Source organism: Panthera uncia, unplaced genomic scaffold (assembly GCF_023721935.1).
Source record: "Panthera uncia isolate 11264 unplaced genomic scaffold, Puncia_PCG_1.0 HiC_scaffold_324, whole genome shotgun sequence".
NCBI lineage: Eukaryota > Metazoa > Chordata > Mammalia > Carnivora > Felidae > Panthera > Panthera uncia.
Window position 1 is genome coordinate 1 of NW_026059456.1, and position 61506 is coordinate 61506.

At 41.6% G+C, this 61506-nt stretch overlaps 1 protein-coding gene and 1 pseudogene across 1 annotated transcript; both read left to right on the forward strand.

Annotated features, from left to right (window-relative positions):
- The first annotated feature begins 843 nt into the window (after positions 1 to 843).
- LOC125917942 (protein Shroom3-like) lies at positions 844 to 10627 on the forward strand. Its single transcript, XM_049624013.1, has 2 exons — positions 844 to 4368; positions 9633 to 10627. Exons 1-2 carry the CDS (start codon positions 4162 to 4164, stop codon positions 9999 to 10001), a joined length of 576 nt encoding a protein of 191 aa, XP_049479970.1. The 5' UTR covers positions 844 to 4161; the 3' UTR covers positions 10002 to 10627.
- A 4530-nt stretch (positions 10628 to 15157) lies between these two features.
- On the forward strand, positions 15158 to 23095 carry LOC125917944 (farnesyl pyrophosphate synthase-like; annotated as a pseudogene).
- Positions 23096 to 61506: the final 38411 nt, after the last annotated feature.

The window sequence follows — 61506 nt, forward strand, 5'->3', positions numbered from 1 at the left end:
CATGGTCAGCACAGATCCCTGAGCAGAAGGCAAAGTGCCATGGTCACGTGGGGGAGACGTTGAGTATTCCTCTAGAGGTGCGCCCTAAAATGAGTGTTCCCCGACTATTGCTGAATCTTAATGATAGCACAAGTAGCAATAACTTGAATGTGTATAATACTTTTATATTTCCCAGAATGCTCGCACAAGCTTTATTATGGTTGAGCCTCAGAACATTCCAATGAGCTATTTTAACGTAGTGACTAAAACCCTGATCCCTGAAGCCAGACGACCTGAATCTCGCAAGTTAAATAACTTCTAGCCACCTCACTTTGTGCAGCAGTAAAACCGGGATAATAATATACTACCTGTCTCATCAGGTTATTGGGAGTAGTAATTGAATAGTAAAATATTTAAGTGGTTCCCGGCACAGAGAAAGAGCTTAATATTCAAACATTATTAGTTTTAGGCAGATATTATTATCCCCTGGCTATGAGTGAGAAAATGGAGGCACCAAAGGTCAAGTGGTTTGATGGGGGGTGAGTTTTCTGTCAGAGCCTAGGTTCCTGACTCCTGGAGGCAGTGAGGAGGCCAGAAGGGGCCCAGCAGGGTTGCTGCAAGCAAATGGTGAGGTGGGAGGGGGAGGGTCTGTTAAACTATATTTAGAGGGAAAAAACCCTATAAATTGCATCGCACACAGGGTGACGTAACAGTTCGCACCAGATGAGAAGTGAAAAAATGTGAATGACTTTGCAAATTAAGCAGCTCCTGAGAGACTAGAATGTTATTGAAACAAAACCCCTCAAAAGACCTGTTGTCCCTCCCACAGTGAATTCTGCAGCTAGAAGTTGGTAGGGTTTGGTTTTTTGGTTTTTTTTGAAGAGGTCTGCCTGGCAGAGAAATGGTTGTTTGGTATAGCCAACTTTCCCTTGTTGCCTTCAGTTACTCACATCCCTTTTAACTGCAGTTTTAAATCCAAATTTCCATCACTTAAACGTAGAAGCATTTTAAAAAACCAAATACCATCCAAATATGTACCATTTGGGCCAGGAGTGACGGATGAGACTGCTCAGTAACTTCTATATCACAGCATGGCCATACGTGCTAACACATCACCTTATGGCCCGGCAAATAGCTTTCAGAAACCAGAGTGCCACGAGATGTGCCCTGGTTCTTCCCACCGAATCCTCCCTGCATCACTCCCGGACATTTCCGTCTCCTTCTAGTCTTCCTTCTACCCTGAAGCCCACAGTACACATCAGCTCCTGCACAGAGAGGCTGTGGTTCTGCCCGGCATCTGGGTCTTTGAAAACCCAAACAAGCTGTGCAGAGGACAGACTGAGAGAATTAGGCTGCCAAGCCTGATCTCCCATTGCTGTTCCGCTGTGTCACTTCTTTGCCCGCTGCCCGCCCACTGCCCTGCCTGAGGGCTGCCCTTTCGGCACTATTGACCCGCGTAGGAGCCCCGAGCTGAGTCCAGAAGAAACTCCGCCCAACATGTGAGGACGGACATATCCTTCCTGGTCTCCGCTCATTCACACATTCAGAATCTCCTGTCCCTTCAAATACCAGCTTCTGAGGCCATGATGAGGGTTTGTTTTTTAATGATATCAAATAAACTGTCAGCAAAAGTGCTTTGAGTTCCAGAAGTGATGACACAATATTAGTTTCAAAAGAAGTCCTAGTGAGAGGAATGAAAAACGCAAGGCCGTTACCTTCTTTTCCATCTCCTAGTTCTGTTTCAAGACTTTTCTAGAAACTATACTTCTCAAGACAAGAGGCTGAAATGGATCCCACATTTGAATAATCAGAGACCTTTCCCTGAGGCTGGAGTATAGAAATGTTGCGTAGTCATCTGCCCCTTTGGATTTGGTGTAACTGTGAGAAGGTATCGTCCGGTGACGGAGCGGTGAGCCTAGGGAATGCAGGCAGCAAGATGAAAACCTCCTGGCCTGACTTCATGGAGATGTCAGAGTTTCTCACTGTCTACCTGAAAAGCAGCTGTAATGACATTTGACTTCTCTGAACCTTGTCTGGTGGGAATGCTGGAAGCTGTAACAGCAGGCAGGGTTTATTTTTCCTATTGCTTTCCATCCGTCTCCTTGCTGTTCTCTTCGTAAGAACGGATAACACCACGCAGGATCGTCACACCCTGCTGGGCGTGTTTCTGGAGCTGCCTAGCAGGCTGGGTAGCAGGCAAATACCAGAAATGCCAGCCACAATTGGTGGGGGTTTTCTGGAAAATCTATTTTCCAGGAGAACATAAGGAATATTAAACAATATTCTCTGCCACCTGCATTTTTTCTGGGTTTAGACTCCTCAGTTGGGGAGTGATATAGACTGTACGGGTTTTTCCTCTACTGAAAGTATCCTTGCATTGACTTTGTCTTAACTACACAGCTTGAGGAAAGCCAAAGATTATAACCTATGACGAGGTAGTGCAGCAGATGAGAATTGTGTTAGTCACTGTTTAGCCTTTGGGCTTAGGTGAGTCGAGAAGACAAGTTGTCACCGTGAAGGCCAAAACGTAGACATTTCAAGGACGCTCTGAACCTTAGATTGGAAGACAGAGTACCTCTGATGGTCCAGCTCCAAGATGAGCACAACATGGAGAAATATTTCCCCATATCATTGTAATTGTTGTATTTTCTGGTGATGAAGAAATAGTACCAAAAATCCTCAGGACCCTTCAGTTCTGTTAGTCAAAATTATTTCTATTTTTCCCCTTTTCCTTCCTTTAAAAATGAAGATTTTACTCTAACATCAAAATTGTGATCCTTTCTTACCAAGTTTCCAATTGAAGCCACATGGCTTGATTTTATATATATGCATAAAAAAAATTTTTTTTTGAGCTGGAACTGTTTTAGTGGTAAAGAAATAGGTTTTAACCAAAAAAAGATTATGTCCTTTTTCCATCTGGCTACCTTAGGCTAAGAGAAAAACAAAAGACTAATTTAAAAATCATGAAGTTTAATTTCCCTTGTAGCAAACTAGTAGACCTTTAGCATAAGTGTAATCAAACTGGAAACCACTAAGACCTTTACTTCATTCCTTCAGTTAAATATATTGGATACTTGTGTAACTGTTTCATATGCATAGACATTTGCAATAAAAATGGCAAATTATATAACTCAGGCAAGTGGAGATAGTGGAGCACGATGGAAAGATCACACGGCTGACTTCTGATAAAGGTCTCGGTGAATATTTATGATGACTGTACAAGGCTAGTTCCTGAATCAAGCTGACTTGAGTTCAAGGCAGCCCCGCTTAATGGTATGTGTGTCTTGGGCCATCACCTCACCGGAGTCTGTTTCTTCACCTGCTGTATATGTATGATTGTTGGGAAGACTAAATGAGATAATCCATGTAGAGTTTATTGCACGGTGTCTGGCACATAGTAACTGCTCTGTTGAATGGTAACTATCTTCAATAGTCCACTCAGCTCTCTGACCTTGGGTAAGCCCCTTTGTTCCTTTAACTCTTGGCTTCTCTATTTGTAAAACAAGAAATCTATACCCTACCTGCCTGTGGTATCGTTATGAGGACCAAAAGAGAGCATGTCTTGAAAAGCCTTATAAAAGTGAATAAATGGGGCATCTGGGTGGCTCAGTCGGTTGAGGTCCAACTTGGGCTCCGGTCATGATCTCACAGTTTGTGGATTTGAGCCTCGCATCGCACTTTGAGCTGACAGGGGGGGGATCCTGCTTTGGAGTCTGTCTCCCTCTCTCGCTGCCCCTCACCTGCTCATGTGCACTCTCTCTCTCTCTCAAAAAATTGAACTTAAAAAAAAAAATAGTAGTAAAATAAAAGTGAGTTGACAAGCCAGTTGGGAAAACTGAGCTGTACAGAGCATGACTCAATTGGGAAACATTACAAGGCGATGATGTGTAGTCAAGTGTTGGCCTGTGAAGACTGAATAGGCTCAGAGAAAGGCAGTTGTAGACATTCAGGGAAAGGAAAGAATATTGTGGCGTCATGTTGAGAGGCAGTCCAGACAGAGTAGGGGACCTTCAGCTTAGCCTTGAAAAGACAGGATGTGCCTGGGAGAAATGAATCCTCTTTCCATTGACAATTCCACTGGCTAATGTTTGCTGTGTGTCTCCTCTGGGGTTACAGGCCGAGCTCATTGGAAGCCTCACCCACAAGCTTGAGACCCTGCAGGAAGCGAAAGGGAGTCTGCTGATGGACATCAAGCTCAATAATGCCTTGGGGGAAGAGGTGGAGGCTTTGATCAGTGAGCTCTGCAAGCCGAATGAGTTTGACAAGTACAAGATGTTCATCGGGGACTTGGACAAGGTGGTAAACCTGCTGCTCTCCCTCTCAGGGCGCCTGGCCCGTGTGGAAAACGTCCTTAGCGGCCTCGGTGAAGATGCCAGTAATGAAGAAAGGGTAGGTGGACTAGCGATTTAGTTCAACGGCTTTTCCCTCTGAACCCACGCACATAGGTGCAATTGAACATGACCCCTTCTCTGGAGAAGATTATGATCTCTGGGGCAGGGAGGGCGGTCCAATGTATCCATTACCGGGAAACACCAAAGAAGTCATCTTGCATGCCAAGAGGTAATGCTGGCACTTCAGGCTCAGGGAATACTTAGGAAAGTAAAAACATAGGTACCAGAGTTTTCTTTCCTAACCTTCTTTTCCAGGAAAAGGAAGAGACAGAAGCATAGTGGGAGGGTGACATTAGAAAGGGAGAGAGGGACAAAAAGAAAAAAAAAAAACTGCTGGGGCTGAGGAGAGTTCCCACGTGGGAATGTGGACTCAAGCTCCAGGGAATCTGTGAGCGAGGGTCTGCAGGCACTTGGGGACGATGTACCCAGGTGGCTCCACTGCGCCCTCTACTGGAAGAAAGAGGACAGGTAGTAACAGTGGTAGCAACACTGGATAACATTCAAGTCCTTTCCTCTTTGCCCAGCACTGGGCTCGCTGGATCCTCACAACAAGCCAGCAAGTGATAGAACCAGGATATGAGGGGTCCTGCTGCAGACCCCAAGTTTTATTCTCTATGATGAACATAATTCCAGAGCTGCATAGGATTCTTCACCTACTCATCAGTACAGCAACTATTTGCTGGGATGCACGAGGCTCGTGAATAAACAGACAGATCCCTGTCTTCAGGGACCCTATCAAGACAAATCAGACAATAAACATACCTGTAACTATTGTACATACATATTTATGCTAGAAGGTGATGAGCACTCTAGCCACTAAGAGACTCCTTTGCTTTCTGGCTCCTCCTATCTATAGCTCTTTCTTTCGGGGCTATCAGGGATTTCCCAGTTATTTCTCCTAATGTATTAACTTAAAAGGGAAGATGTCATTTTTTGAAGTAGAAAAAGTCTAGTTGGTATTCTGAATGTGCTTGGGCATCCAAAAACTTTCTGCATCTCCTCTCTCCTTCCGGTGAGTGCCCTCCTCATGCAAATGTGCTGAGTCTTTGCTTCCGCATCTAGAAATCGTCTAGAAGTGCCTGCCTCAAAAGTGTCATCCTTTCCTCCTTCCCTCCGCTCAGCAAACAAGCACCTACCAAATGTCTGGTGCTGCGCATTCTGGGGATGAACACCAGCCAAAACACAGGCCCCGCCCTCAAGGAACTCACCGTGTAGTGAGGAAAACCAGTATGGAAGCAGCAAGTGCATCCACAATGCTGCAGCACAGCAACGGACGCAGCCACGAAATGCTTCTCAGGTGGTGGGGGGAGGCCAGGAAAGACTTGGCACAGGTGACACTTGACCAGGGTATAGAAGAATTTCTTAATTCTACGTGGAGGGCTTCACCGTTTAGAAGCAATGTCATGGACAAAGTCAAGAACGACCATGGCATGTTCAAGAACCATACATGGTTGCTTGGTTTTTAAAAATCGTGAATTGCAGGAAATATTAAAAAAAGTGTACAGTCAGGAAATTGACAGGAAATAGAGGGCTCATTCAAAAGGGATAAACAATGTTCAGTGAAGGTGTGGGAAGGGGTGAGGAAGAAGGGATAATGAAGCTTCCCTGTCCCCCCAAGGTTAGCATCACTTGGAGGAGGAAGAGAGCCCTTATCAGAATTCTAACTGTGTCTGTCCTACAGCCCTGAGGCCATGGTGAGCAAATGTAGTCCCCACTACCTGGCAAGGAAGGAGCCAGGGATAGATGCCCCAGGCTCTTCCTCCTGCTCCCTCCCTCCTGCTCCCTCCCTCCAGTCTCCTGCCCATGACACCCATGGATCAAGCCCAGAGGGAGAGGACACCAGTTGATGCAGCCTTCACCATTCAGCTTCCTTAGGCCCAGGGCATGGCTGAGAAAAGTGGATCTAGAGGCACAAGCAGTATCCAGCACAGAAAATAGTCACAGAGACCTTGTGGGTCACACTTGACAGACTTAGGACTTTAGCCTGGAGGCCAGGAAGAGCCATAAACTAATTTCATCACCTAATTAGCCTGAAGAGTGGTGGGGCTTAGGCTAAGAGTCTACCAAGAAGGAGTTAGGCCATTCACTTAGGCAACTACCACAGGGGTACAGACTAGGGAGTGAGAGAATGAGTTTGAAATAGTAAGGCAAGCTGGATGAGAGGTAGGGCAGAGCGGAAGCTAACTTTAAGTTTCCTGTTTGGTTGCTGGGATGGATGCCACAGGTCTGTGAGAGAAGAAACAGTGAAGCAGTTTTCGTTAGGAGAAGAGGAGTTGTTCCAGAATGGAACTCCACTCAACGTTTAAATGTACACACACACCCTCGAATACAGATGTGTGCTTGCTCACATGCATAATACATCCATACTCGTTTTTATCACGATCAGTCTTCATTAAGAAACCCAGTATAATAGAAATTTGAAGGAAGAAGAAGTGGTTCAACAAATGCAAAATGTAGAATGGTCACCAGTGGGGCGAAGGGGAATATATGTAAGGCTTCAACTGAATTCTCTAGTTTTTGCTTTTAATCTGAAGCAAATATGATAAATGCCCCTGTTAAGAATTGGCATGGCTAATGATGGGCACACAGGTATTATTCTCTATTTCTCATGTTTAAAATACTTGCTAATTTTTTAAAGGTGAGAAAGAGGTTTTCACTTTTTCTTTACAGCATTTTGAAAGGTGTCTTCATTCAAATTCAGTCCCTAAAGGTATTTAAGGTGTTTTGTTTTTTTTTTTTTAATTCCAGTTAACATGCAGTTTAATGTTAGTTCCAGGTGTACAATATAGTGATTCAACACCTCCAAACATCATCCTGTGCTCGTCACAGGAAGTGCACTCCTGTATCCCCATCCTCTATTTAACCCGCCCACCACCCACCTCCCCAGTTTGCTCTCTATATTTAAGAGTCTCTTTTTTGGTTTGCCTCTTTCTCTTTTTTCCCTGTGCTCGTTTGCTTTGTTTCTTAAATTCCACATATGAACAAAATCATATGGTATTTGTCTTTCTCTGACATATTTCACTTAGCATCATACTCTCTAGCTTTGTCCATGTCATTGCAAATGGCAAGATTTCAGTCCTTTTGATGGCTAATACTCCATAGTATATATAGCACATCTTCCTTATCCATTCGTCTATTGATGGACACTTGTGCTGCTTCCATAATTTCGCTATCATAGATAACGCTGCTATAAACATTGGGGTGCATGTGTCCCTAAGGGCTTTTTTTTTTTCCAAATTTTTATTTAAATTCTAGTTAGTTAACATGCAGTATAATACTGGTTTCAGGAGAAGAATTTAGTGATTCATCACTTACATACAACACCCAGTGCTCCTCACAAGTTCCCTCCTTAATGCCCATCATCACCCATCTAGCCCATCCCCCACCCACCTCTCTCCATCAACGCTCAGTTTGTTCTCTATCATTAAGAATCTCTTATGGTTTGTTTCCCTCTGTTTTTCCCCCCTTCCCATATGTTCATCTGTATTGTCTCCTAAAACTCCACATGAGTGAAAACATATGGTATGTGTCTTTCTCTGATTGACCTATTCGCTTAGCATCATACACTCTAGCTGCATCCATGTCGTTGCAAATGGCAAGATTTCATTAAAGATTTTTAAGCAATCTCTACACCCAATATGGAGCTCTAACTCGTAACCCCGAGATCAAGAGTTACATACTCCACTGAGTGAGCCAGCCAGGCCCCTTACCTAAGGGTTTTTTGTTGTTGTTGTTGTTGTTGTTGTTGTTGTTTTAGATGTGTTTTTCTTATTAGGGGAAGGAAGCCATGAAAATGGAGATATTTGTAAGATAAACCTAAAACTTTGTACTTTCCCCCCTGGGCATTATTTTGTAAGATCTGACATGCTAGTTCAAGGGAAAATAAGGCACATGGCCTGTGAGCCTTTCATAAGCCTACATAGCCAATTTATACTGAAATAAAATTACAGATCTACCTTGTAATTAGATTTTCATTTTAATATTTCTCAATGACTTTGGCCTGAAAAATTTAAATGATTAAACATAAAAAAAATGATTCATTATATGTCAACATGATGAGTAAAAAGCCATGTTAAAGATTTCTATAAAGAAAATTAGCATGTGTAGGCTAACCCAATCTTACCATTGGGTTTGTGTAAGAAACGCTCAGAATATGAAACTACCATCATCGTTAAACAGAACTTCTCTCATAGTAGATTCAAAGGCGTAAAAATTGGTAACAGATTTCTTTCGATATGGAAAATCTGATGTTCCCATGGTTTGTGGATCAGAGCAGAGGTTCTCAAACTTCAGCTGTGGAACAATTGCCTGGAAGGCTTATTAAACCACAGATTTCTGGGCCCCAGCTCCCAAGCTGTGGATTCAGTAGATCAAACAGCCCCTGAAAATTGGCATTTCTAACAAGTTCCCAGGAGATGTGCCACTGCTGGTCCACACTTTGAGAACCGCTATCAATGTAAATACTTGCACTGTGAAGATTGGCCTTTCTTTCCCCCCTTTCAGTTAATTTTTTTTTAATGTTTATTTTTGAGAGAGAGAGAGAGAGAACAAGGGGGTGGGAAGGGGCAGACAGGGAGACACAGAATCGGAAGCAGGCTCCAGGCTCTGAGCTGTCAGCACAGAGCCAGATGTGGGGCTTGAACCCACAAACCGTGAGATCATGACCTGAGCCAAAGTTGGATGCTTAACTGAGCCACCCAGGTACACCATGCCCCCTTTAGTTTTTTATCATGATAAACTACATATAACCTAAAACTTGCCGCCTCAACCATTTTATTCAGTAGTGATGAGTATGTTCACATTGTTGTGCAACAGATCTCTAGAACTTTTTCTTCTTGTAAAATTGAAACTTCATATCCATTAAACGACTCCATACACCCCTTTCCCCCCAGCTCCTGGCAACCACCATTCTACTTTGTATCTCTATGTTTTTGATTACTCATATAGATATATGCAACCTCTAAATACTTCATGTGAGTGGAATCATTGATTGTCGTTTTAAATCTAGAAGCCTAGAGCTGAGCTTTTACCCCAGCCAGTTTAATGTAATCTCTCTTAAAGCTGCCACATAATTTGACAAGTTAGAGAAGTATATACATGCAACAGAAGGGTAATAAACTGATTTTCCAAAAAGTAAGCCTCCTTACTCTAGAGCAACAGTTGAAATACACTCTTGGAGATTTCACAGTCCTGTAAAAGGTGTTTTTGCAGTTTCCTTCCTTGCCCTTGCCCTCTGGTGATCTCTTGGTTTTGCCCTGGCAGAGCTCCCTCAACGAGAAGAGGAAGGTCCTGGCTGGGCAGCACGAGGATGCCCGGGAGCTCAAGGAGAACCTGGATCGGAGGGAGCGTGTAGTGTTGGACATCCTGGCCAACTACCTGTCAGAGGAGCAGCTCCAGGATTACCAGCATTTCGTGAAAATGAAGTCAACACTCCTCATTGAGCAGCGAAAGCTGGACGACAAGATCAAGCTAGGCCAGGAACAAGTCAAGTGTCTGCTGGAGAGCCTCCCGTCTGATTTCATTCCCAAGGCAGGGGCCTTGGTTCTGCCCCCAAACCTTGAGAGTGAAACGGCTCCTGTTGGGGGGTGTACTTTAAGTGGTATTTTTCCAACATTAACCTCCCCACTTTAACCTCTTCTAAAACACCCAACCAAAAGATCACCCTTTCTCTCAACACTATTTAATCTGAAAAATGTTTCAGTACAAACCACCATTTAAACTCTATGGGTTATTGGGGTTTTTCTGGATGAAAGGAAAACAAACAAACAAACTATCCAGGAAAAAGCCTGTTTCTTCCTTCTCACCCTACATGATTGATCTGAGAGCTTGAATGCTGCTGGGAACTTACTCCTTTCTATGATCACTTTCTAGTAGAAGGAAAATTAATGAAACTGTGAGAACTGATGGGAGGGCGTTCGATTTAGTTTTTAACAGGCTGAGGCAACTTAGATGAGTGTCACCCTCAGGAATGTATTCACAGTGGCCTTCCTTGCTTGTGGGTGGTATATCTTGACAACAGGTATAAGAACTCATTAATGAAGGGTCTGCAACATAAAGCCTTAAAGAGAAACACCCACAGAAGAAAACTGTAAAACCTTGAACATTGTCGTTATTTATATTTTTTAAAATGAGAAAGATCATTATGTTTGTGTGCTAACCACTTATTTGATTCTGTTTTGTGGTGGACATAGGCAGTTATGTTTGAGCTTTGTACTTTGTGAAAACCTTAATGAAATGAAGAATTCCAAAGATAATCACATTGAGCGTGGAGACTTTTTTCTTAAGCCCTTGGCTTGTCTGCCTGATTTGTACCTTTTTCGTTTGTGTGAGAATGGGTACGGGGGAATCCCAGTTTCTGCTGACAGTCATCGCTGCTTTACTTCCACAACCAACAGGAACACCACCTTCCCCGGGAAGGAGGTTTTGTGCCACATGGCTGTCACATCATTTCTTAGTGCTTCACGGCATGATTGCTGGGGCGGGGAGACAGAGCTAAATTTTACCAACAAGGACGACAGCTAATCTGTGTAAGAGGAAAGTCAGCAACCAAATCAATTCCACTGAAGTCATGCAGTGCTTCTGCAGGGGATTTGGGCTAAATGTAGCCTACATTAAGAGCTCTATTCTTAGGCTGTTTTAATGATGCTTTTGAAAAAGTTTTCCTAAATTCTTAAGCCTATCAACCACCATCAAAAACTGCCTCCTTAATATCCAAAGAGTGATTTTGCACTATCCATTTGGAATTTGGACGGGGCATCTGAAGACTGTGATTTTGCTTCAAAATTATGACTTTTTGGAGGGTACTCTAGAGCCCAAGTTATAAGTCTATTCAAATAGACCGGGAGGTGGCAGGAGGTGAGGACCAGCGGCCAGGCTGTGCTAATGGCTGCCGGAGATGGCCTAGTACGTTGAGCAGGTGGTGCAACCTAGGCTTTGATTTAGTTTTTTTTTTGTTGTTTTCACATGTGCTTGACCCATGGCTGGTGGCCAGTTCTGCTCATTTGAGCTTCAAGTACTAGAGAGAATTGGGAGAATAAAATTTGTTCAAGAGACCAAATGCCCTCTTCCATCCTAGACATTTTAATTACTTAATGAAATGTATCTCCTGGTTTTAAGAACTTCAAAACTATAGTTTTGGTCCCCAATATAGATGTCTTTTGAAGAGCTTGGACGAACAGGCCACCCAGAAGTTTCTTGTGAGCCATCAACACCAAAGCCAAAGCTTTCCTTTTTTGGAGGCTATACGCTGACTCCATCAGTACAGTAAGAGAGCACCTCTGTTTCCCAGGAATGTCGTCAAAGCTTCTCTCTTACATCCAGAGTTCCCATTTCCCAGGGACTCCGTGGAACCTGTGACAGTGTTCAGCAGCCACACCTCCTGGTTCTTTTGAGGTAGAGAAATAGAGTGCGTCTGACATTTCCTCAGAGTTAGGCCAACACAGGAGCCCCAAATCAACTCGTTGGCAATTAGCTGTGTCTTGCTGATACTGAGTGGCTCCCTGTATTAGACCAGGTGGAAGCCAGCCAGTAAATGTCTTCAGCTGCTCTTAGTCAAATTCCTCAAGGGGATTCTAGGGGCTCCCAGTTCCTAACACTCTCCAAAATTATTCCTCTGAAGGATTTGACTGGATACACTTTGCACATTCAGTCTTTTTTCAGTCACTTTTCTGATCTATACATGTCAAAATAAGTGGCCTTCAGAGTAACAGATGCTTGTCATGACATAAACACCTGAAAGCATAGGACCTGCCAGGATATCACTCCCTCCTCTGCTACACTGAACTGCTGTCTGTTGTTACATGAAATGAGGGAGGTTTTACATGCAACTCTGAAAATGAATTCTCAGGTGGGTGTGATCCCTACTGTAGCAAAACTTGACCCTTGCTTGGTGAGAAGAGACCGCTAACTTCACCATTATTAACTTTCAAATACCTTTAGGCCCAACAGTAAGCCTGTTCTCTATCCCTTTCCTATTTTCCATTCTCTTCCACTATTAAAAACAATCCTCTACAGTGGAGGCCATCCTTTTTCCTCCCAGCAATATCCTCAGCCAAGATCATAAGCAAATCAGTTATAAGCATGTTGTTGGTCAAGACTTAAGGATGTTTGTTCAGTCGGTACTGTGGACGTGGTCATTTCTGAAATGCCATGTCCCGTCAGAAGTGGTGGATGTGAGGTGGCCTCACAATAATCCAAATGCTGATACTCGAGAAACCTGTGAAGTTCTAAGAAAGGACGAGGTCTTGTGACAACTGGGAGGTCTCCCAACTTCCTGGGCCACTTGAGAAGTTCTGAGCATGTTGCTACATGCTGGTTGACTCAGGGCTTTCTCCTGCTGTTTTGTTTCTTGTGGTGGCTGCTTAACCCCAAAGAATGCAGGGAGGTTCCATAGTGAAAGTGTCTGAGTTTTTCCAAGAGACACTGTAAAACCAAAACTTTTTCCTCCTCTCCAGGAGAACATTTTAGGTTCTGTTTTGCACAACTGATTTCCAAACTTGAAGATTAGCAAGCATGGGTCAACCCCTACAGAAGCTATCTGTTGAAGTGAGGGCCTTTGAGGCATACAAGAGAGAACCCAGCCTGCGACATCCCAGTTTTCCTATTATTCCACTGTTAATATCTGATCTAAAATCACTTCTGAGTGTAAAAGATCACAGTTGTTCCTAATATGAGCACTACCTTAAGTTTATATTTTATTCAAGCATCTTTTACCAAGATATTGGGTGTTTTGGGTTTTTTTCTGGATACTGGGAAAACATTGGCTTTTTATTCTTTTATTGTTCCAGATACCTTTAATTTTCCATGTTACTGGCTTTATTCTGTTGGGTTGAAATTATTTTTTGTTTCTTTAGAAGAGCACAAGTCTTATGCACCTTATTACTGGCAAGAAAAAGGGAGAACTTTCAGCCTTAAGTAACTTCTCCATCTCTGGCAAAGTATAAAATGATCAGACAAATGTGAAGGTGCTGTTCTACACAGAAATAGTATACTGGGGACAAGATATTCATTGTTGCCTTAACTCTGGGATGAAGAATGGGATAAAATGATAAAGACTGTTTTAAAATCAGAAAGGAACACATGAACGGTTTGGGTTTTTTTTTTAATTCTTATTTCTAAATAAAAACCTCACCTTTCTTCTGGAAGCTCAGTCAGACACCAGCTAATGCATGGTTTCTCAAAAATACCATGCATGAGAATCATGGGAGTGCTTGTTAAAAATGCCCATCGTTGGGGTGCCTGGGTGGCTCGGCTGGTTAAGCATCCAGCTTTGGCTCTGTTCATGATCTCACAGTTTGTGGGTTTGAGCCCCAAATCAGGCTCCGGGCTGACAGTGTGGAGCCTGCTTGGGATTCTCTTTCCTTCTGTCTCTGTCCCTCCCCTACTTGTGCTTTCTCTCTCAAAAATAAATAAACTTAAAAAAAAAATGCCCATTGTTGAGACACCACCAAGGGGGCTAGGAGTCTGCATCTCTAAGTTCCCTGGGTTATCCTGATATACTTCACTGTTTGAGGGCCACTGATACCAATCATTGTACAGTCTTTATTAATATCACAGAAAGACTAACATGAATTTATGTAATAACAACTCATTATGAGTTAATATTGTCCCATTTTTGTGCAATCCCCAGGTTATGATATGGGTGTTTTTCCCTGCTCACTTTCTCCCAGATCTGCTTTAAATTTGAACAAGCTAAGCACATCTTGAGGCTCAACTGCACTATTTTTCCTCAAAAGGAATCAACCTGTCACACAATGTCAGTAATCTGAAGTTCTGCCTTGAGATCTGCCCTAACCTGAAATCATGACTGACCTTTTCAGCGGGGACCTTACTTAGATTTCTGTTGCCCCATCCCAAGTCTCAGGTACACAGGAGTTAGAATTTCTCTCAGCATGGATTGGACAAGTCTAGCTTATGACACAAAAATGTCAAATTTCCAAACCCTAAAATCAGAATTAGGTAAGAAAAAAGCTGCAAATGAAGAAACTGGCTCATTTATTCCTACTTCATTCTATAAATTCCTCTCTAATATTCTATCAGTGGAAAAACAACTCTGTTTCTTGCTAAAACATCAGTAAAACCCCTTGACACAGCGGGTTGAACAGGGTAAGTTTAATATAAAGAATTACTTAATTCTGATGAGTGCCTATAGGATATAAGGAAATTTGATACCCTGAGCTAAGGGAGAGTACCTAAGGAAAGACAATCTGGGAAAGGGTCCCCTTCCCCAAGGCCTGGGTTCAGACCTCACTGGAGAACTTAGTGCACTCTCAGCAGAAGAATGTGTTGGTTTACCCAGGCCAGAGCTGGGGTGCAATCCCTGGGCAAGCAGGAAGCAACCCTCCAGAGCACAAGCTGGGTACAGTCTGTCAGCAGCCAATGGCAAGGATGTTCACAAGCAGTGGGGACCTGCGGGGGGGGGGGGGGGGGCAGCCTCTCAGTGGAAACCATCTGAGTCGCAGGTGATCTGCATGGTGGAGCAGGTGTTGGCAGAATCACCGAAGCAAAGCATGAATCCTTCAGGGAACAGGCTTCTCGTCCACAGGGCCGGGAGATGGCTATCGCCTGTTAAGGCTGCAAGGTCATCAAGACAATCCATGGTTGGGGCAGAACTCCATCAGATGTCCCATACACACACTACTCATTCACCAGCCAAATCAGCAGGACAGTCCTTTTCTTCCCTCCTGCTCCTCCAGTGCCCTCGGCTGAGAAAGCCTAACATCACAGTCACCGTAACGGAGATGGAAGCGATCTGTCCACTACTGCAGAACATACATTCAAGAGTAGACATGGAGCGAAGACGCAGTAAGGTGATAACTGACACAGATTTCTCCTTCTGGATTATCATCCTAGCGTCATCTTCTGGCACCATAAAGAATTCTGTAGTTGTTAATTCTTTAAGAACTACTTCCATGACAACAAAGAAAAACTAGTGACTTCAGACCTCTTGAAGGAGAAGGTATCAGAAGGAAAGCAAGTTCTCAAACGAGATTCCTACACCCATGTTCCTCAAAGTGCCTAGAGCAACAGATTTAGACTTAGGCCTATTTAGGAACAGACATAACTTCTGTATCTGTTCATCTCTGCCTTGTCTGCTTCCATGTCCCTCTACGTCTCCTGGTGTGTCCAGGGGGGTAAGCCTCTGTCTCTGCGTGTGCTTTGCTCCACCTCACCCTCTACACGTGTCATCGTCCTGCCCGTCCACTCCCAAAGGGAGTCCAATTATATCCTTTCTTTCTTTTTCTTTCTGGTGACTTACAAAGGATCAAGTGGGAATGAGTAAAGAACTAAAGCAAAGACCTGTGAGTAAAGTTAAAAACATGCATTTTTTTCATTTTCAAGAAAAAAAAAAATCCAAGCTAAAAAACAGATACCTAAAGGAACAGTTTGCAATATGTCTAAATGTGTATAAGAATGAAAGAGAGTAATGTCCCTTCTCTAATTAGAACAGAATACAGGATTTGACTATATTATGTGATAACAGGAGCTGAGTTGGTAAGAAGGAACAACCCAGCAAAGAGGGTTCAGAGCACTAGAATGGGAATTTAAAATACCAATCTTCCTTTCTGACACTTAAAAGAAAAAAAAAAAAAAAAACACACAGATCCATGTGGTATCACATGGATTTATTAAAGGGCAAGAAGACAGTCTGATGTCCATCCAGGACTAGGATTCTGTGCCAACAGACAGGTAGAAAAGGAACTTCAGCTTAGGATAGAAACACATTTTCAAAGTTTACTCCAGAAGTTTCATAATGAAGTTAATAATAAACTCAGTTTAATAATGTATCACTGAACGTGTTTTGATGTTATTATGTAAAACTCCAAAGAAACTTCACCCTAATCAAGGAATAATTTTTTTAAGTTTATTTATTTTGAGAGAGACACGGACAGTGTGAGTGTGGGAGGGTGAGAGAGAGGAGACAGGGAATCCCAAGCAGGCTCCGCACTGCCAACACAGAGCCCAATGTAGGGCTTGAACCCATGAAATCGTGAGATCATGACCTGAGCCGAAACCAAGAGTCAGCTGCTCAACTGACTGAGCCACCCAGGTGTCCCCAAGGATAATCATATTAATCTGAGTTTAAAACCCTGAGCAGTCATATATTGTCGCGTTGAGAATGCAACTCCTCTTATTCCTCCATTTTTCCTTCTTTTAAAAATGGATTCCTTGACCTTTTCTACAAATCTTACTGAAGACTTGTTTTTGAATACATTTTGAAAATGATATAACAGGGTTTAAGAACAAATTGTAGGGTGCCTGGGTGACTCAGTCGGTTGAAAGTCTGGCTCTTGATTTCAGCTCAGGCCATGATCCCAGGGTGGCGGAATCAAGCCCCACGTTGGGCTCTGTGCTGAGCGTGGAGCCTGCTTGGGATTCTCTCACTTTCCCTCCGGCCCTCTCCCCTGCTCGTGTGCTCTTTCTCTCTCAAAAAAAAAAAAAAAAAAGTAAATAAAATAAAATAATAAGATAAAAAATAAAAATGTGCCTCCACAGGTAGATAAGAGAGTAGCATCTTTGAAGGGCACAGTGGGAAACGTGCATGCTCATTATCACTCTGGATACTTAAGTTTGCACACTGGCCCAGCTAATTTTGAAGATATAGGAGTTGCCTGCTAAGAAAAGTAGAACCACAGCTCTTCAGATCAAATTGATCAGAAGTCAGTGGGAGGTAGCTTACAAAAAGTCTTCTGTCCATAATGCATAAATGCAAATATGCATGACACATGAATACAAATCAGCAATAAAAACAATCCAAGTTTTTAAAGCTTGGCAAAAGAAGTAGACATTTCACAAAGGAAGATATACTGTTGGTCAAGAAGCACATGAAAAGGTGAGGAACATATTTAAATCATCAGAGAAATATAAATTCAAACCACAAAAGATTCCATTACCCACTCGCTAGAGTGACTGAAATCAAGTGTTGGTGGGTCTGTGGAGCAAATGAGGTTCTTATGCTTTGCCAGTGAGTGTGTAACACACTAGAAAACTGGTAGGTTTTTACAAAATTATACATATATTTACTCTACAGTGTAGCAACTCCCCTTTTTTTCTTTTTGAGAGAAAGGGTACAAGTGAGTGAGGGACAGAGAGAGAGAGAATCCTAGGAGAGGGGGAGAGGAAGAGGAGGAGAGGGAGAAAGGAAGAGGGGGAGGGGGGGAGAGGGGGAGAGGGAGAAGCAGGGCTCACACAAAGCAGGGCTCCAGCTCACTCGATGTGGGACCAGAACTCACTAATCATGAAATCATGACCTGAGCTGAAGTCAGATGTTTAATGACTGAGCCACCCAGGCGCCCCAGCAATTCCACTTTTAGATAATAACTCTAGAGAAATGAATATATCTCCATAAAAAGACTTGTAGAAGAATGTTAATAGAAGCTTGAATCAAATAGTCAAAAAACTCAAAACAGCTCAAATCTCTGTCAACAGGTTAACAAATTACCATTAGCAGTACATTAATACAGTGAAATAGTATTCATCAGTAAAAAACAACTATTGGGACGTCTGGGCAGCTCAGTCAGTTGAGCATCTGACACTTGATTTCTGCTGAGGCCATGATCTCACCGTTTATGGGATTGAGCCCTGCATTGGGTTCTGCGCTGACAGTGTGGAGCCCGCTTGGGATTCTCTCTCTTCTCTCTCTCTCTCTCTGCCCCTCCCATGCTTGAATGTGCATGCGTTCTCTCTCCCTCTCCCTCTCTTTCAAAATAAATAAACTTAAGGGGCACCTGGGTGGCTCAGTCGGTTAAGCATCCGACTTTGGCTCAGGTCATGATCTCGCAGTTCGTGGGTTGAAGCCCTGCATCAGGCTCTGTGCTGACAGCTCAGAGCCTGGAGCCTGCTTCAGATTCTGTCTCCCTCTCTCTCTCTGCCCCTTCCCCACTCGTGCCCTGTTTCTCTGTCTCTCAAAAATAAATATTAAAAAAATTTGTTTTAATAAAAATAAATAAATACAAAGTAAAAAACAACTATTGATATACATGTAACAACGTCAATGAAAACCATTACGTTAATTAATCAAAAGAAGTTACAAAAAGTTCGTACTGTATGATTCCACATATCAATTTCTAGAACTGGCAAAACTAATCTATAATGATAGAAACGAGAAAGTGGTTGCCTGGGAATGGGGGGAAGCTAATTGACTGAAATGGAATGCAAGAGAACCTTCTAGAATGATGGAAATAATCTGTTGTATCTTCCTTTCAGTGGTAGTTACATGAGTATATAAAAATTGTCAAAATTCATCAAAATGAACATTTAAGACCTATGTATTATATTGACTGTGGGTTATACCTCAACTTAAAAAAACAGTGGAGAAACAAGTGAGAAACTAAGGCAAATTAGTTATCTGTTATTGACTAAATGGGTAACTGGGTTTTATCCTTCATGCAGTTATTAGAGATCCTGAAGACAGACACTCCCAGGTATTTTTATCATAGCTAGGTGTAGTTTAAGCTGCTGTAACAAAGAGATTTTTAAAAAGAAATACAGAGTGTGGTTCAAGATGATGACATAGAGGCTTCAGGCTCACTTCCTCCCATGGACACACTGAACCATACCTACATATGGAACAATTCCCTTGGGGGGGGGGGGGCAGAAATCCAGAAACTAGCTGAACTACTCCTATACATCAGGTGAATGAGAAATGGTGGGGGTGGGGGACCCGTATCAGAACAGGTAGGAGAGGATAAGACACAATCTCACAAAACTCCACCCCAGGCATAACAACACACAAGCAGGAGGGAACCCACAACTCCCAGCTTTTCCTTGAGGAGTGAAAAGATTTGAACACATATCTGTCACCCCAACTTTTAAGATTTCCAACTGGGAGACAGCCCCCAAAACATCCAGCTCTGAAAGACAATGGGGCTTTCATACACAAGCCCCACAAGGGTATAGCAAACTAAGAAACTGTTCTTAATGGATTCACACAGACTCACTGCACCTATTTCCCCAGGACCCAGTGCAGGGGCAGCAGACCGAAAAACAGGTCTTTCTGTGAAAGAGGCCTATTTGCACATCTTAAAAGCTGTGGCCTGAAGTCCAGGTTGTAGGTTCGAGCCCCATATTGGGTGCAGAAATTACTTAAAAATAAAATCTTAAAAAAAAAAAGTCAACAGATACATGAAAAGGTGCTCAACATCACGAATCATCAGGGAAACGCAAATCAAAATGACAATAAAGTACTACCTCACACCTGTTAGAATGTCTATTTATCAAAAAGACAAGAAAATAACAAGTGTTGGTGAGGATGTGGAAGAAAGAGAACCCTTGTGCACTGTTGGTGGGAATGTAAATTAGTACAATCACTATGGAAAATAATATGGAGGTTTCTCAAAAAGTTAAAAATAGAACTACCACATTATTCAGCAATTCTACTTCTGGGTATTTATGTGAAGTAAACAAAATCACTATCTCAAAAAGATATCAGCATTCCCATGTTCATGCAACATTACTTACAATAGCCAAGAGATGGAAACCACCCAAGTGTCCATCAATAGATGAGTGGGTGAATGAGGTGGGTGAAATGGGTGAACGTTTCCAGAAAATACAAACTTTCAGTTATAAGATAAATAGGTCCTAGGGATACAATGCAGAGGGTTGACTATAGTTAACAGGGCAACATTATGACTAGATTGCATTATGTATTCCAAAGTTGCTAGGAAAATAGATCTTAAGAGTTCTCATCACGAGACAAAAAATTACAACTCAACATGAAAAGAAAAAAAAAGCACACACACACACACACACACACACACACACACACACAATCCAGTTAAAAGAGGGCAGAAAACATGAATAGACATTTTTCCAAAGAAGACATACAGATGGCCAACAGACACATGAATAGACGCTAAACATCACTCATCATCAGGGAAATGCAAATCAAAATCACAATGAGATATCACCTCACACCTGTCAGAATGGCTAAAATCAAAAGCTCAAGAAACAACAAATGTTGGTAAGGATTTGGAGAAAAAGGAACACTCCTGCACTGTTGGTGGGAATGCAAACTGCTGCAGCCACTGTGGAAGATAGTATGGAGGTTCCTCAAAAAATTAAAAACAGAACCACCCTGCAATCCAGTAACTGCACTACTGGGTATTTACCCAAAGAATACAATAACACTAATTCAAAAGGATATATATAGCACTATGTTTATTGCAGCGTTATTTACAAGAGCCAAATTATGGAAGCAGCCCAGGTGTCCATCAATAGATGTACAGATAAAAAAGATGTAGTGTATATATACAATGGACTATTATTTGGCCGTAAAAAGAATGAAATCTTGTCATTTGCAACAATATGGATGGATCTAGACAGTATAATGCTAAATGAAACAAGACAGAGAAAGACAAATACCATATGATTTCACTCATATATGAAATTTAAAAAGCAAATGAACAAAGGGTAAAAAAAAGAGAGAAACCAAAAAAAGACTCTTAACTCTAGAGAACAAACAGATGGCTACCAGAGGTGGGAAGGGGGATGGGTGAAATAGGTGAAGGGGATTAAGAGCACATTTATCATGATGAACACTACTAATGTATGGAATTGGTAAATCACTACATTGTACACCCAAAATGAATATCACACTGTATGTTAACTACACTGGAATTAAAATAAAATAAAAATTAGGGACACCTGGGTGGCACAGTCTGTTAGGTGTCTCACTCTTGATTTCAGTTCAGGTCATGATCTCATGTTTCGTGGGTTCAAGCTCCACATTGGGGTCCTTGCTGACAGTGGGGAGCCTGCTTGGGATTCTCTCTCTCCCTCTCTCTCTGCCCTTCCCCTATTCTCTCTCTCAAATAAACTCAAAAAAAAAAGAAAAGAAAAGAAAAATTAAAAGAAAAAACCAGTGTTTTTAAAATAATATTTTTAACTGTATTTGAGTCAGCAAAATAATTAGAAATCTATATATAAAAGAGATAGAAAATTCTGCATAATTCTAAATTGTTAATGCCAGAAGTCTCCAGTAGAGAGAAAGAACTGTAATACTTACTGTGGTCTATACAGCTTTAAAATGTACTCAAAATATTCCTACTTTTAGGGGTGTCTGGGTGGCTCAGTCGGTTAAGCGTCCTACTTCAGCTCAGGTCATGATCTCGTGGTTCGTGAGTTTGAGCCCTGCGTCAGGCTCTGTGCTGACAGCTCCGAGCCTGGAGCCTGCTTCAGATTCTGTGTCTCCCTCTCTCTCTGCCCCTCCCCGACTCGTACTCTGTCTCTATCTCAAAAATAAATAAAATGTTTTTAAAAATATTCCCACTTTTAATTTTTTCATCTATTATTCTATTTGGATGCCTACATAGGGAAAGTGTGTAGAGCACAAATACCATGTAACTTAAGAATTATCTGTATTTTTATGTGATATAATAGCATTTTCAAACATTAGGTTCTACTCCTTCTTATTACTGAATGAATTAAGAACACAGTATGTGCTTGTGGCAGACATTCAGGGACTATCTTAGTCACTGCCTCCTTACAGTTTTCTGCCAGTTTGAGTGTCAATTTCCCATCACAGGACAGGGAATAAACACAGATCAGTTTCTGTCATTAATGATAATCCTTTTCTCATTGCTAGCAATTGGTTTAGACTGATCATAGGATCCAATTCTAGACAGATAAACAAAAGATGTATCTGACAAATTATTTCTGGAAAAGATTTCCTCAAAGATTTAAGAAACCATGCAGGGTGAAATGGAATCTTAATCTTTTTTTGGATACCTCCTTGTCTGGATGTAATGTCTCGTTATGTCTTTCAAAAATGAATTACAACTTAAGTTCAGGTAAGAAGGCTACTCCTGCCACTAGGGCTTCAGCAGGTGGTAGATACATGCTTCCAGAAGCAAAGCGTCATTGATGGCATCCAAACCTATGCCTGGCTTCTGATAACCATCATGACACCAGGAAGAAAGCTTAGAGCAGTTCCACACACCAGCCCACCAGAGACTATCAGCATCCTGCTTCCTTGGCTCCACCAGCTCCTGAAATGTTCTCAGTGCTGTCAAACTCTGCTGACACTGGTCTCATTCGCACCGTACTCCAAGACCTCCTTGAGCCAGGAAATTGCCTCTCCTGTCTCTGGATGGTCCATTCCATCCTCAGCACCGTGACAATCTGGCAGAAGTGCTAGATGAAATTCTGCTATCCTTTAGCTTTTCCTACAGAGTTCCTATCAGACTGAGATCAGCCAGACCCTGACCTCATCACAGCCCCCCAGGGCAATGGGGATCTTGGCAGATTCACTGCAAAGAGGTACAAATCTATTGTCAAGCACAAGACAGCTTTCTACTCCCTCTATCTTCCTGTACTGCTGCCATGTATGTGGCGTGCACGGACGAAGAGAAAGAACATGCCAATGCCAATAAGATCCTGAGATGGGGGAGTTCTTTCAGATTCAGGATGATTATCTTGATCTCTTTGGGGACCCAGTGTGACAGGCAAGATTGGCACTGACATCCAGGACAACAAATGCAGCTGGCTGATAGTTTAGTGTCCACAGCGGGCCTCTCCAGAACAGCACCGGGTCCTTCAGGAGAATTATGGCCGAGGATGTACCCCGGGTGAAGGCACTATATGAGGAGCTGAACCTGTCAGTTGTGTTCACACAGTGTGAAGACAGCTAAAGCCACCCTATGAGCCTCATCGGGCAGTAGGCCATGCCCCCACCTCTAGCCATCTTCCTGAGGCTAGCACACAAGATCTACAAGAGGAAAAAGTGACCTAGAGATTGTGAGGGTGGGAGAGGGAGGCTCTCAGTAAACTATCTAAACTTCAAAAAAAAAAAAAAAGAACCTGGTACCTGAATGTTGTTACTGAGCCACTGAACCAACCAGTCTTGTAGCCATTCTGCCTCTGGACTATTGTTTTTTTTTTGTAAAGGACACCTCTGGACTATTTCTTTTGTGAAGGACTAAATTTATCTTTAAGACAGTTGATTTAGGGTGCTCTGTTAGTAATAATGGAAGGTACAAATTTCAATTTTTGTAGGAGTTATGTAATTCAGGTGTAGACTTTAAGTAGATCATTTATTTTGATGTATTGATATAGAGATCTGTTTTCTGTACATTTTGACATACATAGTTTGAACATTATAAATCAGCAAGAAACACATGGGTACACTTTCTTAAATTGCTGTATCACTGACTTAAGAAATTAACTTTTGAACCTGATATAATGGCAGTATACCTCCCTTTTTATAATGCTTAACATAAATTCTGTTGAGTTAATTTAATTTACATTATTATTCATGAATCATTGCTACAATGCTAGTTGACAATATTTGGTATGATGTAAGGGTATACTTTTGTTTGCATTCAAATGATTGTCTGGTAGGCTCTATTATTGAATAATTTTCCCCCTTTCTACTGAGCTGAAATGTCAATTTTTTTCATGTATTAAAAACACCCAGGGGCGCCTGGGTGGCTTAGTCGGTTGAGCGTCCGACTTCGGCTCAGGTCATGATCTCACGGTCCGTGAGTTCGAGCCCCGCGTCGGGCTCCGTGCTGACAGCTCGGAGCCCGGAGCCTGTTTCAGATTCTGTGTCTCCCTCTCTCTCTGACCCTCCCCTGCTCATGCTCTGTCTCTTTCTGTCTCAAAAATAAATAAACCTTAAAAAAAAAACAAAAAAAAAACAACAAAAACCACCCATGGCTCCCATTAAAAATAAATGAACAAAAATAAAGATATAATAACCATAAATACCTTGGAATAAACCTAACCAAAGAGGTAAAAAATCTATACACTGAAAACTATAGAAACCTTATAAAAGAAATTGAAGAAGACACACACACACACAAAAATGGAAAATTATTCCATGCTCATGGAATGGAATAATGTTGTTAAAATGTTGATACTACCCAAAGCAATCTACATATTCAATGCAATCTCTATCAAAATGACACCTGCATTCTTCACAAAGCTAGAACAATCTTAACTAATCTTAAACTAATCTTAAACCTTGAATCTTAGTTAATCTTTTAACTAATCTTAAAATTAGAACGGAACCAGAAAAGACCCCAAAATAGCCAAAGCAACCTTGAAAAAGAAAACCAAAGCTGAAGGCATCACAATTCCAAATTTCAAGATGTATTACAACGCTGTAAACATCAAGACAGTATGGTACTGGCACAAAAACAGACACATAGATCAATGGAACAGAATAGAGAACCCAGAAATGGACCCACAAACATATGGACAACCAATCTTTGACAAAGCAGGAAAGAATATCCAATGGAATAAAGACAATCTCTTCAGCAAGTGGTGCTAGGAAAACTGGGCAGTGCAGTCCAGATGTGCAGAAGTGCAGTGCAGTGCAGACGTGCAGAAGAATGAACCTGGACCACTTTCTTACACCATACACAAAAATAAACTCAAAATGGATGAAAGACCTCAATGTAAGATAGGAAGCCATCAAAATCCTCGAGGAAAAAGCCAGCAAAAACCTCTTTGACCTTGGCTGCAGCAACTTCTTACTCAACATGTCTCCAGAGGCCAGGGAAACAAAAGCAAAAAGGAACTATTGGGACCTCATCAAGATAAAAAGCTTCTGAAAGCAAAGGAAACAATTAGCAAAACTAAAAGGCAACCGATGGAATAGAAGATATTTGCAAATGATATATCAGATAAAGGGTTAGTATCCAAAATCTATAGAGAACTTATCAAACTCAACACTCAAAAAACAAATAATCCAGTGAAGAAATGGGCAAAAGACATGAATAGACACTTTTTTTTTTTTTAATTTTTTTTTCAACATTTATTTATTTTTGAGACAGAGAGAGACAGAGCATGAATGGGGGAGGGTCAGAGAGAGGGACACACAGAATCTGAAACAGGCTCCAGGCTCTGAGCTGTCAGCATAGAGCCCGACGCGGGGCTCAAACTCACGGACCGCAAGATCATGACCTGAGCCGAAGTCGGCAGCTTAACCGACTGAGCCACCCAGGCGCCCCGAATAGACACTTTTCTAAAGAAGACATCCAGATTGCTAACAGACACATGAAAAAATGCTCAACATCACTCATCATCAGGGAAATACAAATTAAAACTACAATGAGATACCACTTCACACTAGTCAGACTGGCTAAAATTAACAACTCAGGCAATGACATATGTTGGCAAGGTTGTGGAGAAAGAGGAACCCTTTTGCACTGCCAGTGGGAATGCAAGCTGGTGCAGCCACCCTGGAAAACAGTATGGAGATTCCTCAAAAAACTAAAAATAGAACTATTCTATGACCCAGCAATTGCACTACTAGGTATTTATCCAAGGGATACAGGTGTGCAGTTTCGAAGGGACATATGTACCCCAATGTTTATAGCAGCACTATCAACAATAGCCAAAGTATGGAAAGAGCCCAAATCTCCACCGATGGATGAATGGATGAAGAAGATGTCATATATATAAATACAATGGAGTATTACTCGGCAATCAAAAAGAATGAAATCTTGCCATTTGCAACAATGTAGATAGAACTAGATTGTATTATGCAAAGTCAAATTAGTCAGAGAATGACATATCATATGACTTCACTCATATGTGTAATTTAAAATACAAAACAGATGAACATAGGGGAAGGGAGGCAAAAATAATATAAAAACAGGGAGGGGGACAAAACATAAGAGACTTAGATACAGAAAATAAGCTGAGGGTTGCTGGAGGGGGTGTGGGTGGGGGGAAGGGCTAAATGGGCAAGGGGCATTAAGGAAGACACTTGTTGGGATGAGCACTGGGTGTTATATGTAGGGGATGAATCACAGGATTCTGCTCCTGAAATCATTATTGCACTATATGCTAACTCGGATATAAATTTTAAAGGTTAATAAATTTAAAAAATAAATAAATAAAGATATAATAATTGAACTGAAATTTGAGTTGTCCCAAAGATAGAGCTTGAGATTTAATTCCAACTTCATGGTCTATCAAAACAAAAATATCAAAACTCTTTGGAGAAATATATAACGGAATACAGAGTTTCCAGGATATACTATTCACATCATCCAGGTTAGAATCCAAAATTACTTGACATAGGAAAAAGAAGCAATTTGTGACCCAATCTCAAGAGAAAAGACAATCAGCAAAGAGCAACCCTGAGATGACCCACAGGCTAGAATTAGCACAAAAAGATTTTAAACCACAAAAGATTTTAAACCATTTTAAACTACTATAAATATGCTCAGTGAGACAAAGGAAAATGTTTGTTAATGAAGGTGCATAGTGAATCAAAGAGATAGGAAATCTCAAGATAAATAAAAACTATACAAAGGAAACCAAGTAAAATTATCAGGTAAACATATAATACCTGAGATGAAAAATACACTGGATGGATTTAAAAGCAAAACAGAAGTGATAAAGGAAAGCATCAGTGAACTTCAGAATAGATCAATAGGCATTATCCAATTTGAAGAACAGAAAAAAATAAGGATTTTAAAAAACTACAAAGAATCAAGACCTGTAATCGTAATCCCTAAGCTATCAAGTTAAAAATGCAAAAACTTGGGGCACCTGGTGGCTCAGTCGGTTAAACACCTGAGTTGGTTTCAGCTCAGGTCATGATCTCACAGGTTCATGGGGGCAGGTCATGATCTTATGGTTGGTAGGATCAAGCCTCACGTCTGGCTCTGGGCTGGCAGCACTGAGCCTGCTTGGAATTCTCCCTCTGTGCCCTTCCCCGACTCATGCTCACATTCTCGCTCACTCTATCAAAATAAATAAATAAACTTTAAAAAAATTAAAAAATAAAAAATTTTAAAAATGCAAAAAACTCTAACATAGCCAATTTGTAAATTAAAATGGAATTTTAAAAAATGCTAAATCCAAAATAAGGCAGGAAAGGAAGAATAGAGAAACAGAAAACAGAAACAAAGAGAAAACAGTGTTGTCGCCCCATAACTAAACCTTATGAATAATTACATTATATTTTAATGGCCTAAACACTCCAATTTAAAAGTGGAAACTGTCTAAATTATAAAAATCAAGATCCAAGTGTATATTTTCTACAAGACACATTTATATATATAAAGAAACCGATAGATTGAAAGTAAATAGATGAGAAAAGATAAACGAAGCGAACACTAGTCATAAAACTGAAGTGGTTAAATTAATATCAGATTAAATAGACTTCAAGATGAAAAGTATTACCACAGATAAAGAGGGACGTTTAATAATGACAGAAGTGTCAATTCTTCAGAAAGATATAGCAGTCATAAATATCTATGTACTTATTAAAAGAACTTCAAAATTAACAAAGCAAAAATGGACAAAACTGAGGACAGAACACAAATCCATGATTTGTAACATCTCTCCCTCATCATCTGACAGAAAAACCAGACAAAAAAAAATCTCAGTAAGAACACAAATAATTTGACCACTATCCCAAACCACCTTGACCTAAATGATATTTATAGAACATTACAGCCAACAATAGAAGAATACAATCATTGTCATTACATATAATATGTACCAAGATAGGCTATATGCATGGCCATAAAATAAGTCTCAATAAAAAGGATTGAAGCATATTGATTATAAGCATACTGATTGAACATACAGATTATGTTCTTTGTGGAATTAAATTAGAAATACCAGCAAGAAACTTAGAAAAACCCCAAATATTTGGAAATTAAACCACTATTCTATAACATACCTGGATCAACATACAAATCATAAATAAAATCAGAAAATATTTTAAACTGATATGAAACATACCAACAATTGTGTGATATACTTACAAAAATGAATAGAAGGAAATTGATAGCTTTAGACACTTATATTAGGAAAGAACACTCTAAAATCAATACTTAAGTTTCAACTTCAAAAAGCTAAAGAAAGAGCAATGTATGCCAAAAGTAAGGAGAAATAAGGAAATAATAAGGGCAAAGGTGGAAATTAACAAAATAAAAAAGATAAGAAATTAACAAAGGCAAAAGGCAACAAAATTGATAAATCCCTAAGGTATCTAATCCAGAAAGAAAAGCAAGAACACAAATATCCTATATCAGGAAGGATCTACAAATTGTATCAATATTAAAAGGGTAATAAGAGTCTCCATGAAATACAGCCAGACCAACACTAAACCATCCTACACACCTAGAAAACTGATCTGAGGATTAACACAACAATCTGCACAAGCTGAACCACAGAATTCAGCAGGAATTCACCCCAAAAGAAAGAGCAGGAAGAAACGACAGCCAGGGACTTAACCAACACAGACACAAGCAAGATGTCTAAACCAGAATTAGAATCACGATAATAAGAATACTAGCTGGAGTCCAAAATAGATTAGAATCCCTTTTCGGGGTATAAAAGAAGTAAAAGCTAATCAGGATGAAATAAAAAATTCTATAACTAAGCTGCAATCTCGAATGGCTGCCGCAGCAGCAAGGATGGATGAGGCAGAACAGACAATCAGCGATAGAGAGGACAAATTTATGGAGAATAATGAAGCAGAAAAAAAGAGGGAGATTAAGGCAAAAGAGCACAATTTAAGAATTAGAGAAATCAGTGACTCATTAAAAAGGTACAACATCAGAATCATAGGGGTCCCAGAAGAGGAAGAGAGAGAAATAGGGGTAGAAGGGTTATGTGAGCAAATCATAGCGGAAAACTTTCCTAACCTGGGGAAAGACACAGACATCAAAATCCAGGAAGCAGAGGACTCCCATTAGATTCAACAAAAACTGACCACAAACAAGGCATGTCATAGTCAAATTCACAAAATACTCAGGCAAGGAGAGAATCATGAAAGCAGCAAGGGAAAGAAGTCCTTAACCTACAAGGGAAGACAGATCAGGTTTGCAGCAGACCTATCCACAGAAACTTGGCAGGCCAGAAAGAGTGGCAGGATATATTCAATATGCTGAATCAGAAAAATATGCAGCCAAGAATTCTTTATCCAGCAAGAGTGTCATTCAAAATAGAAGGAGAGAGAAAAAGTTTCCCAGACAAGCAAAAATTAAAGGAGTTTGTGACCACTAAACCAGCCCTGCAAGAAACTTTAAGGGGGACTCTCTGAGGGGACAAAAGATAGATAGATAGATAGATAGATAGATAAATACATACATACATACATACATACATACCAAAAGCAACAAAGATTAGAAAGGACCAGAGAACACCACCAGAAACTCCAACTCTACAAGCAACTTAATGGCAATAAATTCATATCTTTCAGTACTCACTCTAAATGTCAATGGACTAAATGCTCCAATCAAAAGACATAGGGTAACAGAATGGGTAAGAAAACAAAATCCATCTATATGCTGTTTATAAGAGACCCACTTTAGACCTAAAGACATGTTCAGATTGAAAAAAAGGGGATGGAGAACCATCTATTGTGCTAATTGTCAGCAAAAGAAAGCCAGAGTAGCCATACTTATATCAGACAATCTAGACTTTAAAATAAAGACTGTATCAAGAGATGCAGAAGGGCATTATATCATAATTAAGGGGTCTATCCACCAAGAAGACCTAACAATTGTAAACATTTATGCGCCAAATGTGGATGCACCCAAATATATATATATCAATTAATCACAAACATAAAGAAATTCATCAATAGTAATACCCTAAGAGTAGGAGACTTCAACACCCCACTCACAGCAATGGACAGATCATCTAATCAAAAAGTCAACAAGGAAACAATGGCTTTGAATGACACACTGGACCAGATGGACTTAACAGATATATCCAGAACATTTCATCCTAAAGCAGCAGAATATACATTCTTCTCCAGTGTACATAGAACGTTCTCCAGAATAGACCACATACTGGGACACAAATCAGCCCTGAGCAAGTACAAAAAGATCGAGATCATACCGTGCATATTTTCAGACCACAACACTGAAACTCAACATCAACCACAAGAAAAAATTTGGAAAGGTAACAAATACTTGGAGACTAAAGAACATACTACTAAAGAATGAAAGGGCTAACCAAGAAGTTAAAGAGGAAATTAAAAAGTATACAGAAGCCAATGAAAATGATAACACCACAACCCAAAACCTCTGGGATGCAGCAAAGGTGGTCATTAAGAGGAAAGTATATAGCAATCCAGGCCTTCTTAAAGAAGGAAGAAAGATCTCAGATACACAGCCTAAACTTATGCCTTAAAGAGCTGGAAAAAGACCAGCAAATAAAACCCAAAACCAGCAGAAGATTGCAAATAATAAAGATTAGAGCAGAAATTAATGCTATCAAAACCAAAAAAAAAAAAAAAAAACAGTAGAACAAACAGATCAATGAAACCAGAAGCTTGTTCTTTGAAGGAATTAACAAAATTGATAAACCACTACCCAGTTTGATCAGAAAGAAAAAGGAAAAGACCCAAATAAATACAATCAAGAATGAAAGAGAGATCACAACCAACACAGCAGAAATAAAAACAATAATAAGAGAATATTATGACCAATTATATGCCAATAAAATGGACAATCTGGAAGAAATGGACAAATTCCTAGAAACATATATACTACCAAAACTGAAACAGGAAGAAATAGAAAATTCGAACAGACCCATAACCAGTAAAGAAATTGAATTAGTAATCAAAAATCTCCCAAAAAAATAGGAGTCCAGGGCCAGATGGCTTTCCAGGGGAATTCTACCAAACATTTAAGGAAGAGTTAACACCTATTCTCTTGAAGCTGTTCCAAAAAAATAGAAATGGAAGGAAAACTCCCAAACTCTTTCTATGAGGCCAGCATTATCTTGATTCCAAAACCAGACAAAGACCCCACTAAAAAGGAGAACTATAGACCAATTTCCCTGATGAACATGGATGCAAAAATCCTCAACAAGATATTAGCCAGCTGGCTCCAACAATACATTAAAAAAATTATTCACCACGACCAAGTGGGATTTATACCTGGGATGCAGGGCTGGTTCAATATCTGCAAAACAATTAATGTGATTCATCACATCAATAAAAGAAAGGACAAGAACCATATGATCCTCTCAATAGATGCAGAGAAAGCATTTGACAAAATACAGCATCCTTTCTTGACAAAAACTCTCAAGAAAGTGGGGATAGAAGGATCATACCTCGAGATCATAAAAACCATATATGAATGACCCAACACTAATATCATCCTCAATGGGGAAAAACTGAGAGCTTTCCCCCTAAGGTCAGGAACAAGACAGGGATGTCCACTCTTGCTACTGTTATTCAACATAGTATTGGAAGTCTTAGCCTCTGCAATCAGACAACATAAAGAAATAAAAGGCATCCAAACTGGCCAGGAGGAGGTCAAACTTTCACTCTTTGCAGATGACATGATACTCTATATGTAAAACCCAAAAGATTCCACCAAAACACTGCTAGAACTGATTCATGAATTCAGCAAAGTTGCAGGATATGAAATCAATGTACAGAAATTGGTTGCATTCCTATTCACCAACAATGAAGCTATAGAAAGAGAAATCAAGGAATCTATCCCATTTATAATTGCACCAAAAACCATAAGATACCTAGGAATAAATCTAACCAAAGAGGTGAAAAATCTATACACTGAGAACTATAGAAACCTTATGAAAGAAACTGAAGAAGACACAAAAAAATGGAAAAATATTCCATGCTCCTGGATAGGAAGAACAAATATTGTTAAAATGTAGATACTACCCAAAGCAGTCTATATATTCAATTCAATCCCTATCAAAATAACACCAGCATTCTTCACAGAGCTAGAACAAATAATCCTAAAATTTGTATGGAACCAGTAAAGAGCCCAAATAGCCAAAGTGATCTTGAAAAAGAAAACCAAACAGGAGGCATCACAATCCCAGACTTCAAGCTATACTACAAAGTTGTAATCATCAAGATAGTATGGTACTGGCACAAAAACAGACACTCAAATCAATGGAACAGAATACAGAACCCAGAAATGGACCCACAAACATATGGCCAGCTAATCTTTGACAAAGCAGGAAAGAATATCCAATGGAATAAAGAAAGTCTCTTTGGCAAGTGGTGCTGGGGAAACTGGACAGTGACGTGCAGAAAAATGAGCCTGGACCACTTTCTTACACCATACACAAAAATAAACTCAAAATGGATGAAAGACCTCAATGTAAGACAGGAAGCCATCAAAATCCTCGAGGAAAAGCAGGCAAAACCTCTTTGATCTTGGCTGCAGCAACTTACTCAAAAGTCTTCAGAGGCAAGGGAAACAAAAGCAAAAGTGAACTACTGGGACCTCATCAAGATAAAAAGCTTCTGCACAGCAAAGGAAACAATCAGCAAAACTAAAAGGCAACCGACAGAATGGGAGAAGATATTTGCAAACGACATAGCAGATAAAGGATTAGTATCCAAAATCTATAGAGAACTTATCAACCTCAATACCCAAAACACAAATAATCCAGTGAAGAAATGGGCAAAAGACATGAATAGACACTTCTCCAAAGAAGACATCCAGATGGCCAACCAACACATGAAAAAATGCTCAACATCAGTCAACATCAGGGAAATACAAATCAAAACCACAATGAGATATCACCTTACACCTGTCAGAATGGCTAACATTAACAACTTAGTCAACAACAGATGTTGGCAAGAATGCAGAGAAAGAGGATCTCTTTTGCATTGTTGGTGGGCACGCAAGCTGGTGCAGCCACTCTGGAAAACAGTATGGAGTTTCCTCAAAAAACTAAAAATAGAACTACTCTATGACCCAGAAATTGCACTACTAGGTATTTATCCAAGGGATACAGGTGTGTTGTTTCGAAGGGACATATGTAACCCCAATGTTTTTAGCAGCACTATCAACAATCCAAAGTATGGAAAGAGCCCAAATCTCCACCAATGGATGAATGGATAAAGAAGATGTTGGAAATATAAATACAATGGAGTATTACTCGGCAATCAAAAAGCATGAAATCTTGCCATTTGCATCTATGTGGATGGAACTGGAGGGTATTATGCTAAGCAAAATTAGTCAGAGAAAGACAAATATCATATAACTTCACTCATATGAGGACTTTAAGAGACAAAACAGATGAACATAAGAGAAGGGAAACAAAAATAATATAAAAACATGGAAGGGGACAAAACATAAGAGATTCTTACATATGGAGAACAAACAGAGGGTTACTGGAGGGATTGTGGGGCGAGAGGTGGGCTAAATGGGTAAGGGGCACTAAGGAATCTACTCCTGAAATCATTGTTGCACTATATGCTAACTAATTTGGATGTAAATTTAAAAAAATAAAATGTTTTAAAAGGGTAATAAGAGAATATTATAAACAACTTTATGCCAAAAAATTAAACAAGATAAATGAAATCAACACTTCCTAGAAAAATACAACTAACCCAAACACTAATAATTAGCATCATACTTAATGATGAAATATTGAATGTTCCCTCCTAAAACTAGGATCGAGGCAAGGATATCCAATGTAACGACTTCTATTTCAGATTCTACTGGAGGTCCTAGCCTTTGCCATAAGGCAGAAAGAAAAGATAAGAGGCAAAAGTTTGCAAAGGAAGAAGTAAAACTATCTCTATTTGCATATGGCAAAATTGTTTACCAAAAAAATTCCTAAGTAACCTACAAACAACTGTTAAAATAATAAGTGAAATTAACAGGGATTCAGGATACATGGTAATAGACAAAAATAATTAGGTTCTTATATACTAGCAGCAAAAAATTGAAAATTGACCTAGAACCAGTAGATAAGTCCTGAAGATCTAATGCACAATATAGTAATTACAGACAATAATAGTGTTATAAATGCGCTTGCTAAGAAACTAGATCTTAATTATTCCCACCACAAAGTAATAAATGATAATTATGTAATGTGATGGAAGTGTTAGCTAAGGCTACAATGGCAATCATATTGCATTCTATAAATATATCAAATCAACACATTATACACCATAAACTTAACATGTCACATGTCAATTTTAACTCAATTTTAAAAAGAAAATTGAACTAGAAACTTAACTTATAATTATATAAAAAAACATAAAACATTTAGGAATACATTTAGCCAAAGACATGCAAGAACTCTATACTTACAATTAAAAACATTGTTGAAGGAAATTCAGTAAGTTTAAATAAGTGGAAAGATAACAGTTTTCCCCCAAATGGATCATAGATTCCTTGTACTCTAATCATAGTCTAAGGAGACTTTTTTCACTGACAGACATTCAAAAATCAGTACAGAAATTCAAAGAATCTAGGCAGGATACCTGAAGTACTTTGGAAAATAACAACAAATTTAGAATACTTACATCATTTACAGACTTCAAGATTTACTATAAAACTAAATTCATCAAAAAAATGAGGTTCTGGCTTAAGGATCAATAATAGATCTGCAGAACAGAATAGAGCCCAGAAATAGGCTGGCACTTATATGGTCATTTGAAAAAAAAAAAAAAAAAAAGTCACCAAAGCAGTTAAATAGGGGAAAAAGTTCTTTCAACAAATAAAGCTGTAATAACTAGATGTTCATATGAGAAAATATGAATCTGGCCCCTTCTTCTTCACTATACAAAAAAAAGTTAATATTAAATGAGTTATAGACCTAAAGTAAAAGCTAAAATCATAAAGTTTTTAGAGGAAAACGAGAGAATATCTTTGACTTGGGAGTAGGCAAAGTTTTGGCAAACTGCTCACAAAAAATTTAACTTCATCAAAATTAAAAGCTTCTCATCACAAGCTATCATTAAGCTAACAAATTCATAAGCCGCTGATTGGGAGAAAATATTCACAAATCATATATCCGACAAAGAACTGGTACCGAGAACATACAAAAAACTACAATATAATAAGAAAAAGAGAGGGGTACTTGGCTGGCTCTCCTAAGAGCCATTCAACTCAATCTCGGGGTTGTGAGTTCGAGCCCCATGTTGAGTATAAAGATTACTTAAAATCCTTAAAATTAATAATCAGAAGAAAAAGACAATCAAGCAATTTTTAAAATGGGCAAAAGAGCTGAGCAAATACTTCACATAAGAGAGACAAATGGCCAATCACCAAATAAAAAAGTGCTCACTATCCTTAATCATCAGGGAAATCCAAATTTAAAACACCATGAGTTACCACTACACACCCACAAAAATGGCTAAAATTACAAAGACGGACAATTCCAAATGTTGGTAAGTATGTGGAGCAACCAGAACTTTAAGACACCATCCACATGAGTGTGAAATAGTACAACATTAGGGAAATCATTGGACAATTTTTTTAGAAAACTACACACAGACTACCCTTAACACCCAGCAATTCCAATATGTCCACAAAAAAGAATATGAGAATGTTTATAGCAGTTTTACTCATTATACTCCCAAACTGTAAATAGCCCAGGTATCCACCAATAGAATAACCATTTGGTATTTCATATAATGGCTTACTACTTGGTAATAAAAAGACATGAACTACTGACATAAGCAATAACATGAATGGATCTCAAAAAATATTATGCTGTGGGACAGAAGCCTTTCACAAAAAAAGTACACGCTTTATGGTTCTATTTGCAAATTGAACCTATGGTGGAAAAAATTTAAAATGTGATAGTCTTTGGGGAAAGAGAGGACAGAGATTGAGTGGGAAAGAGCATGAGGGAACTTTCTGAGGTGACAGTAATGTTCCATGTCTTAAAAGGGGTTTGAGATATACAGGTATGTGCATTTGTTGAGGGTCAGCAAAGGTACCCTTAAGATTTGTGCATTTTACTAAATGTAAATTTTACATCAAAAGAAAGAAAACTGAACACAGGTTTAGCTCTGATTTATGGTATGCATGCTGAAGTATTGGGGAGAAGGAAAGTTTCTGCAATGCCTCATAAATTAGGTGGATTAATGGATAGAGAAACACATGACTGAATAGACTATGCTAAAACAAATCAAAGAAAATGCTAATCATGAAACTAGGTGGTGAGTATACAAGGGATCACTATAAAATTCTTTCAACTTTTTTGTATATTTGGAAAACTTTTATAATAAAATGTTTGGGGACAAACTCAGGGCTTATACTATGAAGATGGGTGCATTTTATTGTATTTAAATTTTACATCAAAAGAAAAAATAGGGGCGCCTGGGTGGCTCAGTCAGTTAAGTGTTTGATTCTTAATTTCAGCTCAGGTCATGATCTCATGGTTTGTGGTGCTGTCTCTGCCCCACTCTCCCTTGCAAAAACCCACTCTCTCTGTCAGTCTCGCTCTCAAAATAAATAAATATTTAAAAAAAAATTACTAAATTCTGGTACTAAAACAAGCATGCTAAAGAATTTAGGAGTTTCTGCAATTATCTTTGAAATGTGTCAAAAATTTAAATGGATTGAAGGGTGAGTAGAGGGATAGAATGGATTGATAAAAATTATCAAAAAGAAGAGTAAAATATCAGTAGAATCTAGGTAGTGGGTCAATATGTTCATGGTGCAAAATTCTTTTATTTTTGTTGTATGTTTGAAATTTTGCAAAGTGAATTGTTGAGGGTAAAAACTCAGTGAGGGAAAAGTTTCTTTATTACTAAATGAAGCAATTTAAAATAGATATTGGAAACGACAGCACGCCTCCGTAGATAATGTTTACCAGCTGTCTGAGGTGGCCCATTCCCTTCCATCCCACCTTCCCACTGAGTTAAATTGCGTCCTTAGAGAGGCATGCCTTTAACTAAAATTAAGCCTTGTTGAAATTCAAATGCCTGATTGTTTCTTATTGTCTCCTTTGGCCTTGTTTCCTGTATGCCCCAGCCCCCTATCCCTAACTGATATAGTCATTCCATAACATTCACTACCAGCATGCATCTGGCTCCTAAACCCAGCACTGACCTCCTGTCTTGAAGCTCCACTCCCAAGCATCCAGCTGATTTGCACTCAGGTCCTGGGAACTATACCCCTGTTACCTCAAAGCCAGTATTTTCAAAAGCAAAACTATCTTCCCTCCTAAACCCTTTTTACTTCCTGTCTCTATTTCAGTTATCAGCATTACCATCCTTCCCAGGGCATACATTTACCTTATTCATTCATTTATTCAACAAACAGTTTTGAAGTTTTAGTTTGAAATGCTTCTGCTATTGAGCAAAAAAGACATGATCCCTATTTTTAAGTTTATTTATTTACTTTGAGAGAGAGTGAGAGCAAAGGAGGGGCAGAGAGAGAGGGGCAAAGTCCCAAGCAGGCTCCACACTGTCAGCGAGGAGCCAGACAGGGGGCTCAAACTCACCAAACATGAGGTCATGACCTGAGCCGAAATCAAGTCAGCTGCTTAGCCTACTGGGCCACCCAGGTGCCTCACGATCCCTGTTCTTGAGAGGTGCATAGCATATTACCATCTAGTTGTTCCTTCTCCCTTTTTCCCTTTCCAGGTTTAATGATATTCATTTTACCTTGATGGCATGTAGGACCACTCTCCACTCCCAGCATCACCCAGAGATGTGCCAAGGCCCCCCAGGGCTTAGGCAGTGCTGAGACTTGGGGTTGGGGAAGTGCACCACCAATTAATTATCACCCAGGTTATCACTGGGACATCCACCAATTTCTCTTATTTACAGGCCCCTTTGGACCCAGGGGCTCCATCCTTCTGTGCTCTGCTTAGGGCATTCAAGTCTTTTCTGAGGCAGCCTGTGTTCCCAGTTTACCTGGGACAGTCCTGCTTTATGCTTAGTGCCCCAGTGTAATGGTCCTCGTTCGGTCAATAAATTAGGAGAGGGTGGCTATCTTCTCCTAAACCACACACAGCCATTTCTAATCTGAGTACTTACTACTTCCTAACATAAGCCGGCAGAAGGGCCCCATTTCCAGAATCTCTTTCTCATCTAGGGGTTAAGAATCAGCACCACTCCTCTATTCTAAGAGGGATTGTTTGTCCTAGGGCATTTCCTTTTCTTAAGAGTTTGGACTTTTAGATATAAAAGCCAAAAAGAGGAGCGGTCTCCTTCCAGTTTCCCCAGTCAGCCATAACCCTTGCCCTAGGTCAGGAGGAAGAAAAGAACACAGAGAGGAAAAAGACCTGACTTATCTAAAAATCTTACCCCAGATTTAGAACCCAATTATTTGTGTATGTGCTTTATCTCCTCTCCTGACTAAAAGCTCTTTAAGAACAAAGATTTGTCTTTTTTTCCCCTAAACTCATACTCATTCCTCCCCTTTCCCACATAGGAAATAAGGCCTTGAAAATTTACAAACATGCAACAAAAATAAAAGAATTTTATCGTAAAAACACATATACTCACTACCTAGATTCTACCAACATTTTCCTTTTCCTGTCTTAATCTATTTAAAAAAATTTTTTTTAATGTTTATTTTTGAGACAGAGATGGAGTGCAAGTGGGGGAGGGGTAGAAAGAGAGGGAGACAAAGAATCCAAAGCAGGCTCCGGGCTCTGAGCTGTTAGCACAGAACCTGACATGGGGCTTGAACTCGGGAATCCCGAGATCATGACCAGAGCTGAAGTTGGACACTTAACCCACTGAGTCACCCAGGTGCCCCCTAATCTATCTATTCTATTCACCTACCTATCTTGCAGGGTAGGCTCTTTCAATAAATGCCTATTTGAGATATAAATGTTATTAGTCATTTTCACCTTGGTGTGAATGAATTTCTCTTCTTTTTCCAGGTACAGGTCTAGACAGAAAGAAAAAGTTGACGTTCTAAGAGTTAAGATCTAGGTGGGAAAATGTAGACCACTCAGACAAAATTCATTCCATTCACATTTATCCAGCTGAATGTGGCCCCACCTCTTCACTTTCTCACAGAATACAATATTTTTTAAAAATTCTGTACAAAGGTACTAGAATTTAGTTTTCCCCTTGTGATCACTCACTGTCTCCCTGCACCATGAACAATAGTGTCTGTGCCTCAGAACTCAGGTAATTGGCCCAACTCCTCATGAACCACACTGAATGCAAAATATGAGCAAGACTTTTAGGGTGCCCTACTCTCAACTGTCTGAAGAGCAGAAAGGTGAAAATAAAAGATCTCGCCCAGCCCCCAAAAGCCCTCCCATGTCTCCTAGTCATTCTTTAAGTCCTGAATGAAATGCTTCCTCATCTCTGAAGGCTTTAGATTCTCCAGCGCAAATCAATTTTTCATTTCAAAATATCTCATTTCAAATGATCTCTTATTTACAGGATGGTGATGAAAAACATTAGTTTTGTAGCCAGCCAGCATTCCAGATTCAAACCCAGATTCACCATGCCACCTTGCACAAGCTGCTTGATTATCTCATGCCTTAGTTTGCTCGTCTGTAAAATGAGGCAGATGTACACACACACAGGCACACTTTACATATAACTTTACACACATATAACTTTACATTATACATATATGTACATATAATAAATATCTCATAAACACTTAGTCAACGGACACTCTCATTACATTTGCCAGGACTTACTCTAGGTGAGAGTGAGGGAGCAGTGAACAAGACAAATACCCTCGGTTGCTGCCGGCCCCCATTTGCACCCCAAATAACAATAAACATTAAATTACTGTAACAACACTGACTTAACCCACGCCGGGCCCTGACTGCGCCTTGTGAACACCGTCTAGAATATCCACATTAGCACCCACCACGCCGTCTTCTAATTCACTTCCCCCTTGGCTGAGGGCCCCGCTGCGCACAGAGAGCAGCGGCGGCTTGTTCCTTACCTTGGCACCCGGTGGCCCTCCCAGGCCCTGGCGACTATCCTTGTTGACCACAAGAGTCGGGGGCCGTGCTGGGGCAGTGACACCACACGCGAAGGGGGTGCTCAGCCCTAAGGGCCTGCTCAGAGCTTTGTCAGTCCTTCCGCCCCGCGGGCCTCAGTCTCCCCCCAGGTGCTCCTCCACAGCCAGCAGCCCAGCGTCCTCTCTCCCTGGATCCCTTCCTCTCTCCTCTCCATTTGCTCTCAGGAATCCCAAAGGGGCGAAAGCCGCTAATTAAAGTCTCAGACCTGGTTTTTCTCCTTGACTTGCCTTCATTTGCTCCCCTCGGTGCATTTACATCCAATCCCGGCCCGCGTGATGGCGCCTCCTTCCCCTATGCCCCCCAGCTGAGATTCCCCCCGCTAGAAGGCGCCCCGCTTCCAAGGACAAATTAGGTTTTCTTTTAGCAGTAAGCGTCTGTCTGGTGACACTGTGCGGGCAGGAGGGAGCAGGGTGAGCAGACCCCACCTTGCCGGGCTCTCCGGGCCGTGAGGATGGAGCCTCAGGGCGTCCAGAGAACAGCGTGGGCCCCTGTCTGCGTGCGCCCCGTGTCTGCTGGGCGCCCGCACAGGCCACAGATGGTGGAGGGCGCCGGTGGAGACGGGTGGAGAGAGGGAGTCTTTCTGGAGACCCTGCAAGATATATTCTGCCATCTTCCCCCGGGCTTCTTAGAGAGGCGGACCACTGCATGCGGAGAACCTCTACCCTCCATTCCTCAACCCTGACGCTGCGTAACCGAAAGGCTACGCAGCGTGTGTGCCTTTGAGAACTCTGCGCTCAGGTCTCCGAAGGTGCAAGAGGCCTCTCTGTTTTGAGGCTCTGAATGTATCTTTAAAATGAAGAAGACACACCAGGGGCACCTGGGTGGCTCAGTCAGTTAAACATCCGACTTCAGCTCAGGTCATGATCTCAGCGTTCCTGGGTTCCAGCCCCGCATCAGGCTCTGTGCTCGCAGCTAGCTCAGAGCCTGGAGCCTGTCTTCAGATTCTGTGTCTGCCCCTCCCCTGCTCATGATGTCAATCTCTCTCTCAAAAATAAATAAAACATGAAAAAAAAGTTTAAATGAAGACACGCCAAAACAAGTTACAGACATTTTAATTGTGGTATATTTTAAAGAGCCTTTCATGGCACGCATGCGCTGGTATGACTGCGTGCAGAGAAGCTCGTCTGGAGATTCTGCCAGAGGCCATATGTGAGGCTCTGTATGTACATGAAGCCAGAACCGAATGGCCCTTCTGCTCCTCTGCCACCCCTGATGTTGGCTTTGTGCCTCCAAATGCTCAGGAATGGGAGAGGAAGTAGCTTCAAAACGGGGGGGGGGGGGGGGGGGGGGGGGGGGGCACAGGGGCTGGGAATTAAGCCTGTACTAGAGGTAGTGAGGTCTTAAGAGAAGTCTCCTTGAGAACCAGGTTCGTGTTGGATTCCAGCTTGGATGCTTCACCTTCTTCACGCCTCATTGCCTATCTATCAGCTGAAGAATGTTGAAAGAGGCTATAAGGAGAACAAAAATAAAAACAGAGTTCTAAGGAAGAAAGATGCATGGACTCGGGAGGCAGGAATGCATTACTAAATGCACCCTAAAGATGTTTCCTCCCTCCCCTCCTTCCTGACTTGGAATCAAAATGCTTTAACAGGCAGTTGGCAAAGAGCATCATTCATCCCAAATAAGTAGTTTTTCCCTGTGTTTGCTGTTTATTGCAATCTTGGAATTTCATGCCTCATCCACATTTCCGTGTAGCTGGTCTTCGTGCATAAACATCCAAAAGGATGCAGCTTGTTACATAAAGGTGTTCCACTGCAAAAGCCTAACATGTGTTGTTGATTCATTACAGAGAGCCCCGCACAGCTTAAAGTCGATCAAATTAACTAGGCGGTACAAATTAAAAATAGTTTCAAAATGTTATTAATAATTATTGCTGTAATAAAATCACATTATTTTTAGATTTCTGGGTAATGTATTTCTGAGTTATTGCCATTGCACATGCTCACCACACTTGCTACTAGAAAGGAGAAAGAACATTCTCTTGGTCTATCCACACCCTCTCCTGCACATACTGCCTGCTGACTCACAGGCAGAGGAAACCATCATGACTGCATATTGTTTAGCTCCCTAACCTTCAGCTGTGTGAACTGCTTCTTGGGCACCACAGTTGCTGGCCATTAACCTGCCTGGATGAATGAGCTCATTAACGAACCGCCCCAGAGGCCTTCTCTATTGGCTATTCTCCCAGACCCTAGTTGTCCTTCCCCACCCTACAGCCTGTCACTGCCATGGTCAACAAGCCTTCCCAGCCTGGCCAAGCAAGTCCTCACACCCTCTCATTGTGCACCCTTCTCCCTCCTGGAGGAGAACTCAGGGTGGTTGGGAGGAGTCATCCCAAGCATCCAGCTGAACCGGCACTTTTCACAAAGGCCACCCTTTCTCCAGGACATCACCAACTCAGCAATGCCTCCCCTACCCCCACTCCCCGGGTTTCTAGGGAAGGAGGGTGGACCTCGTCAGCAATTCTGACTGCGTGCTTTACCAAGGGGTTGCTTCCAATCTGGTCAGTGCATGTTTGGTAGGAAACCCCGAATTCCTTCATTGTTCCCCCTTACTGGGAAGCTGGACAGCCCAGGGAGGGGGTGGGGAGCCCTCTGGGATCTAATTGAGAGGGCTCTGGTGTGTGTGGGGGGGGGGGTTGGGGGAGATGGGTGCCTCAGGGTATTCCTTTTCCTTTAGGGCAGAAATTCCCTTTTCCATTTGTGCTGTGGTGAGCATCCGCCTTGAAATCTCTAGGGCAGGCATCGTGGGACTTGCTTTCAAGGTTTTACAGATTTAATTACTAGGATTCCACCTTTTGGGCCTTGGTTTCTCCTAGGAAAGTTGAAGACATTTGGATTAAATAAAAGCTAAGTTCAGATTTCCTTTCATGGACCCCAAGAGCGTGGTGCACTCCCCTTTCTCACACTTCCAGTCTCAGTCTGTCCGCCACATCTCTCTCCTGTTTTTTCCTTCTTGCTGCCTCTCCAGCCAAATGTTCCCCTGTCACCAGTGACTTCTTTGTCTTTTTTCCTTTTTTGCCACTCTTGGACCCAATTGTAACCTTGGCACTCTTTCTACCAGCATCAGACAGAAGCCCCTCATGATGAAAAGTGGGGACAACACTGAAGACCTCAACTTTTTCTGAATCGCAATCTCCACCAGTCTTTCAGGGGTCAAGAGCATCCCAGGGAACTTCCATTTGCTGAGGTTCCCAGAATACCTTTTATTTTTTTTTAATTTTTTTTTTAATGTTTATTTATTTTTGAGGCAGAGAGAGACAGAGCAGGAACAGGGGAGGGTCAGAGAGAGAGGGAGACACAGAATCTGAAGCAGGCTCCAGGCTCTGAGCTGTCAGCACAGAACCCGACGCAGGGCTCAAACTCACAGACCATGAGATCATGACCTGAGCCGAAGTCGGAAGCTCAACCGACTGAGCCACCCAGGCGCCCCCCAGAATACCTTTTAAAGAAATTGATAAATGCCAATAAAGTCACAAGAGTGAAATATTCTAGATGTTTACATTAAACAAATTAATCCCTAACACACACTCACAAAACAATATACTTGGACAGTTTCTGAAGGATATCACGTAAAGTCTAGATACAGGTCACTGAATTTAGGGCTCCAGTCACAACCTTTATCTGCTTCCCTTCAAAGAAACTTCTGGTCGAATTCTTCTTCTTCTTTTCAAGCTTTCAACCAGCTTCTGATGAATTTGAGCAGCAAAGGGAAAGGGTTTTTGATTCCCCTCCACCCCCAAGCTGTCAGCCCCCACCAAGGCAGTCTGGGTCCTCTTCCTCCCTGCTCCCCGATAACAACATAGAGAGGAAACTAATGATCACACAGTGATTCCTGTCTTTAGGTGTTCACTAATGACCAGATGGTAGCTGTTACTGTCATTCTTTTAAAAAGCATGACTGGTTTTGCAATGTCACACCCAAGGGTATTGTTAAATTAACTTAATTGTTGGCATCATTTGAAAGAAGAACAGAAGAATGTTGGTAACTATTGGAACTGGGTGATGGGCCCGTGCGCTGGTCTCTCTACTTGTGTGTAGATTTGAATTTTCTATAATAAAATAGAACAAAAACAAGTAAATATTCTTGATTCTATATTTGCTCTAAATACTAGCATTTAGAATAAAATAGTCTGAATTTCCCTTTGTAAGTCGAGAACATGACATTTTACCTCTTCCTATTTTCTGTTTTTTTTTTTTTTTTAATTATCTTGCTTTGTGGTCGTGTGTGTGTGTGTGTTTTTCTTTCCAATATAATCTGAGGTTTAAGACCTACTTTATTACTAAATTATGATTTTTACATTAGAAATATTGTTTTAAATCATTTGACTCTTGAAAAACATTTATTAAAACTTATGAAGACACAAACTTCCAGTTATCAAATGCCATGGAAATGGAAACATATAGCATGATCACTACAGGTGATAATACTGTGTTGTGGGAGCACCTGGGTGGCTCAGTTAGCTAAGCATCTAACTCTTGGTTTGGGCTCAGGTCACGATCTTGCGGTCATGAGACGGAGCCCTGCATAGGACTCTGTGCTGACATCAGGAAGCCTGTTTCAGATTCTCCCTCTCCCCACTGCTTGAGTGCACGCTCTCTCTCTCTCTCTCTCTCTCAAATAAATAAATAAATAAATAAATAAATAAATAAATAAAAATAATACTGTGTTGCATATTTGAGAGTTGCTAAGAGAGAAGATCTTAAAAGTCCTTATTACAAGAAAAAAATTCGTAACTATGTATGGTGATGGATGTTAACCAGACTTACTGTGACCATTTTGCAATATATACAATATTGAATCATTATGTTGTACACTTGAAACTCATGTTACATGTCAATTATACCTTTAAACAAACAAACAAAAAGCCTTACTAAATGCCTCACTGAGGATGCAGCAAGTAGGGTGAGAAGAAAAAATCAACTTGTCAGTAAGTGTGGAGTAGAGCTATCTGGTAAGTACCAAGAAAAGCTCCGAAGAAGCAGCAGCCTGTCTGTGGAACGGGCAATAAGAAAAGTTCTCAGAAAGGCTGGCTTTTCAACTGGAACTTGAGGGGTAAAAGGAATTTCACCAGAGTGAGTAAGGGGGAAGAAGCGGAAGTGGAGTTATTCTGAGAAGGAATTGTGTGAATTCAGGTACAAGGGTAAGGGGCCAGCATATTCCAAGTATGCCCAACGCCTCTGTGTGCATCTGCAGTGTGCGTACTTGTGTGCAGGGGGCAGCAAGTGCAATGGAGAGGACCGGCCAAGATGAAGTTAGGGGAGCAAAGGCAAAATTAGGAGGAACCTCATAAACCATGCTAAGTTCAAGCTTTATTAAGTCTAAGATGTGGCTCAGGACTCTGCATTTTAACAAGTACTGTAGGTAATTTTGTTGCAGGTGGTCCAAGGATCCCAGAGGACACGTGACATGTACTTTGGAGGCAAATAGACCTGACTTCTGGTTTTGCTCTGCCTTGTACTGGCTGGCTTATCTGTGGCAGGTTACATATATCTAAATCTCAATTTTCTCACCTATAAAATGGGAATAATAAAGACACTTGCTTTCTAAGGTTATTGTAAGGATTAAGTGAGCTACTTAGCACAGTGCTTGGAACATTGGAAGGGCTCAAAATATATTCGTTGCCATTGTTATTTTGCTTAAAAATCTAACTCTGGCAGCTCTGTGGTAGGCAAACAGAATTTGGAGAAAGTGACAGAAGACCTGTATTCATAAAATGTCAGGCATGGTATTAGATGCGAAGTACTAAAGACACCTAAGGCTTGAAACTAACCCTCACACTCAACATGGGCTGCTAAGAGTTATTGGGGCCATAAGTATGGTTGTGCAGGTTGCGCACTGCACCACAACACTGCATCTAAAAAGGTACCATTCACATTTTAGACATCATAGATTTGCATACTTACTGTGATAATTTTTTGGAGATGACAGCCAAGTGTCTTATATTAATAAAATGAATATACTACAACCAGTTTTCAACAGATGAAAATAAAGTATCTTGAGGAAGGAAATGGCAGATTGTTATATTAATGGCTCCAATGAATCATGTGTTCTCGTATCCACACCTTTGTGTAGTCCACTGCCATACTGACTCTGAGCGCGGCTTTAGCCTTCGGGACATCAGCAAATATGACACAAGCAGAACTTGCAGAATTCCCATCAGAGCCAGAATCTCTGTGATTTTCTAGGACTTTCCTTCATCATCCAAAGATGGTGGCTGCAGATCCAAAGCAGTTATAGGCTTCTCGTCTTCATTCAAAGCAGGAGGAAACGAAGAGATGGAGACAATGCCAACCAAAGTTTCTTTTATTAGAAAAGGAAAAAAAAAATTTCAGCCACATTTGAACAGACTTTCATCTATATCTTTGACCACATCTGTGTGATGGCCCTTCCTAGCTGCGAGGGAGTCGAGAAAGTGGAACATTTAGTTTTGCCAGCCTCCGCAGTAAAATAGGACAAGTGAATAGGACTTGGGAAAGGTTGTTGGGTCGGCTAAGTAGCAATAACTGTCATAGGACTTTTGAAAAATTTTTTATCTTCTTTATAATTTTTTTTTTTCTTTAGAGAGAGAGAGAGAGAGCACATGCAGGGCAGGGGCAGAGGGAGAAGGAGAGAGAGAATCTCAAGCAGTCTCCATGCCCAGCACTGAGCCCAACATGGGACTTGATCTCACAACCCTGAGATCATGACCTGGACCCAAATCAAAAGTCAGATGTTTAACCAGCAGAGCCATTTAAGCCCATCTTGTCATAAGACTTTTAACCATGGATCCCATATGCAGCCATTCTCCTATGAGTACAACAAGGTCATACAACATAAAGACATAAGACATTAACCGTTTTTCATGTATGATCCATAAAAACTTTTTAAAGCTGGTTAATGGTCTTTGAGGCCGGGCTCAATTCATTTCTTTTTTTTAAATTTTATTTTAATCTTTATTTATTTTTGAGAGAGAGAGACAGAGTGCGAGCAGGGGAGGAACAGAGAGAGGGAGACACAGAATCTGAAGCAGGCTCCAGGCTCTGAGCTGTCAGCACAGGGCCCAATGCAGGGCTCAAACTCTTGAACCATGAGATCATGACCTAAGCTGAAGTCAGACACTTAACTGACTGAGCCACCCAGGCGCCCTAGGCTCAATTCATTTCTATTGAACATTTGTAATAATGCCTCTACAAAGAAATCAGAAAGCTTCTTTTAAATCAAAAATGCTCCTGGTTAGGGGTGGGGTGGGGGTGGAAAAGCCTATATTATCTATCACCAGCTCCCAAGTCAGTGACTGTCAAAGCTTATGGACTGAGATTCATTAGTAAGAATTTTATTTTACATCATAATCCAGGATACACATACACGCATATGTATTTCATAAAAACAATACCCATCCTTATTTTATGGTATAGTCTAATATTTCTATTATATTTAAGCTCTTCTTTTAAAAAATTGGTTATGACCCACTAAATTAATTTTACCACCCACTAATTGGTTATGACCTGTAATTTGAAAAACACCATCATAAGCTGAGGCCAGGAACATTTTTCTAGCCAAAGGGAAGAGCAGATGCTCTCAACACCTAAGAAGGCCAGCAAGGCTACAGCCTATTGGATGGGAAATGAGGTGGGAAACATCAGCAGGGGTCTGTCATGAAATCTGCAGGCTGCAGCAGGAAGTTCAGGATTTATTTTTATTCTAATGGGAGCTCCCAGTGGTTTCAAGCAGGGGAGTGACATGATATGATCTATTTTCTAAAATAGTTTCTCCTGACCTCATGCTCGGTCCAAAGGATGATTCCAGAATGACCTAATTTTCTCTAAATTTAAAACAAGCTTGGAATGACTTTAAGACCCTCCTTAGAGGATACTCTTACTCTCCCCCACATTCAGTCAGTTAAACTCATTTCCTGGTTCCTTTCCTTACACATGGGCTCGGACCCTCTGCGGAGCTCCTCTGGAGACCAGTCCTGCAGAAATACTGAAGTTTTAAAATTCTCCGCCTATCAAGTTCAGTACCTTTATCATCCTTTGTCACTAAATATCCACATATTTGCTGGCCACACCATCCTGCTGACCGGAGTCATGTACACCCAGTGATTTTTTTTTCCTGATTTGCAATGTTGACATTTGGAAGGACATCTTTTAAGTTCTGGCAACGGGCTCCCTGCAGCTTGAAAGCACGTATTCTCTCCCAGTGGGGGTCCCTGTGTCTGCTGGGCTATCTGCACCGCTTGCTGTGGGGAACTGCCACGAATGATTAGAATCCTTGGGTTACACAGACTGAAAAGGAAGCTGGGAGGGGGGCTGTGCATAACAGGAGGCGAGCAGATTTCCCAGGGCCTGGGCCTCCTTCTTGGACCTTCCCCAGGAGATGAGTTCCAGCTGCTTTTCTTTTCTTAATCTTCCTCCTCTCCCCAGCCCCCTTTCCGGCTGGGCCCCCAATCCCTCCCTCCTCTGGCCAACCCCCAAGGCATGCTAGATTTCGGGTGGAAAACATCACTGTCAAAAGGGAGGAGTCCAGGGACTGGGAAGCTGAAAGGAGCAGGGGTCGGGGCATGGAGGGGAGGCGGAACCTCTCCACTGGGAGATGTATTCCATGGATCTGTCCACTCCTGTCTGGGTGAAGACAAAGAGGTACAGCAAACAGTCCAAAGTGTTTACCTTCCGCCAGTCAGCCCCCTCCCCTCCCCTCCCTCTGCCTCCAGCTTCCCACCCCACACTCAAGACTTGCCCCAAGCTTGTGGAGAGCATCTGACCAGGTTTCTTTTATTTACTTGTGGTTTCCAAAATGGACACTTTCAGAGGCCTGAGGGTAAAGATGCTTTTAGGGAAGGGATGGAGGAGGCGGAGGAGGAGCAAAAGAAGTTACTTTGAAAAATGGAGAGCTAGTGAATCAGGAAATTGTAGTGGTTAGGGCGGAGGCTCCAGATTCACATCAAACATGGTTGACAACCCGTCTCTGCCACTTATTCACGGTGTGAATTAGACTTGGCTGTTTTAACCTCTCTGAGCCTCTGTTTCCTCCCCTGTAAAATAGGCATATTTGTACCCGCTTTCAAGGCTGAGAACTAAGTGGGATTTTTTTTTTAAGTTTATTTATTTATTCTGAGAGAGACAGAGAGAGAGAGAGAGAGAGCAGGAAAGAGTCAGAGAGACAGGGAGAGAGAGAGAGAGAGAGAGAGAGAGAGAGAGAGAGAATCTGAAGCAGGCTCCGTGCTGTCCCCGCAGAGCCCCATGCAGGGCTTGAACTCATGAACTGTGAGATCATGACCTGAGCCAAAACCAAGAGTAGGATGCTTAACCGACTGAGCCACCCAGGCACCCCAATGGGATTCTTAATGTAATTATTATCTGCTCCAGGAAGTGCTTGATTAATGGAGTTTTATTATAATTAATATTATTCATGTAAAAGAACACTAAAATGGGAGCTGGCAGTTTCTTTTGAAAAAACAACAACAAAAAAATAGGAGTGTAAGCTGCTGAGGAGCTTCAGAAACAGAGCTATAAGTTTAACACTATATATATTTTTTAACAAATCAGATTTGGTCATTTCCCATCGGCTCTTATATCCCTTATCAATCACAGTCTTTACAAGTGTGTGAAGTATGAAAGATGAGTAGATATGTTAATCCCCATTTCACAGATGAAGAAATTAAGGTCCAGGAGGTGATAAGAAGATAATGAATGTAAAAGCACTCAGTATACCACAGCATAGCACACAAAAACAAGACTGTTTCTGGGTTTTTGTTGTAACATAACTGATAAGCAAAGGGACAGTGCCCAAAGGTCATTGTCCCATGTCTTTCTTCAGAAGAAGGAAAACTCAAAAGAAGGCTAGCGTGTAGAGAAAGTCCCAAGTTCAGGCAGAAGGAGAAAGGTATGAGTTTGCTGACTGCTGTAGTTGAATCCACAAGCCTGGGAGGGCTGGCAGAGGGAGGGGACAGGCTGGACAGGCTGAGGCCAGTTCAGTGCTCCCAGAAGTTAATGTCTGAAGATTGCAGCTGGAGTGATAGTAGGTGTAGAATGGGAGCTCAACACTAATAATCTAAAAAACAAAGCAAATTAAATAATAGAAACATCTCCCCAATGACAATGCTTCTGAAGGGAAGTCAAGCTCAGAAACAGAGACAGCAAGGGCAATGACACACTATTAAGGATGCATTTTATAAACCAAAACCAACGGGGTTTTGCTGCTTCCTTTCAAGCACTGGGAATGATGGTTTGGATTTCACACATGCTTCTGGATCCCAATCAGTGTCTTCACTAAGAAGAACCAAGAGAAGCAAAATGAGTGTGGGTTACTGGCTGAAAATAAACATAAATCAGAAACCAGACTTGCACAAAATTATGCAAGCTGTACATCTGGTCCTATAGTCCCTTTGGAAGGTCTCTAAACACCACTTTTTTTTTCTTTCTTTCTTTCTTTCTTCTTTTTTCTTTTTAAATCTCAATCTGCTCTCCTCCTAGTGTACCCTTCTTTGTCTTTGCTGTATAAAATTAAAACCAATATTTCCTTTAGGGTAACTGGCTACTCCAATGTGTCATAAGAACCTTCAACTCGGCATATCCAAAAGTGGAAAAGGGAACGCATGGGTTTCCCCAAAAAACACATTCTTCCCCGTGTATTCCACATCTCAGGAGTGGCGCTCCCATCCACCCAGTCACCCAGACTGGAAATCTGGGTGTCCTCTGTGGGTGCTCTTTTCCTTCATGCTAACTGAGTTCTATCAAACCTTCTCTGATCCCTACACTTCCCTCCATCTCCTCTTGCCCCCTTCATTCACACCCTCATGCTCACTCACCCGGATGGCTAAGATAGCAGGACAGGCATCAGACCTCAGCTTCTAAGCCCCAGACTGCCTGCACTTTGCTCCAGTTCAGACCTCAGCAAACTGCACCACACGTGCAGGATTCCCACCTTACCCCGGAGCAACAGAGCTACTCTGCCAGGCAGCTCCTGGCCTCCTAACGGCCCCCACAGGCCCACGCTGAAGACCAAGAGATGGGAAGGCTTTAAGACCCACCAAGGAAAAGGAACTGAGCAGACGGGAAAAGGTCATATCAGCGACGGAATAGATGACCAGGCCAAGTGCCTCTATTCTGCCGCCTCTTAGCAATTATAGCCATTTTTAAGGGTAAAGTTCCGTGACTTTAATACATTCACACACTTGTGCAAATACCACCACCAACTATCTCCAGAACTCTTCAATCTTCCCAAACTGAAACTCTGTGCCCATTAAACACTATGCTCCCTTCTCCCAGGCCCCAGCAACAACCATTCTATTCTCAGTCTCTATGAAGCTGGCTCTTCTAGGTGGCTCATATTAGTGGCATCATACAATATTTCTCCTTTTGTGTGTGGCTTATTTCACTTAGAATAATGCCTTCAAGATTCACGCATGTTGTAGCATGTATCAGCATTTCATTCCTTCTGAAGGTTGAATAATATTCCATCGTATGTATACGCCACATTTTGTTTATCCATTCATCCATCAGTGGATACTTGGGTGGTTTCCACTCTTTGGCTATTGTGAACATGCTGCTATGAACATTAGACATGGTTCAAGTCCATGCTTTCAATTCTTCTGGCTATATAACTCAGAAGTGTAATTGCTGAGTCATATGGTATAGCTGTCGTTCAATTTCTTATCTCTCTAATAAGACTGTGAACTCTTAAGAGAAAGACGGAGCCTTGACACAAATATTTGTTAAATAACTGATCATTAACCCCAGCCAAAAAGATTTTGTAAGAGACAAAGTTAAGAAGATAAAGGATTGGAGGGGTTGGGGGCCTTCAAAAGGGTCAGATCCTGGCTAAATTTACAAAGCTTTGATTAAGATCTTAAACAGGTGAGAGGGCGGGAGGAGAGTTCCCGGGGAAGCTTTATCACTAGCAGTTAAGCTCACAGGCCCTGGGCCCAGACCACCTGGATCCAGAGTTTCTGTTACTTCCTAGCTAGGAGAGCTTTGGCACATTACTTAAACTCTCTCTGTAAAATGGGGATAGTAAAGGTTAGTTCATAGGATTGTCATGAAGTTAAAACACACAACACACTTAGAATAGTGCCTAGCACATAGTACGCTCTTAGTAAGTTCTGGCCTTTTTAACAAAATCAGAATTGGATCAGAGTATGGGTAAAGTTTGGAATATCTGAAGAAAGTGCTAATTTCACTAGGGGTTCCACTTTCACACAGCCCATTTGGTTGGGAAAGTAGTTAACATTTGTTTTAAGTACCTACTTTGTGTTGGGCCTGATTATTATTATTATTATTATGTTTTATTATAGATTATTAACATTTCAGAGGTATGGAAAATGAGCTTCAGAGATGTTCAATCACTTGGCCAAGATGACATGTTCACCAAGTACCTGAGCCTAGTTTTAAATCTCTCTCAAAGGAAAGCAGTCAAGGGGTGAAGTAGAGGGATGAAATATTCCTGTTGCATTCAGAAGAGATCCTAGGGTGAGAGTGGGGGCCTTCCAGGGGGTAGGGCAAAGTCTTGTGAACCATTCTTATGGGGAGCGGGGGGAGCTACTAACTCCCAGGACAGCACTTTACATGGGCCTGTTACCAGGCAGAACTTGCCTGGGAGACGCTGATAAGCCCCAGCTCCCCACCCACCATCCACACCTATCCTAACACTCAGGGGCCGGTATTGGGACCCCATGCCCTTATGGCAGAGATAGCTACTTGCTATTCTTGTATTCATTCTTCCTCTCCTTTTTGGTAATCCAACTGTGGTTTTTAATCTGGGCACATGATCACCTGGAATCAAGACTACATCTCCCAGCCTCTTCTGAAGACTGGTGTCACCATGGTTATGTTCTGGTTGATGAAATATTAGTTAAAGAGTTCTTGGGGCTCCTGGGTGGCTCAGTTCATTGACCATCTGACTTCAGCTCAGGTCATGATCTCATGGTTTGTGGGTTTGAGCCCTGTGTCAGGCTCTGTACTGACAGCTCAGAGCCTGGAGCCTGCTTCAGATTCAGTGTCTCCCTCTCTCTCTGCTCCTCCCCCACTCATGCTCTGTCTCTCTTCAAAAATAAATAAACATAAAAAAAAAAATGAAAGCAAAAAAAAAAAAAAAAAAAAGACTTCTTTGCCAGGGCGCCTCGGTGGCTCTGTTGGTTAAGTGTCTGACTTCAGCTTGGGACATTATCTCATGGTTAGTGGGTTTCAACTCCGCATCAGGGTCTGTGCTGACAGCTCAGGGCCTGGAGCCTGCTTCAGATTCTGCTTCTCCTTCTCTCTCTACCCCTCCCCTTCTTGCACTCTATCTCTCTCTCTCTCAAAAATAAACATAAAAAAAAAAATAAAAACAAAAGAGTTCTTTGCCATCTTCAAGAAACTTATAAGGAAGTGGTTTGAGCTTTTTGCCTCCTTCCTGTCCCTCCAATTAGGTGGCTGGGTTTCCAGCTGCCATCTTGGAAACTGGAGGACCACACCCCTTGGAATGGAGCACAGAGCTGAAAGGAGCCTATACCATGGAGCTATTCTTGCCCTGCACTATCTTCATCTGGAGCTGTTTTATGTGAGGAAGAAATGAACTTTATCGGGGCGCCTGGGTGGCGCAGTCGGTTAAGCGTCCGACTTCAGCCAGGTCACGATCTCACGGTCTGTGAGTTCGAGCCCCGCGTCAGGCTCTGGGCTGATGGCTCGGAGCCTGGAGCCTGTTTCCGATTCTGTGTCTCCCTCTCTCTCTGCCCCTCCCCCGTTCATGCTCTGTCTCTCTCTGTCCCAAAAATAAATAAAAAACGTTGAAAAAAAAATTTAAAAAAGAAATGAACTTTATCTTGCTTAAACTACTATTAGTTCAGATTTTCTGTCACATTTCCTATTAACTGAGTCAACACTCATGCCCTCTGTTTAGTAGAACCCCACTTCTGACAGTGTACCCGTGGGCCTTCCTGTGCTCAGACCCAGGTTTGAAAGACCAGCGTCCTGAAACTGTAGTCCCACCCCTTCCTCCACCACCCAGAGGGAGAGGAGAACATACACAGTTTCTAAAAATACTTCTTAGCCTTCTATATCATTCAGCATCTTCTTTTAGACAAAGATTGGTAACCATGGGACCAACAGCTTCATCAGTCTGTCTAGTTAGCAGAAAAAAAATAAAACACTGTTTTCCAGATGCCATGTCTATTAGAAAAGAAACCAACTATCAAAACCCAATTATTCTAGCTCTGTTGATTGAACAGTGATATTATAAGATGTTATTCATAAAACTGAAAAAATATTAATAAAGGAGTATAATTCTTTTAGCTTCATTCTATACTTCATTTTCCCCCTTGAAAAAAAAATGTAATTTGCTTGAGGAACAATTGTTATAGCCAGCCCTGTAACCATTTGTTTGTGCATTTATTCATAATTCATCTCAAATATACTCATTCCCCATTCTTTCATTCAAAAATACTTGTTAGTATTTCAAAGGAAAAAGTTAAAAAAAAACATGAAAAACTTAAGTAGAACTCCTTTGCCAATCCAGCTAAGAATTTGAGGAACAGAAATGCAGAAACCTCAGCCCCTGACAGTCCAAGGAATGTACAGGTTAGTTGAGAAGAGAAAAATCATACCCAGGAAGGAACTGGAACTTATGGTCCAGGCTGGGCTGAGACTTTCCTGCTAAGGGCTGTCCAAATACAGGGCACATTTTACATACATGAATAGGAAGCCTAAGTGAACAAAGTGGCTGCCTGTGGGGGAGAAAAAAGGAGAGCCAATGGGTTGGGCCAGAGGAACGGGCCTTCACAAACTCACCTCCAAAGTGCCCATCTTGCCAAAAATTCTTGGCCATTTTAATGTCTCCTGCTTCCAGTGTCTCCTGGATGCCCACTCCACCTCCTCCAGTTAGAGGTTAAGCCCTAGGTGCTTTGCTTTCAAAGGGATAAAATTAGGGGAGGGTTGGCTAAATAGTATCTTTTTTTTTTTTTTTTTTTTTTTTAGAGACAGAGACAGAGCATGAGCAGGGGAGGGGCAGAGAGAGAAGGAGACACAGAATACGAAGCAGGCTCCAGGCTCTGAGCTGTCAGCACAGAGCCCAATGCAGGGCTCAAACTCATGAACCATGAGATCATGACCTGAGCCAAAGTCAGATGCTTAACTAATGAGCCACCCAGGCGCCCTGGCTAAATAACTTGTAAAATCCCCCACGGCTGAATGATCTAAAATTCACAAGAATGACTATCATTTATTTGAGCATTTATTGATATGTCAGGTATTTTATATTCATTGTCTCATTTGATTCTTAAAACTGTAAGAGATACATACTTTTATTACATTCACTTTACAGATAATGAAATAGAGACATGGAGAATTCAATGTCATAATCACAAGGTCACTCAAGACTATCAGACTGTAAAGCCCATGTTTGTAATGCCTGTGTATTAACGACAAGTAACACTTCCTTTTTTTGTTTTGTTTTGTTTTGTTTTTGAGAGACAGAGAGACAGAGAGAGAGAGAGAGAGTCAGAGAGAGCATGAGCAGGGGAGAAGCAGAGAGAGAGAGAGAGAGAGAGAGAGAGAGGGAGAGAGACAGAATCCCAAGCTGACAGCATGGAGCCCGATATGGGGCTCAAACTCACAAACTGTGAGATCATGACTTGAGCCAAAACCAAAAGTCAGATGCTTAACCAATTGAGCCACCAAGGCGCTCCAATAGGCACCACTTTCTAATTAGCTTCTTCCACCTCTCTGTCTCAGGGAATTGGGAGCCCCTACACCACACCCATTCTCCTTGTTGTATAACCATTTATATAAATGTCTTTCCAAAATATGAGTTCCTTGGGAGCGGGAATGTGTCATGATCATTTTTGTACCATGTCTTCCTAGAACACAGGATGTGGCACACAGTAGGTGCCTAAATATTTAGTTAAATAACTATATCAGTCACCAAAAATTTAACAATCACAAGCACACCACATAGTCATTAAGTGTGCATGAAAAAAAAAGTGTGCATGAAGATTTTGCACCTTTCTCCTGCTCTGCCATGTTACTGTTAAAGTATGTGTCTCTGAATAGAACATATTCTTCACATTTACTGAGCACTTTCTAAAAGCCAAGTGCTATGCCAGGTAATTTAAAGCATCCAAAGATAATTAAGAGACAGTTGCTATCCTTCTGGAGCCTATAGTTTACAGGACAAGATGGACACATAAACAAATGGGTTGGCTACAACGCTGATTGCAATAGGGGTTAGAGCAGAGATGTGAATATAACGTTTCATTGCATTTGATGCCATTGATTGGATGATGCATCATTAAGAAGTACTAAAAAAAAAAAGTTGCTGCTATTTAACCTATGCACAGTATTGCTTTGAAGATGCATCCTTATTTCAGAGATGTTATAATGCTTTTAAAGTGTGCCTCTTCGATGAAATAGTACTGATGCAAGTAACAACATGGATGAATCTTGAAAACACTATTCTATGTGGCAGAAGTCAGTCACAAAAGACCACATATAGTGTGATTTTACTTATATGCAATGTCCTGACCACGTAAATCTATAGAGATAGAAAGTAGATCAGTGGTTGCTTAGCGCTGGAGAAGATTGGGGGCAGGGAGCAGATTGATGGCTAGAGAGTATGGAATTGGGTTATGGGATGATGAAAATATTCTAGAACTGATTGTGGACTGGTTGTACAACTCTGTGATTATGCTAAAAGGCATTGAATTGCAACATTTTAAATGGATGCATTTGAGTTGGTACCTGAATTATATCTCAGTACAGCTGTATCAATGTGGCTATGTCTCAAAATAGCAGGTTGCCAGACATCTGGGTGGCTTGGTCGGCTAAGCATCTGACTTCAGGTCAGGTCATGAGCTCACAGTTTGTGGATTTGAGCCCCACATTGGGCTCCGTGCTGATAGCTAAGAGCCTGGAGCTTGCTTCCGATTCTGTGTCTCCCTCTTTCTCTTTGCTCATCCCCCACTTGTGCTCTCTCTCTCAAAAGTAAGTAAACATTAAAAAAAATTTTTTTAAATAGCAGGTTGGGAGGGCAGGGTCTGGTGTGGTGGGGGGGAGAGTAAATCAGATGCAGTGAGATCTGGGGAAGCTTTCTGGAATGGACATTGACACTTAGAATATGGGTGGAAATTGCACCATGCAGAAATCGAAAACAGCCTGGGGGGGCGGGGGGGAGGTGATCCAGGCAGAAGTAACAGCTTAAGCAAAGTCCAGGAGGCCAGGGTACTGGATAAAGTACAAGTAGAAGCAAAAAGAAAGTAGTGCTGATTGGAGGAAAGGCTCGAAGGCAAGCTAGCCCACATGGAGGAGGGCACTGAATGCCAGACTAAGGGCTGGTCTTTTCAAGATGTAAAAAGAAGGCTTGAAATTTTCTCCAACTGCAAATCTTTAAAATTCAGCAACTCTCTACACACACACACAAAAACGTATTATTAAGGCGTTTCTTCCAGCCACAGGGCAACATTATTGACCTGACAGGCAGTAAAATCCCCTTTGGAACTCAGAGCCAGATGACAAAAAGGTTAGAAAGGCAAAGGGCATTGATACCGGAAGCACCGTGTTTAAACAGATGCTGGGAAGAACCAGGGTTTCTGGCAGGGAGCCATGAAATTCCAAAGGTCACGCATGATAGCAGAGCCAGGAAGCTGAAAGCAAAGACTCATCACCATGCTAGGAATCACCCAGGAGGAATTAGAATCACACTTCTCTTCCAAAGGGATTGAAAATTGAGAACAAAATAAAATGAGGAGGAGGAAGTAGGCAGAGTTAGGGAAAGAACGCCGCTGGTGTCCCAGGCCAAGGGGAGCCAACTAATTGAAGAATGAGCTCCTGGGCTCAGATACTGTCTTTGCCTGAGTTTGCCTGCCCTGAGTGGCATGAGCTTGGGGCCACAGAGGACACCAGGGTACTATGGAGACACAGACCAGGGTTGGAAAGGCATGTTCACTGGCGATTCCCCTGGGCAGCCCATGTGTGCCCTCCTCCTGAACCTGATCTTGGGAAGGGGACTCCACCAGCCCTGCTAATTGAGTCCATCTCAGAAGAGGGAGGTGGAGGCAATGGTTAGGTGGAGGACTGCACAGCAGCCAGGGCCACCCAACTTGGTGTCCCAGGTCTTCCGGCAACAGGCATCTGCACTAACAAGCAGAGAAGAAAACGACAAGGCCCACCTGGGCGTGTCTGCCCTTTAGCTTATCTTTCCACTTCTGGTAGAGCGTTGTATGTTTCAAGTGAATCTTGATTCAATTTAAAGAATATAAACAGCACGGTCCACTATTACCTTTCTCAAAAAATGCTAACGCAGTTCCCAAGGTGTGAGGAGGACCATGAACTCAGAAAAGCTGCTGTAGCGAACTACCAGCAGGCTCAGGCTTTCTTCCTCAGAGGAAACAGCCTTTAATTTAAGAATAATAGTGTTCAGGCTACTCCATGCAGAGCGCCGTAGCAGGCAAAAAAAAATGTAAGCTATTGACAATGTGTGCGAAATGGAAGTGTTTATTTACCTGCAGTGTAAACCCGCCCACCACTACAAAGGATGGGAGGCCACTGATTGCATTTTGTGTCTGTTAGTACTCAGTGCGCTTGGAGATTAAGTGCTGACAGACGTCACGCAGTCTGGGTTTTTCCAAACAAAATCCGAAAGCCTCTCTTCTTGGTCTGTACCTATGTACCCAATTAAGAACAGTGACAGGAAGAACTACTTGGCCAATTCTGTGGATCTGATAAGGCTCTCGCTTTCTTCCTTCAGGTCAAGAGAGGCCTGTACCCTGCCCCCCCTTCTGGATCCATGATCAGCTCTACTCTTCTCAGCCCAGAGGCTGTGACACCTTGCCTCTGGTTCCAGCCACAGCCGTAAAGGTGGGGCAGAGCAGAAGAATCTTAGTCTTCTGGAAGGGCTACAAGGTTTTTATTGTAATGCGACTGGAAGTGGGCCTTCCGGTCAAAATGATAGGCAGAGCTGAATGTAGGCTTGGAGAACATCTCACAATCTGCGTGGGCTGAGCCCCAGACAAAAAGGCTAAGGACCTACTCCCTCTGAGATTCTGATTCTATCAGTCTGGGACCAGTGCTGAAATCTGCATGTTTAAAACGCATCCCAGACCACACTTTCAGAAACACTGAAATAGAAACTATGACATCTTCACAATGCCTGAAACTCACCTTTACCCTTTGCAGAAGGCATTCCCCCTGCATAAGCTGCCCAAACCTACCACGGACCCACTGCTCAACCTGACATCACATGGACTTTGACTGCATCCTTAACACACAATCTGAAGCATCTCATAGACACAAAAGACATACCCACCATGCTCTTTCCAGGGTGTAGTACCCTCCACCTCCCTGTAGTGTCAGACCCTCTGTCTTTCCATTTATCAAAATCCTACCTGGGGCACCTGGGTGACTCAGTCAGTTGAGTGTTAGACTTTGGCTCAGGTCATGATCTCACTGGTTATGAGTTTGAGCCCCACATTGGGCTCACTGCTGTCAGCCTGTGAGCACTGAGCCCCCTTGGGATTCTCTGCACCCTCTCTCTGCCCTTCCCCTGCTTGTGCTTTCCCACCCACCCCTCTCCCCCCAAAATCCTACCAATCCTTCAGGGCTCAAAGTCTACCTCTTCCATGAAGCCTTCCTTTATCTTTTCACACTACACTAATCCTCTTTCCTTTAAACTTACAGAACTCCCATTTGCCCTCTATACTGAATTCACATGATGTTTGCCTTGTTGGGTTATTTGTTTGTTTGTGGTGGTCATTTGTGCACACTCTCCCTACTAGACTGAGATCCTAGATGGCAGAATGTCATCCATTCTACCTACTTTTTGGACATATGTGGCACAAAGGAGAATAACCCCCCTAGAAATTGGAGAGAAGATACATCAGGTTGCCTCTTCAGTGAATACTTGTTGGTTTTGCCTACATGGAACCCATCCCCCTTCTTCTGGTAACAACATCATTGTGATACACTCACTCTCCATCCATGCACAAAAACCAGATCTCAGGAGTAGCCATGTAACCAAGGTCTAGACAATCCATGAATTCTCTCCCCCTAAACACCCTGGTTCAGCAATGGGCATGTAACCCAAGCCAGGCTAGTTCAATTTAATTGCAGGAGTTTTTTAGTGAACTATTGAGAAAAAGAGAAGCTTTTTTCCAACTGGACTTGAAACTATAAGCATGTGAACCTGGAGCCATTAGAGGCCCACCACGTGGCAAGAGCCTACTTAAAGATGAAGCCAACATCCAGCAGAGCACATCCAAAGGACCGGGTTGATGACATTGTCTGATCCCTTGGATGCAGCTGTGCCAGAAACTTTGAAATTACATAAACCAAGAGGTTTTGAGTTGGGTTTTCATTTGCTTGTAATTAAAAGAACACTGCCTCATGAGTCCTCTGAAATTTCCATCTGTATAACCTACACGCTCAAAGCTATCTCCCTGTTAAAGCGTGATGGAAGAATTTGATTATACTCCAAACTTCAATAAAGAAGAAAACGGATATTTCTAGAGAGTTGGAACCACAATATCATGGTAATTTCATAAGTAGAAACATAATGAATTATACAGTGGCCTGAATTCTGGCCTATTGTGTGAACAGAAGAAAGATGGAGCATGGAACCCCCAAAGTCAGCAATTAGCAATGTCCATTTGGGCTCAGATAAGGAGAAAAAGTACCCTGGCTTAAGGACTCAGGTGCCTCTGGCAGGTCTATACCTGCTAACCACAGGCTCTTGTACAGAGTCCAATGTTCACAAGCAACTTTGTGATGATAACTTCCCCTTAAAATGGTGTCCGGGTAGAAAATATGTTATCCTATTAATATCAAAGCTGCCTGGTGGTTTGAGATCTCATTGTAAACAAATAATGTGGCTTTCTGGTTTATAACCAGGTTCCATAAGCTTGAGTAATTTGAGCTTTCCTTTTTTTTTTTTAAACTTTTATTTATTTTTGAGAGAGAGAGAGTGGGAGCACACACAAGCGAGGGAGGGGCAGAGAGAGTGAGACAGAGGATCAGAAGCTGACTCCACACTGGCAGAGAGCCTGATGAGGGGCTCGAACTTATGAACCCAACTGCAAGATCATGATCTGAGCTGAAGATGGATGCTTAACCGACTGAGCCACCCAGGCGGCCCTTGAGCTTTCCTTTTGTGGTATAAAGACAAAATTAAATGTTGGGCCTGGGAAACTGATGGTCAGATCCCAGATGATGTTGAGTTTATCCTGTGAGTTACCTTTGTGCACAGGTGTTCTAGCACCTGTGATTTATTTTAAAACGTGTGTTTGTTAGGTGAAGCCCAAACCCTGGAACTAATCAAGAAAGCACAGTGAAGGGGCAGCAGCTACATTCCATCAGAAAGTACCCTGCTCCAGAGTCAGTCTTTGATTTACTACACCTCAACCAATAACCAGTAGGTTTCCAATTAGTATACTCAGTGTCCAAAATAGGGCTTTATTGAGAAAATACTGATGATTAATATGCATGACTAATGTTAGAAATTGGCCTTCAGTGGTGAAATTAAAGGCA

What these genes read in the sequence shown, in the direction of transcription:
- LOC125917942 (XM_049624013.1), top strand. Translation starts at nt 4,162, where the DNA reads ATGGACATCAAGCTCAATAATGCCTTGGGGGAAGAGGTGGAGGCTTTG. An exon ending in ATGCCAGTAATGAAGAAAGG is followed by an intron (nt 4,369 to 9,632) that starts GTAGGTGGACTA and finishes TTGCCCTGGCAG; the next exon opens with AGCTCCCTCAACGAGAAGAG.